At 34.1% G+C, this 72,089-nt stretch overlaps 4 protein-coding genes and 1 pseudogene across 5 annotated transcripts; 4 read left to right on the top strand and 1 right to left on the bottom strand.

Moving 5' to 3' along the window:
- Positions 1 to 9,077: 9,077 nt before the first annotated feature.
- LOC145600442 (chloride channel protein CLC-b-like) lies at positions 9,078 to 13,788 on the top strand. Its single transcript, XM_081656339.1, has 6 exons — positions 9,078 to 9,491; positions 9,583 to 9,783; positions 9,893 to 10,070; positions 10,793 to 11,325; positions 12,147 to 13,299; positions 13,470 to 13,788. Exons 1-6 carry the CDS (start codon positions 9,259 to 9,261, stop codon positions 13,575 to 13,577), a joined length of 2,406 nt encoding a protein of 801 aa, XP_081512465.1. The 5' UTR covers positions 9,078 to 9,258; the 3' UTR covers positions 13,578 to 13,788.
- LOC145600451 (uncharacterized) lies at positions 13,589 to 23,076 on the bottom strand. Its single transcript, XM_081656344.1, has 15 exons — positions 22,748 to 23,076; positions 22,551 to 22,665; positions 21,715 to 21,826; positions 21,424 to 21,468; positions 21,245 to 21,312; positions 21,105 to 21,159; positions 20,917 to 20,996; positions 18,776 to 18,859; positions 18,222 to 18,335; positions 17,739 to 17,857; positions 17,496 to 17,610; positions 15,896 to 16,026; positions 15,625 to 15,778; positions 15,427 to 15,506; positions 13,589 to 14,137 (listed from the first exon to the last, which is right to left on the bottom strand). The coding sequence occupies exons 1-15, from the start codon at positions 22,957 to 22,959 to the stop codon at positions 14,041 to 14,043; spliced, it is 1,581 nt and encodes a 526-aa protein (XP_081512470.1). The 5' UTR covers positions 22,960 to 23,076; the 3' UTR covers positions 13,589 to 14,040.
- A 14,799-nt stretch (positions 23,077 to 37,875) lies between these two features.
- On the top strand, positions 37,876 to 39,104 carry LOC145575364 (pathogenesis-related thaumatin-like protein 3.5 pseudogene; annotated as a pseudogene).
- An 11,427-nt stretch (positions 39,105 to 50,531) lies between these two features.
- LOC145575370 (uncharacterized) lies at positions 50,532 to 51,737 on the top strand. The gene is made up of 2 exons (XM_081633251.1): positions 50,532 to 51,153; positions 51,229 to 51,737. The coding sequence occupies exons 1-2, from the start codon at positions 50,532 to 50,534 to the stop codon at positions 51,735 to 51,737; spliced, it is 1,131 nt and encodes a 376-aa protein (XP_081489377.1).
- Positions 51,738 to 60,594: 8,857 nt separating this feature from the next.
- On the top strand, positions 60,595 to 66,940 carry LOC145600459 (proteasome subunit alpha type-4). Of its 2 annotated transcripts, none has more exons than XM_081656356.1 (2): positions 60,595 to 60,739; positions 65,956 to 66,940. In XM_081656356.1, exon 2 carries the CDS (start codon positions 65,965 to 65,967, stop codon positions 66,715 to 66,717), a length of 753 nt encoding a protein of 250 aa, XP_081512482.1. In that variant the 5' UTR covers positions 60,595 to 60,739; positions 65,956 to 65,964; the 3' UTR covers positions 66,718 to 66,940. The 2 variants fall into 2 exon arrangements, with proteins under 2 accessions (XP_081512482.1, XP_081512477.1); XM_081656351.1 differs by having other exon boundaries at positions 60,596 to 60,739; positions 65,959 to 66,940.
- The last annotated feature ends 5,149 nt before the right edge of the window (positions 66,941 to 72,089 follow it).

Genomic DNA, 72,089 nt, shown 5'->3' on the forward strand with positions numbered 1-72,089 from the left:
TATTAAAATTAAAGGTTCTTAACTGAATATTTCTGCATGGTTTAATTTTGACAAGGCTAATTCGTAGCGGGATCATGGGACTGGTCGGTTCTAGTTTGAGGCAAGCCTAAGTGGAAATAACAAGCCCATTATGTCGAACCAGGTTGGGCTTTGGTTGCCCTAAACCAAAGAAATTGGACCGGACCTAGTAGGCCAGGCTTTTTGGACTTGGAGCTAGACCAAAAAATTTACCAACACTTTGTTTGGATTGAAGGAAAAGAAGGGTAGGAAAATGGAGAGATTGATTATCTTTCATCTGGATAACAAATTAGGAAGGAAATGAATCCGAGGGGAGAGAAATAAAAGGATTAAATTGTAAGAAATTAATTTCTCCAACAATGAAAAAATTTGAAAGAAAAACTCATTTTTCTTCCATCCCCTCCCTTTCACCTCCCTCCCCTTCTTTTCTTTCTCATGTCTTTATCCAAACGCACCATAAATTTCTGGTACTGGTAATTAATTTGGGTAGAGCCCAACTTTGGGCAAATTTGTTATATCCACAACCTGCCCAAAATTGGACTTGGCTCAACTTGATCATCTCTAATAATTAGTAACTAAGTTTATGAATTAAGTTGAACAAAACAAATTTTAATTTTATGCTTAATGTATCACTACTTGCATAGTTGCATCTGCTGTGTTTCTTTCATACTTTTTTGCATTAGCTTGAATGTGGTCCTAAATAAATTATATACTAGTATACAAAAATGTGGGAAGACAACTTGTTTAGCATATGATAAAACTTGTCAAAGTTCGACTTTTTCGCCCGTATATATTGCTTGGTGTGTGATGAATTGATGATCGTGGTGGGGCGGGCGATAATGTGCAGTGGCTAGACGAGGATGATTAAGGAGGCAGTTTGTCATGACTAATGAGGCACACGGAGGGGTTGTTTAAGCTATTTAGTATTGGCTATTGGTTGTTGATTGCTCGAAAGTAGACAGGGAATTGGTCACGAAATTAAGACAAAGAGAATAAGACATTATTGTACAGGTTACAAATCAATGCCCCTCATACAATGAGGTAATTATGATTGATTACATATTTACGTATCCTTTCCTCCGAGTTAGTATCCCATTGTGAGAGTTGGAGCATTGGTTTTCTTTAGTATCGATATTGATAATTGATAGACATATTAACAACATCCAAGCTTTAATCTAGTACCACTATGACTTCATAATGAATTTATGACTGACCACTAAAATCGAAAGTACATCCCCTATCTTGAGTGCATCTAGGCGAATAAGGCCTATGTATTTGGCATGCACATAGAAGGGTTATTTGGGATTCAGTGGTAGATTACATTTTCTATCTTGTTTCGGTATAGTGGTACATTTTTGTGTATTAATATACATGTATAATGTAGCATTAAAATATAAGTTGTTTAAATAGTACTTTTTATGTACAATTATGCATGTAGTGGTACTTTTACCATCATATTTTCCAACCTCGGGTTTCCATTATGTAAAAAAGTAAAATGATAAAAGTATGAGATTTGAGTCGAATATAAAGAGAGTAAAAACTTTATGATCCGTGAATGGAGCATATAATTTGAAACATTAAAAATAAATGCAAGTCAATAAAGACAAACCGAACATGTATTGTGTAAGACTCTAAGGGAAGTAAAACGGCTTATTGGCGTAACGTAACAAAACACCCAGTGTTGTAAGGCCAGGTGAGTAGCTGTCCCTAGTACATTGCCATATTGTTGGACAAAAATATGAAACAAGATGAAGTGGCATGAAAGGCTATAAACATTAGAGACCAAATAAAGGATTTTGATTTGGATATGTGGGATCCAAATTCCAAATACCTCCATACTATGCTGTGTATAAAGCCTTGTCTTCAGCTAGGAAGGTCATACCATATGTAGCTAATCTTTATCTCTAAATTTACTAATTTAGTTGGTGTTTTTTTTTTCCTCTTCTGTGTGTTTTTTTATTCGGTACGTTCAAATTTTTTAGGTTAATTTTTAGGTTTTTTTAGAAAATAACACCACAAATTTTTCGAAAAATGGATTATAACACCACAAAATCTCAAATTTTTATTATAACACCACATAAAAATACAAAAAATTGATTTCACCACCACTTAACGGATTCTTGGATGGAATCCGTTAGTGGGGCTCACTTTGAACACGTGTCAATGCTTTATTGGTTCAAAAAAATATATAATTTTTTTTAAAAAAAACTAAATCCTAACCCAGCCATACTCCTCCACCGCCGGCAGCCTTATCTTCCACCGCCGGTAGCCGAACTCTCTCCACCGCTGCCGAAACCCGCCGCTTTCACGGGTAGAACCACTCAGCCACGCCCTTCCCTTTCTCCAAATCAACAAACCCTTTCCTAACTCTTTTCCCCCTTCCTGAAAACCACCACAGCAGCCACCTCCACCCCTAAAACAATCGAAATCGACATACCCTAAAACCATAATTGCTTATAATTGAATAATCCAAATTGCTCTCTTGAGTACGCGAGGTTGCTGTGGAGGTGTAGTGCGCCAGGTGGTTATGTAGGATGGTGCACTGCGCGAGGTAGTAGCGTGGGTCGATGCGGTGCGCGAAGTGCTGCTTTGCTTTGGTGGGTTGATGTGGTGCGTGAGGTGGTTATGGGGGCTGGGTTAGTTTTCGGGGATGGAGAAGGGGTTGAGTCGCTGGTTTTGGTGGGGCAAGGGGTGTGCTGCGGCTGGATTTGGGCTGTCGGTGGCGAGGGCAGGTGGTGCCGGTGGTGGGGCTTGGTTGGGTTAAGGTTTAAGGTTTTTTTTTTTTTTAAAAAAATCTTTTTCTTTTTAGGAAAAATTAGAAATAATAATCCCAACTTTCATCAATTTTGGTAGAATAATCCCAACTTCAATATATACTGAAATAATCCGAACTTTAGGGGGTGTTCTTTTTCTTCAATCCCAAATACCGGTTACCGGTTGAATGGGTTAATTTTATTATTTTTTTTGTTAAAGTGACACGTGTAACAAATTTAGTGGTTAAAAAATATAATTAAAAAAACAAAAAAAAAATCTGAAAATCCTTGAATTCGACCACCAACTATGGACGCCGACCACCAGCCATGAAATCCGGCCAGCCAAGAAACCCAACCACCATCAACGAAATTCATCCACCAGCCCCGAAATCCGGCCACCACTCACGAAATCCGGCCAAACGTTAACCCCTTTTCATTTTCTTTCTCCTCTCAATTTCCCAGCCACGAACGTCGGTCGGCACCTGTCATGAAACTCACTTGAAACCACTCCCTTAATCCCGAAATCACCTAAACATCACCCCTAAATTTGCGAAACAACCTTGAATTTGCGATTTGGGATATCATTGGCTGCGATACAGGGGTTTCGGCAACTGCGTTTTGGGGTATCGTTGGCTGCGAAATTGGGGTTTCGTTGGTTGCGTGGGGGGAATAGGAAGGGGTTTCGGGAAGGGGGGAAACGGCGACGCAAGGGGTGGGGGATAGGCGGCGGTCCGGAGAGGGGAGAGGTGGCGGTCTGGCTATGGTGGTGGGGGAAGAGGAAGGGGACGGTGGGGGTTGGCTGGGTTTTCTGATTTTCTGATTTTTTGGTTTTTTTTTTTTAATTATTATTATTTTTTAATTTTTGGACCAATCAGAGCTTGCCAAGTGTCAAATGACCTGATATAGTAGGTCATTGACTTTTGTTGACCGGTTTGGGATTGAAGAAAAAGAACACCCCCTAAAGTTCGGATTATTCCAGTATAATCTAAAGTTGGGATTATTCTACCAAAATTGATGAAAGTTGGGATTATTATTTCTAATTTTTCCTTCTTTTTATTAGTTTTTTTTATTTATTTTAAACCATTAGATTATTGACACGTGTAATTTGAGGGCCCTACTAACGGTTTTCATCCAAAGAACCGTTAAGTGGTGGTGAAATCCATCTTTTGTGGTGTTATAATCAAAGTTCTTTTTTTGTTGGTGTTATAATCCATTTTTTGTAAAATTTATGGTGTTATTTTAAAAAAAAAAACCAATTTTTAAATTACCACACACAAATGTAACCATTTTCAAACTAACCATCCGTTTAATTTTCTATTTTAAATTACCACCCCTTAAATTAAATAAATGCTCAGATTACCACCCATTTCAAAAATCTGGTGGATTTTCCGTCTATAGGCCCTACCTAACATTTATTTTGACCTTTTAGACTGATTTTTTTTCCATGATTTTTCTCTTTAAAAAAACTTTCTAAACTTTAATTCACATTTACTTCAACAAATTCTACCAAATTTCACAGAGAAAAATGTGAATTGAAGTTAGGAGAGCGTTTTTAAAGAGAAAAATTGGGATAAAAAATCAGTCAAGATGGTCAAAATAAGCGTTAGATGGGGTCCACGGACAGAAAATCCACCAGATTTTTAAAATTGGTGGTAATCTGAGTATTTATTTAATTTAAAGGGTGGTAATTTAAAATGAAAAATTAAACGGGTGGTTAGTTCGAAAATGGTTACATTTTTGGGTGGTAATTTAAAAAATTTTCAATTTTTTATCAACGCATGTATAAAAATTCTCCTTTTAAATCTCCTAGGGTTTCAACACCTTCGTCACTTGTGAGTGTCCTTAGTAGTTTAGAGATAAGTCAGATTATTGAACATGTAAACAATAATAATAATCCTCTTAGCGTTTGAAAATCTTATCGAGGTAACCCTTATATAGTTTCTATCAAAACCCCAATTTAGGAGATTCTAAACTCGGGCTTTGATGTGATACCAATTTATATATGGATCGGACTTGGGCTGCACTAGTCATATAAAAAGAGTTGAATTTACAAGTTTAAGGAAGTTTCATCCAAAACCTTATGGCAGTCCACCCTGGTCCATTTAGAATAGCGGCACGCAACCTACACTTTAGAACATTTCATAATAAGATCTGAACAATTGCAAATTTTGAACATTTAGTAAAAAATCCAAACATCACAAATTTTGAACATTTAGTAAAAATATCTAAACTATCGCAATGTACCACGCCTATACTTTTGAACATTTTTAGTATTTTAACAATTGCAAATTTTGAACATTTAGTAAAAATATCTGAACAATCGCAATGTACCACGCCTATACTTCTGAACATTTAGTAAAAAGATTTGAACAAGTGCAAATTTTGAACATTTAGTTAAAAAATCCGAGCATCGAAAACTTTGAACATTTAATAAAAACTATGAACAATCACAATGTACTACGCCTATACTTTTGAACATATTGTAAAAGCGTCTGAACAATTGCAAATTTTGAACATTTAGTAAAAAAATTCAAATACTGCACCACGCCCATACTTTACAACATTTAGTAAAAAAATCTGAACAATCACTTGTAATCCATCTATTCTGCACAATAGACTTATTGCAGATGGCAGTTTACTTTATTCTACGGTTCTACCTCATCTATGATTCTATGAACCAAACATAAAATTAACATATTATTAAATTAATATCAAAAGGAATTCATAGTCTCCACATCCAAGGAGTCTCTTGATCCTTCGTTGTAGATAAGATGTTCCATTGATTAACCTAAAGAGCCATGTTTACATATAATTTTTTTTCATCACCAATTTGTTTTCCTCTTAACCATTCGGATCTAAACACGTGTCGTTCTCATACCTTTTTTTGCGTATTTGTCCACAAAAACAGATATACATGACCATCTACTTCATGTGCATACTACAACTACGTATTAAAACATCAGTGTAATGCATGTGAATCACCAATGAATCATGTGGGTTTAATTCTTAATACACATAAAAGACAATAATTACACCTCTTAATTATTCTTTAATTACACACTTAAATGTCTAGTTGAAGGTGAAGTAAGCAAACAACTAATAGTACGTTTACATTCGGTCCCCACTATCATCTTCAAGTGCTTCCAATATTATGTCAAATTTATCTCCTTTTTAGCTTTTCTTTTAATAAAATTTCTAATATACTTTGATGATTTTAGAATCTTTTTTGTTAGACAGCATATTCAATGAAAATGACACAAAATAGAGTAACATAGTAAGCACTTTTTACTTGCAACCATCGCTTCAACCAAATTTGTACAATGTTTTTTATGATTTGATATGTAGTATAACCTTTTGGTATGGAAATGTTTAGATTGTCAATTGTGACTTAATGTTAAGCTTGCCTATATGTTAAGACCTTGAAAATGATCAACCACAAGAACAAATGTAAAATAAATTTCAAAACGTGTTAACTATGGTCTCAATTTTCGAGTCAAAATTAGTTTATTTAATCACGGTTGAATGTCCATGCATGTCTTAAATCTTCTCTATACCCTTATCTATAAAATCTTAATAACTAATATTTTACATCTTTTTTAGTTTTATTAAAAACATAGGGATTTTTTTTTCTTTTTTTTCTTTTTTTTTTTCCTTATTTGTTCATTAGTCGTGCCACTAATACCTATTGATCCATTTTCTTTAAAAATTTGCAAGTTTGCAACACATAAATATTTTACACAAAATTACAACACATAAATATCTTCCCCAAGGAACAACACATAAATATCTTCCCCAAGATGAAGTATGCCAACTACCAATTGTTTACATTGGTTTGGTCCCCCACTATCATCTTCAAGTGCTTCACATATTATATAAATTCCTCTTTTTAATTTATCGTTTCTTAAGACAAATTGTTAAATATTGAATAATTCGGAATCTTCTCTAATTCACTACATATTCAGTGAAAATGACACATAGTTGAGTATAGGCTAACAATGTAAAGCTGTAAACACCTTTTTCCAATTTCTTTGCAACCACTGCGTCATCTAAATAAGTACAACGTTTATTGATCCCATATAATCCATTCGATGATCTTATGTGTGTACATGGTCCATGGTGATGACTGATGACTAAGTGCTTTAATTTATATTCAAGTAATTTAAATTAATTAATGGCAAGATAATATACTTTATAAGTGATTTAATTATGAAAAAAAAAACGTAAAGCAAAATTGTTCCAAGAAATATGGCCACAATATTCGAATATAAGGCTGATTTTTATTTTTTGTTTTTTATTTTTAAGTAGAAAGGGGCTCACTTGAGAGGTTGAAAGGAAAGATAACAAAAATCCTTCAAATGAGTCCCATAAAGTTTAATCCTAAACCTCATAGCCGATATAAAATGGAAAGCGATGTCATTATTTCACCACCTCAACCTCGAATTGGATTGATTGAATTTAACAAGGATTTCAATATGTTGTACAAGGAAATTTTAATACTTCTAACTGAGGTTGAACAAATTCCTTTTCTCCCTGGCTAGCAGCTTTGAACAGAATCAGACCAGGCTGAGGGATTCTGCTTAGGTCTCCAATCCTTATAAAATCTTTATTTCAATTTTTCAATGTGAACCAATCAAAATCGATGACTTGGTTCTTTTTTAAAACAACTTAATGAAACTTCAAGATATAAACTTACGTATTTATAGTTTTAGAAAAATATTAAAATAAAATAAGGGATTTTAGGTGGAAGACAGACGACTAAATACTTGCTATAACCCTTCAAAAAAAAAAAAATACGGACTACTTACTTTTAGTGCTTTGCTTTATATACTCCAGTCTGATAGGAGCACATAGATTCTTCAAGATTTGATTAATAATAAATTTAACCTAATTAGATTTTTTTTTAAAATATAAAAATAACATTAATTCTTTCAATAGTTAATGCTAGTTGAGAGAGAAAGTAAAGTTGCATTAACATGATTCCATGAACATTGAAAAGTCACCTTACAAAACTAAATGTATTGCCACCATCTATTATAACATAAACTCTAAAAACTTTTATTTATAAAATACTTCCTAAGTCTTTTAAATGCAATACTTCTCATCACATGTTTGTCAATGCAATATCTAGATCATTACATGTGTATGTGATTTAAAAAGAACCAAACAAGTCTCAATCATTACATGTTTGAATTAAATGTACAGAGTATCACTTTAACTTCTACACTATTCTTATACGGTATACGTTATCGCAAACATTAAGCATGGATTATTACATGTTTTCATGGAATTTGCACAATATAGTTGAAAGTTAGATTCTTAGTACTCATAATAATCATTATAATTTAGAAATCAATGAAAACATACAAAGAGGTAATTCCTACACTGTCTAGCTTAGTATCATCAGAAGTGAAATTTAATCATAATTACGGAATGGTAATAATTTAATTTAACACATCCTTAAAGCACCATTAAAAGATATTATGAGAGAAAGAGACATTGAATCTACATAAATAACGTGGACAACAAATTCCAGAAAAAAACAGAAAAAGAAAATTATGGACAATAATGTCCCAATCCAAGTGGCACAACCACCCTCCAATCAAGAAATGATTCTTGGTTGTGATATACTGATACACTTCACTTCCTTGGCTTTTATTTACTTGTAACCCTATTTCAACATTAATATCTTTAATCATCAATATGTAAAAAATTTAAAATTATATATTTTTAGGAAAATATAAATCAAAATAAATTTACTAAGATCACACATGATTATATTTTTCCTTAACAACAAATAATAAATATTAATCAAAGTAAAATATATAAATAGTATAAAAGTCAAAGTGATGAAGAATATGGAGTTCGTATCCATATATGCAAGTATGCAATCATTAAAACTAAACTCAAGTTTTTTCTTTCAAAAATAAAATTTGCTTTAAAATTTATGACAAAATTTCAATCGACTAAATAATGATTAATACTTTTTACTTCTTACCCTTGGACCTTAGGACCACATACATTATTACACAAAATAGTATTTTTTAATTAAGTGGAATCTTGAAATAGTTAGACAAGAAAATAATTCAAAAAACACAATTAGATTTGATTTGAACAAATAGATATAAATAATCTCGAGTGTCAATTGTTGTTCTCCAAATTGATGAATTGAAAACTATCAATTATGGAGGGTCATGAAAATATCTTGTTTTATTTTAAGTTTCTCCGCATATAATAGGATGTTCCTAAGAATTAGGTACTATGTCAAAAATGACTTGGCGAATTAATAATAATTGGAGTGGAAAATGGGCCAGCCAATAATACTATAATAGTATATACAGTAAATATAATAAAATATGGATATATACACATATACGTAACTTTATCCAAGCAATCAATAAAATGTGGGATATAAGCCACACCTAATTCATGAAACTTATGAACAAAAGGTTGAGAAGCAGAGAAGACTAAGATTAAACCTGAGTAAGCCATGGCAGAAACTGGAGAACCACCATCAAACGGAACCAACTCGAATGCGATAGACGACGAGACGGCTCTCACTCAGCAAAATATGGAAGCAGATGAGGCTTTTGTAAATGGAGAAGCAGACCTTGAAAACAACTTCCTACATCAGCCCCTCTTAAAGAGAAACAGAACACTATCTGCTAGTCACTTAGCTATGGTGGGAGCGAAGGTTTCGTATATAGAAAGCCTTGATTATGAGTACGTTTCCTCACTCTAATCTTACTCAATCTTGAATCTCCTTCGAGTTATAATGGTTTTGTAAGAGACTGTTTTATTATGGATGTTACAGGATCAATGAGAATGATTTGTTTAAACAAGATTGGAGAAGTCGATCTAAGATACAAGTATTACAATACGTGTTCTTGAAATGGAAACTTGCATTTCTGGTGGGACTGTTAACTGGTCTTATAGCTACCCTTATAAATCTTGCAGTTGAGAATATTTCTGGATATAAGTTGCTTCTTGTGTCAGGCTTTCTGGAGCAGGAAAGGTATTTCTGATTGTTTAATCTTTTATAAATTTATTTATTTATTTTTATTCAAATAAATAAAGATTAAAATATATTACTCTAAATTTGAAGGTAAATTTTTTGGGTGCAGGTTTATGATGGGGTTGATTGTGTTGACAGGAGCTAACTTTTTACTGACTCTAAGTTCTACAGTGTTAGTTGTTTTCTTTGCTCCTACTGCTGCTGGACCTGGTATACCTGAAATCAAAGCATACCTTAATGGTATTGATACCCCAAATATGTATGGATTACCAACCTTGCTTGTTAAGGTTAGTATGTTCTTATTCCCATATCCCTCTGTCCATGTTTGATTCAATAAGATTAGAAAGTGAATCTGATTTTGAACATTACTGATGTGAGATATAATTGATATCGGAAAGCATATGAATGTATATTCCGATATTGATTATATGTCATATACCTGACACTGACTGATAATTCAGACATGATCATCTCTTTCAAAAGATAAATTCGTGGAATTCCACCGATAGGTTTTCTTTTTCTGTATTCTTAGTTATAGGAAATTTTAGTTGTCTGGCAAAAAAAGTTGCAGGTATGAGTTTAATTGGCATTAATTGTAGCTCAAAGTATCTATGCCAATGATTGCGCATAGTGGGAAAAAGCTTTATTTGGTTCGACATGCTTTTTCATACCTTATGATCATACAAAAAGTATATCCCATTCCCCCCACCAGAAAAGTTAGAAAAGAAACCCAAGAGAACCTATTAAAAGTGGATAATATTTCAAAGACTAACAAAGAAATAAGACTAAGAAATAATGAAGCTTGACGAAGATATTGGCCACAAATCTATTTCTTAGAATAGCAAAGATATACTTGTGTATAATATAAGGTACTAGAGTACATAAATGATTATTTCAAAAAAAAAAAAAAAAAAAAAAAAAAAAAAAAAAAAATCATAAATGAAATATTTAACTGAGGAAATAATACCTGGATGATGACTGAAGATGTTACTTTTTTCTGCTATGTCAGATATTTGGGAGCATAGGAGCAGTCTCTGCTGGCTTGGATCTTGGCAAAGAAGGGCCCTTAGTGCACATTGGAGCATGCATTGCTTCGTTACTAGGCCAGGGTGGAACAGAAAAGCATCGTGTTAAATGGCGGTGGTATCGTTACATGAACAATGACAGGGATCGGAGAGATCTAATCACCTGTGGATCTTCTTCAGGAGTTTGTGCAGCTTTTAGGTCTCCAGTGGGAGGGGTTCTCTTTGCTCTGGAAGAAGTGGCAACGTGGTGGAGGAGTGCTCTCCTTTGGAGAACTTTCTTCAGCACAGCAGTTGTGGTTGTAGTGCTCAGGACTTTCATTGAGTACTGCAGCTCTGGAGAATGTGGACTTTTTGGCAGAGGAGGACTCATCATGTTTGATGTGAGCAATGTTGTTGTGCATTACCATCTGATGGATATCATCCCTGTCACCCTCATAGGACTCATTGGCGGCGTTCTCGGAAGTCTTTACAACTATGCCCTGCACAAAATTCTCAGACTTTACAATCTCATTAACGAGTAAGCAACATATAAACCAATTTTGATTTCTTGAATTAATCTACTGTTTCATCAAATCTGATTCTAGATAACCTGAATATATCATAGTCTCATGGTCATAGAAACAAAAATCAATACAAAAAGGAACTATATATTGTTCAGTTTTTACATCATGTTTTGTAGACAAAGAATTTATGATGGGGTATTAACTACAAAATCTATTAGGATATACAAGACTAACTAGTTATCTTCTTAGATTGATACACATATCATCATCAAGTATACTCTTCTCAAATCATTGCTTCTAAATCACACTACATAATCACTTAAAATAAATTCTAACACGTCTGTAACATATAAGTTAACTTCAGAGTTCCACATGTTACTTGATGCATTGTAAACTCAAAAACCTTTAATATAATACTGGCTTATACTTCGCTTATTATACATTCTAAGGTCAAATCCAAAAATCACGCTACCGTGTCCATAGAAAATATTTACATGTCCACAGCAATTCATGGGGAACAGGGGAAGTTCCCCATGGGCAGAAGCCTCTCCTATAAAGACGATTTCACTCTTTTCAAACAGATTCTTTTTCAAATTGTGGGATTAAGCCACTTTTTGCAATATCCTACCATCTTTATTCATAAATATCTTCCACAAATCTGTTTCTTCACTTGAATGAACATTCATAATAGTGATGATGCATTTCTTTGGACATTAACATAAATCATTCTATTCATAACAAAAAAAAAAAAAAATTGCATTGCCATCATCATCATCTAAAACCTTATATACTGAGTTTTGATCCATGTTCCTGAAGATATTCTATCCTGCTGCAGGAGGGGAAAATTAGCAAAGATCCTTCTAAGTCTTACGGTCTCAGTTTTTACCTCTGTGTGCATGTATGGCTTGCCATTCCTTGTGAGTTGCACAGAATGTGATCCATCCCAATCAGATTTTGACTGCTCCACGACAGGAAGAACAGGGAACTACAAGAGATTCAACTGCCCAAAAGGCTATTACAATGACCTTGCCAGCTTACTGTTTTCTACCAATGATGATGCTGTTCGAAATATCTTCTCCACAAATACACCAGGAGAGTTTCGCCCAATCACTCTCGTGATATACTTTGTGTTGTATTGTATCCTGGGACTCTTTACCTTTGGCATTGCTGTACCTTCTGGACTCTTCCTACCTATCATTCTCATAGGTTCAGCATATGGCCGTTTGCTTGGCATTGCCATGGGAAGTTACACAAAGATTGATCGAGGGCTTTATGCAGTCCTAGGTGCAGCATCTCTCATGGCTGGCTCAATGAGGATGACTGTGTCACTTTGTGTGATTTTCCTCGAACTCACCAACAACCTCTTGTTACTCCCCATAACAATGCTCGTGCTTCTCATTGCAAAATCAGTGGGAGATTGCTTTAACTTGAGTATCTATGAGATCATACTAGATCTAAAAGGCCTACCTTTCTTAGATGCAAATCCTGAACCATGGATGAGAAATATCACTGTTGGAGAGCTTGCTGATGTGAAGCCTCCAGTAGTTAGCCTTCGAGGAGTTGAGAAAGTATCACGAATTGTAGATGTCCTGAAAAATACTACACACAATGGTTTCCCTGTCATAGATGATCATACAACAATCCCAACAAGAGGCAATATAAAGGCAAGGGAGTTGCACGGGCTAATTTTAAGAGCTCATCTTGTAGCTGTGTTGAAGAAAAAGTGGTTCTTGGAGCAGCCAAGAAGAACAGAAGAATGGGAAGTAAGAGAGAAATTTACCTGGGCTGAATTAGCAGAAAGAGACCTGAACTTCGAGCAAGTAGCCATAGAAAAGCATGAAATGGGGATGTATGTTGATCTGCACCCTTTCACAAACAAAACTCCTTATACCGTGATAGAGGACATGTCAGCTGCAAAGGCAATGGTACTGTTCAGGCAGGTTGCACTTCGCCATATGCTCATCGTACCAAAGTACCAAGGTGATGGGGTAAGTTACAATCTGTTACATCTCATAAAACATCTTACTACCTGCAAAAATCTTAGTGAATACAACCTTTTGGCCTTGTGGGTGACATATCCCAAGGAGTTGAAAATGAACAGCTTCTGAGCGGTCACTTGTTTCAGCACCTAATCATATGGTTTTATTTCTTTGTGCAGATATATCCTGTGATCGGAATCTTAACAAGGCAAGATTTGAGAGCCCACAACATTCAGAGTGTGTTCCCTCACATAGCAAGAGCCAAAGGCAGGGAAAAGCAGAAATGAATTCATCCAAAAGCTCAGATGTGCAGAATTTGCCTTCTCGAATCAATAGATTTGCATTGCATTTTTTCCACAGCTCTCAATTTTGCATTCTTTGTTCCTATATAATATGTACAAGGTTGTAAATTTTAAAGAATAGTCATAAGTAAAGTTTGTGTAGGCTCCCCACACATTACATATTATCAATCTATAAAGGAACACATTCACTACAAAAGCAGCACTGCAATAGGAGATCATATTCAACATTTCTTGTACAGTTTCCTCCCCTTTCTGGCTTTACTCAGCTTCTATGTTGCTAACCATACACGCCCGAATTCAAACATAGAGGCATTAGTCAATGCTTAGTCTCATTGATTGAGCGGTTTCTGCCATGCCTTCATTATCAAGGTCCAACATCGGTACTCTTGGATAAGTCCAAGACCTTGACGCAACAACTAAAGCCAAATGCAGATATACAGTATTATGATTATCCTTGTGATGATTTCTTAGGCTTCTTTTTTTTGGACGCCTTTTTTTTATCATTCGACCCAGAACCTCGTTTAAATATGGCCAAAACCTCAATACTGCAACAAAAATAGAATATAGTTATTAGTAAATTAAGAAAAAGCATCACCACGCAATATCAACCTGATCCCTATTATAAGAAAGACTATTACTTATCTGTTTACTTGAGGGGAGCAGAATAAACTAGAAACAATTAATCTTCTGATGAATGTGCAATGATAATATCAGAAAGATAAATACAATTCAGAGGCTATGCATGAACATTCCAGATACCATAGACTCTGCTCAAACTAAGTTGGAACAAAATCTGTCCATATATGTTCTAGCATGGTTTTGCTACACGCCTACACCAAACAAGACGAGTACTTGTAGAGCATTTGAACAAAGACCAAAGCATCAAACTAATATAGTCTTCTTCATTTTATGAGTTTTGTCAAACCCAGATATAAGTAACTAAAGGGAAACATTAGTAAAATTAGGATCCTATTCCACATTTCCAACACACGTTAAATGAGACCAAACTATTACCTTAATAATGAAATTGCATCCTACCAACTAATCCAGAGTGTGAACTCTAAACCCAGTGATAGGCAGAAAATATAAAGAGACATGAACAAATATTTATATGAAGTACATGAACTTCATTAGATTTTTAATGTTGTTTCTGTATAGGGCAGCTAAAACTTCCAGGAATGAGAGACTGAAATATGCATCATCGCCATCATGGATAAAAACTTTTAATGAAGCAATCCGCAATAAATCAGCAAAAAATTTGGAATGAAGAAGAAGAGGATTTAGGGAAGTTTGATACATGGTTGAACTACATATTAGCAATGCAATTAAATCATCACTAAAATACTTTACAACCCCAGGCCTCCCTCCCTATCTCTCTTCTATATACTGTAGATAGCAGTTCCCGTTCCATCCTCTCCAACTAACTCGCTTGCTTGCTCTCAAAGATAATCCTAATACTGCATACCCACACAAGCATGCACAAATATTGTAGATACAGAGAATCAGGATGTTGGGGCCTGGAGAAGGGTTAGGTTATTTTTAGGTTCTCGGGTATGGAAATTCCAGTGGACAAGTTCATGCAACCATGGTCATTTAGTACAAACAAAGCCCTGTACATAACGATGACCAAAGAAGTACACAATTCTTCACCCAAAAAAAAGTCAGAACAGAATTGGTGTAGTCCAAACTTGAAATAATGTAGAAAAATACGAAATTTAACTTTGCTAATAATCTAATGAATGATTCTCTGAAGTATACGAGCGTGGATAAACCAACACACATATAATTTGAAAATTCTCAAGAAGGTTAGCATGTAGATGCAAATCAGGCTAACCTTTGTGTTCCAGGAAAAAAGTTAAAGCCATGAGCTTTTTCCAAAAGCCAAGCCTTGTTTGATAACAGCTGTTTGCAGTCCTGCAGATTAACTATGAAATTAGAAACTGACTTGTATATTTTGTTTAAACTAAAGCATAGTTTAAGTCCATGTCCAATGCAATAATAATTATGATGACGAATCATTTATTATTAGGACCTTTTTGAAGCTATCCCATCCACAGCTTATATAAACAAGTGTTTGAGGAAGCACATCACTTTCATCTGGCCTATTTGAGCCTTGTACACTGACAGAAGCTTCTCTTTCTCGCAAGATCCATGGTCTTTTTTCCTCTTTCAAATTTGAGGGAGAGCTACAAATTAAGGAAATAGCAAATTGAAATAAGTTTCACGCATTAGTTCATGAGCGAGTACAGAACTGTGAAATTCTTTATCCTAAAATCACGGCCATATTGAAAGAAAGTAACTACCTGGAAGAAGCAACTGCCTTCCGCTTTACTGATGATATAGTCTGTAATGCACTAAGCAGTGAGTCATCCAGCCCTTTTCGGGGAGGATCAACCACAATTACATCAGATCCCACCAACCATGAAAGAGGTTCCTGGCCAGGTAACAAACATCAATAAATTACAAGCTCTATTCACACGGAATTACTCCCCTGTCCAAACAAAAGGAGAATTGGAAAAGAAAGATAGATTGAAAAGGAAAGGTAGGATGGCGGTGAATTAGAGTAAAGTGATTTCATCTAACACATCTTTTTCTATCCCAGTGAGAATATGAGCAACCACAGTGCCAATAAGCAAGTTCTCTACATCAGGGAAAGCTCTACTACTTCAATCACTATCAAAGTAGTATCAAGTCCATCTCTAATATTGCAAGGAATAAAAATTTTGGGGAGGGCATGTTAGTCATAGTCTATTAGTACTTTAGTAGTAACTTGGGGAATAAGTTAGAGGTTTGTTAGGGGGGATATTCTATAAATAGGCCTCATTAGGAAGAATAAGGACATGTTGAATATTGTGAGGTTTGTTATTGGGAGAGATTGAGCCTCTCGAAAGCTCATACTTGGAGAATTATCATTCTAATTAGTGTAATTCCATCTTATCAATATTGTAATTCCATCTTATCAATAAAATCACCATTGTTCTTATTTTCTGCCATTTTTAGTGCTGTAAACATGCTAATCCCTAGCACACATATACCTCAATATAGTCACTAAAGCCCTGATTTGCTCACCTTATTTCCACTTATTTCCCGAAAAATTAAAGTTTTGATAAAGGTTGATAAATTCCGACGGTTAAGGGTTACTTTAATTCAATTTATGACTGAAATAAGTAAAGTTCGGATACATTCTAATAGAGGTGACTAGAATGCACCCTAAAAATTGGTCACATCATGCATGAATCAACTTGCTAGGAAAACTAAATTTTTTTACAGTGAGATTAAGGTAATAACTGGTTCAGCACCAACAAAACGTTTAACTTACACTAGTGTCATACTATCATATAAACAAAACATCATTTAAATAGCTAAAAGAGTTTTCAAGGGACATAACGCAATCGTGATGAACGATTTTCACTGCAAATAACACTTCTGTAATACTGGCGTTTCAAACATTAAACAGCTTCACAAGGCGTGATCCCTTCTACATTAATATCTTCTTTGCCCATAGATCTCAGAGCAGTTTTGAAAGCAACAGCAAACATCTCAAAACAGTTCTATCAAACTCACTACACACAAATACACAATACACTATCGCTAGCTACCAAAACAGTTTCCATGTCAGTAACTAAAAACAAGAGAACTAAGGCTCTTGCCTTCAGACAATTGATATACCATGTTAGTGGCTAACTAGAACAAGCAAGAACATAGCTTATATGTCAAAGTGATCGCAATCATTATCACATGTAAATATAGACGCAAACTTTTGAGGTTGTGATAGACACCATGGACTGTCTTATAGAACCTCCTAACCCAAACGTCTACGGGATTGAGCCAGTAAATGTACAATTTAGGAATTCCAAAACGTGGAAAGGTACATATCGAGTGATTAGAGTGACCAAAGCTTACCAGAGCAGCATCTACGTTATGCCAGCTCATGTTGCTATCAACATTTGGTAAACGGCTGACTGTCTTCTCAAAGCAGTGCTTTGACTCCTTGTTAATCTCAACACACCTGACACTTCTGCGAACCTCGTGAAAAAGAGGTGCAGAAAAGACAATAGAATTTAATTAAAAGATGAGATTCAGAATCTTTTACTTTATAAGTTAAGAGGAGTATAAGTCTCTTAAATATAAAAGACAAGTTCTTACCTGCATTTTTTTGCAACGGCTAATGATAATCCAATAACACCAGCTCCTCCATATAAATCAGTTACTGCTGAACCATAAGGAACATACTTATGTAACTTGCGGAGCAATGAATCAAAGGCCTATTAACGAAGAAAAAAAAATTAGTAAGTCTGCAGAAAGACAATGAATCAAAGGCCTATTAATGAAGAAAAAAATTTAAGTCTGCAGAAATACCGAAACAAATAAGCTGTGTATACTTTCAAAAGTGTGCAAGATGCATCTATGTCCTTCCATAATGGGACCAAAGACTTAGAAAATATATGATCATAATACCAAACCGATCAAATTATAAATATGAATAAATGACTTAAAATGGACCATGTAGATTAGACCAAAATGGCAGGAAATACAATGCTTAGTAGATGTTAATAAAACCTGAATTATACATACATCATTCCATCTCATTAAGAATGAGAGAGTCTTTTCAAGATTACAGTATCATACCCGTGTATTTGCTTGTCCAAAGCTAGAAGGAGTCAGGTAGATATCAATTCCTCCAACATGCTCCCAAAAGTCTCTTTCACCAACAAGATGTCTCCATCTATTGCCAAAAATTATCTGCATTATCAACAAGTGTATCTTGGTCAAAGAGCTTTAAGCCCATGCTAAGTAGTATAGTTAGTTACACTAATTTAAAGAAGAGGTTGGCAGAACTCTGTTGCCTAGATTTAGTAAGACGGTGTATGGAGCAGTACCTTACAAATGATTTGTTATTAACTTTGTTTTCTATCTTATATCTCTCATAAGTTCAAATTTGCTTATGTTCTTCCCTCCCCATTTTTCTTACTTCATTGCGTTTCTCCTTCCATTTACTCTATATCATTTTGCAAGGCTCTAAATTATAAACCCAGAGAGCTAAAATTAATGGATCTCCTGGAAAGAACATTTAAATAAATAAAGGAAGAGTTGGATATCCCAAAGAGTGCTTTTAACTAGTCAGTTGTGAAAGCAAAACAGGTTATGTCACCATATTCTAGACACACAAAGTATTTACTTACATTGCTGTTTGAAGTCTGAAAATTAGCCCAAACGGAATGAATTATGTTAACATTGCTCCTTTGGCCACCATTTGTCCGTAGAAACTGAAAGCAAAAATCTTAATAGATTATAACTAATACAATGAACAGTAAAAATATTCATAAAACAAAAAAAAAAAAATTTAATAAAGAGAGTGAGAAGGATTTTTGGCTCAAATTTTATGTGCAGTTTTCTACGTAGTAAATAGAATGTGATATTTTTTTTCCGTTTCAAAAAAAAAAAAAAATATTACCTCCGTTAATTTTTTAGTTGCAACAAAGAGGGTATTATTTGTGAGATATAAAAAAACTTCTTTGATGCAACTAAAAATTAACAAAGGTAGTAAATAATATACACATTCGACATCAAAAGTTTGCACACTTGATTAAAAAAAGTTGCACATCTACCATTCTCATGTTAAAAATTTCCCATTGGATGTTTCTTATATGTATATATTGATCCTTGTACCAAAGTAAAGGGCTTTTGGGCAACATAGGTTGTTCCCATTTACTCCCTCCTTACATAAATGTTTCTCTAAGAGGGGATGAGCAATAATCAGAGCACACTTTTGACCATAACAACCACTTTCTATTATGAAGACAGCAATAAGAAAACAACTATTGACGAAAAAAAAATATCCTCCTAATCAGCTTAAACTATATTTTTACATTATATTGGCACCTAAGGATGGTATTTTTTTACTCATTTGATATTTTTAGCTCAAAAAATATTGAATGAACAGAAAATAACATTAGGTGCACCTTACTCCCAAGTGTATATAATAATTTTCAATACAATCCACCCCTTCATCATATAGGCGATGTTAGGGCTTCCATCGACAACCAAAAATAAAAGTTGTATACTCTTTTCTATATAATATCTGTGTCAAAAAGTCCGCACCAAATATCTAAGCACCCCTATTTAAGTGAGTGTAAAACTGTAAACACTGACATAAAAATAAGCGGCTAGAAAAATTATTCTTTCATCTCAGTTCCCTCCTAGTATGTGCAGCTAGTACTCAACCAGCTCGTTATAAGTCATTAATGTGATCGAACCTTTTTTTTTTGGGGGGTGTTGCTTGCATATCAATTTTCTCAAATTATCTCAACGAGTGGAGAATAAGTTCCAGATTTTAGAAACCTTGGTCCTTACCAAATAAAAATGAGTGCTAAGTAGTATGTCTGTATGAACCTACACTTATTTGGGGCTTTTGGCCGGAAAAGTGATGAAAATTGAAAAATACAAAGGTATACAGTTGTTGCATGCTTATACTTTCCTGATAGAAAACTATGGTGCTTGGTTGATTGACAAGCCACACACATACAAATATTTGAGGGTCTTGAGGTTTTCCCATACAAGAATATCACCCTCCGATATATGACTATCTGATGGTACTTTTTGTAATAAAGAGACTACGAAAGTAAGAAATAGGATCTTTCTTTCTCTCTTTTGCAGAATCTATGGATCTCCATCTCTAGACTACAGAAAGACATGTAAAATTAATAGACTTATGTTTATGGGCCTCATCATTATTCCCTGACTTATGGGAAGAGCTTGTCAACAGCTCTTGTCAAAGGTTTAGAGCTCTTTCTTATAAACGTTAAGTACAGACCATACCCTTTTCATAAACCCTCTGCAAAGCTATACCCTAAACGCATTCCCTCATTGTATAGAAAGTGCAGAAAATATCTTCTCCTGCTGCCAATAGTCTTCTTCAAAATTCGGTTAAATTATTCTCTCAATCTCTCTCCCTATTTGCCTATTAAAGTTAATCACACAAAGTAAATTAACTATGAAACAATTTTAACTTTGGGGGAGTAGGGTTCAATATAATCATATTATATGAGATTTTAGGGCTACTTAGTCTATAAACATCAAAAGTAAGCATTGATTGAAGCATTGTCTTAATTTTATATATAGATTCTTCACGCTATCACATGTTGAATCCCAAAAAAGCTAATATCCTAATAAGTATTTTGCTAAAATATGGTCACTAATCCTAGTTTGATTTAATATTTCTTTATTTTCCATGATATGTTCTTCCCAAAAACACAATCTCAAAAGTGATGCATAAGCAGCATAAAATTTGTTTTGGATCTCCTTATCTAGTTAAATAACTTACATTAGCCAATGAATTAAGCCTCTCAGAGCTTTGTGTTGTCTCACTTCTTGAGTTCCAAACTAATGTCACCTGCACTTTACCTGAATAAAGGTATGTAAGGCTCCAAAAGATTCATCATAATAAAACATAAACAAAACATCTCAAATTAAACACTTGAAATTTAAGCTAGCATGTGTACAGATGATAACCATTTCTATATCTTTCAGTAAACGGAAGTGATGTACTATGCGTTGTCACGACCATCTGCACACACTCAAATTCAATAATATGGATTAGGTTATGAATATGAACTAGCTAACCAAATCTAAAATAGCATATCAACACTAACTTGCACATATCGCAGTTCACCGGTCCCCAAGTCTTCATCATACGGTTCTACTTCCAATTTAGCAATACCTAAGAAACCATACATTTATAATTAAAATAAATAAGTATATAACACTACTTCAAATATATTAATAGACAATAAGTGAAATTATGCTCTACATCAAGCTTAAAAAAACAAACCTTTTCGAAGCAGCTCAACAGCTGCGTTAATGTTGGGATGATGAGCTGCAACCCAATTAACAGACACGATTAGATAATGTAATCAACAGATGAATGAACAAGAAGGCTAGAAGCCCATGTCCTGTTCAACTTAATTTTGCTCAAATCAACCAATTTTTGCTAATCTGAAATTAGTTTGATTTGCTACAACCAACTTCTTTTGTCAAAGTAATATGTCGAACATGATAGTAACACGGTCAAAATTGTTATTCTAAACATGTAAAACTGTGGGATAGAGCTCAAAAGTCAAACCTCTGCATTCAGGAATGTCCACAACATTATGTGTACCCTCCTCATACAGGCCAATCATAGGGTTAGCTGATGAACCGCGTACAGCAAGCTTTGCCCGACATCTCCAACCATACTGCATTCCAATTTCGACATAATTAACATTAAAATGAAATTGATTCCATATTACTAAACAGAACTCAAAATATACTACACTAATTCATACCAAGAGATTCTACAACAATAAAGATTTAAACAGAAACAACACCTCAGGTTTTGTACAACAATTATCTTCTCATTTTGGAAACATAACATAAAAATCATATTACGCCTTGTATGCATTTGCATGAACCACCCTCCCCTTCTTCTATAAGCTATGGAGTACAATCCTGAGTTTTTATGTCCCAAATAACAGGTCACTATTCACATCTTTTAAGTTAAACAACTACCACTGTTTCATATTATTTGCAACGATTTGACATTAGGTAGAAAACGTCAAACCGTTGCAAATAATATGAAATGAGGTAGTGTTAACTTCTGTATCACTTACTTTTTAAATTTTTTTAACAAAAAGTGGTCGCGGTCTCATAATAAAATACTTATTTTCAACTGTTATCCCTTAAAAATTACACCAAACGTAAACTATGAAGGTCGACTGAATGTGGCCTATCAAAGTTGGATGGAGGTAATAATTTGAATATTTGAACAATAGCAAACATATTATTAGTCAGGAATGAACAAATTGATATAAAAATTGCATAAATCATCAAATAGTAGTTTCTTTTAACCTTACAACAAATTATCCACAACAAAAACAAAAATTAATACTTAAATGAAATGAATTAATGCAATTGTCATACCAGTCTACAACTGTCGAAAGTAAAATCGGGAACACCGTAACGCTTGAAGAACTCGGCAGCCTCATCAACAATACTCGGATGATGGAGGTCGTACTCGTGCGTACAACCCGAACAACTAACAAAAATCAAATAAAATCAACAAATTTGAACAAAATTGAAATAGAATTTCAAGGCAAAGAAGAAATTGAAGAACATACGAGTGAAAATGGGGGCACTGAAGAGCGCAAGAGAGAGAAGAAGAAGGAGGTGAAGAATTGAGGTTGTTAGGGTTTAAGGAGAGAGAAGTAGGCGGAGCTGACGGTGGTGGAGGTGGTGGTGGTTGGGTGCGGACGGCGGCGGAGGTGAAGCGGCGGGGAGTGGTGAGAGTGGTGGAAGAGAGGTGGAGAGGAGAGAGAAAGGAGAGTAGCATTTTATGTAGTTGCAGAGATTGTTAGAGAGTAGAATGGTGGAGGAATGGAGGATGGATTTGCTGTTGCTTTTGCTGCTGTTACTCTGCTGCTCCCATGGCGGAATTGGATAATATGAGAGTATTGTTATAATTTATATACATTATATAGAGAGAGCCAAGTATTTTACTATATGTAATGTTATTGCACTATAGATGAAAATGAGAAAATGGGGTGAATTTGCAAATGCATTTCACCGTGTATTTATAGTAGAAACATGCTACTTCTACTAGCTATACACAAGTCACATATAGGTTACTAGGTTTGAAAAATATTGCCTATGCATTTAATGGTGTTATCTAAAAGATCAATAATTGTGTGGCATTCACACAATGACACAAGTTACTTCATAACACTCCCCCTTGAATGTCCACACGAAGTTGAGTAAATGTTGTCTAATTAAAATCTTGCTAGGGAAAAGAAAAACAATATTCTATTATATGCTGTAGTGTACTGCCTCATTAAAAACCTTGTCAGGAAAAACCCATTGGGATAAAAACTTGATCGAAAGGAAAAAGAGTGCAGTGCATATAATACTCCCCCTGATTTTAATGTAACTTATGAAGATGACGCATTCCAATCTTGTGAACCAACCACTCAAAACTTTTTGAAGGTAAGGACTTTGTAAACAAGTCTGCGAAATTATCACATGATTGGATCTGTTGGACATTTATCTTCCCTTCCTTCTGTAAATCGTGTGTAAAGAACAATTTTGGTGATAGATGTTTTGTCCTATCACCTTTGATGTACCCGTCGATCACTTGCGCAATGCATGCAGTATTGTCTTCGTAAATGATGGTTGGATTTTCAGTTACTTCTTTCATCCCACATTCTTCTTGAATATTGCCGATCATTGACCTTAGCCATACGCACTCGCGTCCTGCTTCATAAAGGGAAATCAACTCAGCATGATTTGATGATTTCGCAGTCAAGGTTTGCTTTGTTGATTTTCAAGAAATTGCAGTTCCACCATAGGTGAACAGATATCTAGTTTGTGACTTGGCATTTTGTGGGTTTGATAGATATCCAGCATATGCATATCCGATGAGGGTGGCATCTTGCCTTGATTGATAAAACAAACCAAGATCTTTCGTTCCTCGTAGATATCGCAATAAGTGTTTTACTCCTTTCCAATGTCTCTTCGTTGGTGCGTTGCTAAACCTGGCTAACAAATTCACAGAAAAAGCTATGTCTGGTCTAGTATTGTTAGCTAGATACATTAGAGCCCCAATTGCACTTAGATATGGTACTTCTAGACAAAGGACATCCTAGTTTTCTTCTCGAGGTCTAAATGGATCATATTTCATATTCAAAGACCGAACAATCATCGGGGTGTTTGTTGAGGTCGTTTTGTCCATGAAAAAGCGTTTTAACACTCTTTCAATGTAGTTAGAGTGATGGACAAAAATACCATTATTTAAGTGCTCAATTTGCAATCCAAGACAAAATTTAGTTTGTCCAAGGTCTTTAATCTCAAATTCTTTCATCAAGTATTTTGAAGTTCTTTCAAGTTCATTTGGAGTTCCAATGATATTCAAGTCATCAACATAAACTGCAACAATTGCAAACCCTGATTGTGATCTCTTAATGAAAACACAAGGACTGATTTGATTATTCTTGAACTCTTTTTTCATAAGGTATTCACTAAGACGATTATACCACATCCTTCCAGACTGTTTTAATCCATAAAGTGACCTTTTTAATTTTATGGAAAGCAAATGTCTGGGCTTGTGGTTTTCTGGTAATTTTAGTCCATCTGGGACTTTCATATAAATGTCTGTATCAAGTGACCCATATAAATATGCGGTCACTACATCCATTAATCGCATCTTTAGTCCTTCTGAGACTGTCAAGCTTACTAGAAATCTTAACGTAGTTGCATCAACTACGGGAGAATATGTCTCCTCATAATCAATCCCTGGAATTTGAGAAAAACTTTGGGCCACAAGTCTGGCCTTGTACCTAACAATTTCATTTTTCTCATTTTGTTTTCTCACAAATACCCATTTGTATTCAACTGGCTTTACACCTTCTGGTGTAAGGGTTATTTTGCCAAATACTTCTCGTTTTTCGAGTGACTTTAAGTCTGTCTGCATTGCCTCTTTCCACTTTGGCCAATCATGCTTGCAACGACATTCTTCCACTGTTCTTGGTTCACTATCATTTTCGTCAGATGCCATTTCAATTGCAATGGAATATGCAAATATACCATTTACGATAACATCATTTCTATTCCAATAATTCCTAGTAGAAACAAAATTTATTGAAGTTTCATTGTTATCGATGTCATGGTCATCTTGTTCATCCCCTTTCGGATTATCATCTTTTTCTTTATTCTCATCTGTATTTTGTCTTTCTTGATCTTCCGTAAGGGGAATATTGTTGATCTCATCAGATCTTTTAAGTTTTCTTGGCTTTGTGTCTTTTGAACCAAGTGGTCTTCCACGCTTTCGGCGTGCTAGAGATTCATTTTCAGTGATCATCACCAGATGGAATTTCGATTCGTGCAGGGGCATTTTCAACTGGTATATGTGATTTTGTCACTTTCTTTGTATCTATAAATGCATCAGGCAGCTGATTTGCAATGCTTTGTAAATGAACAATTTTCTAAACTTCTTGTTCACACATATTTGTTCGTGGATCAAACATTGACAATTGTGTTGCATCCCAAATGAGTTCTATTTCTTTCTTTCGTGGGTCCACTTTCTCTCCCCCTAAGGCTGGGAATACTATCTCATTGAAATGACAGTCGGCAAATCTAGCCGTAAATAAATCACCGGTCATTGGTTCAAGATATTTAATTATGGAGGGTGATTCAAACCCAACATAAATTCCCGGCCTTCTTTGTGGACTCATCTTCGTTCGTTGGGGTGGAGCAATAGGAACATACACCGCACAACCAAAAATTTTTAGATGTGAGACATTAGGTTCTTGACTTAAAACTAATTGTAGTGGTGAGAACTTATGATAAGCAGTTAGTCTCAATCTAATTAGAGTTGCCGCATGTATTATGGCATGACCCCAAGCAGATGAAGGCAATTTTGATCTCATCAATAATGGCCTTGCAATCAATTGTAACTTCTTAATTAATGACTCAGCGAGGCCATTTTGTGTATGAACATGAGCTACTGAATGTTCTACAACAATTCCAATTGACATACAATAATCATTAAATGTTGGAAATTTTAGATTTTAACACCACACAAAAACCCGAAAATGGTTTTTAACACCTCCAAAAAAAAAAATTGATTTTAACACCACACAAACTAACAAAAAATTGGTATTACCACCACTTAACGAATTCCGTCCAAAATTTCCGTTAAGTGGGGTCCTCAGTGACACGTGTCACCATTTTAGTTGTTTAAAAAAAATTTAAAAAATAAAAAATAAAAAACCCTAAAACTACCCCAGCCCCACCACCGCGCAACCACCGCCAACCACAAACCTACTCCTTCCCTCCCCAAAACCACCACCGGCCGTGACGCCTTCACACCCCCAACCCAGATGAACCCTCCCCCTCCCTTCCCGCAACCGCTTTGCCCCCAAAAACGACCAAATCCAAAATCTCCTTCCCCAATACGGTCGCGATTCCGGCCATAATTGGACGAAATCGGCCGGTTTTGGGGTTGAGTTGCATTAATCGGCCGATTTCGACCATTTTTGGTCGGAATCGTGACCGTATTAGGGTAGGAGGGTTTTGGGTTAGGTGGTTTTTGGGGGCGAAGCGGTTGCGAGAAAGGGAGGGGGAGGTTTCAGCTAGGTTGGGTGAGCGAAGGCGTCGCTGGTGGTGGTTTTTGGGAGGGCAGGGGTGGGTAGGTGGTTAGGTGGTGGTGGCGCGGCGGCGGGGCTGGGGTGGTTGGGTAGTTTTAGGTCTTTTGATTTTTTTTTTAATTTTTTTTAATTTTTTTGGCCAATAAGAAAGCGACACGTGGCACTTAACTGATTCCGTTTAGGAATCCGTAAAGTGGTGGTAATACCCATTTTTTGTTAGTTTGTGTGGTGTTAAAATCAAAATTTTTTTTTTTTTTGGAGGTGTTAAAAACCATTTTCGGGTTTTTGTGTGGTGTTAAAATCTAAAATTTCCTTAAATGTTTGGGATGTAAATCCCCCAGCAATGTCAAGCCTTACTCTTTTTATTGTATGGTCTGGAAATTGTGCCCTTAATTTAATAATTTGAGCAAGAAGTTTTGCAAAAGCAACATTTCTACTGGACAAGAGACTTACATGTGACCATCGAGTTGAGGCATCAATTAATACCATAAAATATCATAATGGTCCACATGCAGGATTAATTGGTCCACAAATGTCTCCTTGAATCCTATCTAAAAATGTTGGAGATTCAGTAGCAATTTTGTTCATAGATGGCCTTATTATTAATTTGCCAAGTGAACATGCAGAGCATGTTAATGCATCTGATCGAGGGATTTTGACATTCCTAATTGAATGTCCTACCGAATTTGCTATTATCTTGTGCATCATTCTTGTACCAGGATGACCCAAACGATCATGCCATAAAGTTAGAAGATTCTTATTATCTAACTTCTGGTTAGATATCGATTTTATTTCAACTGGTCGTATATCTATATGATATAACCCTGAAGAATATGCTGGCAATTTCTCATACACATGTTTCTTGCCATGTTTTTCTACCGTGAGACATAAATATTCCTTTTGATCCACTATCATTGTTTCTAAATGAAAATCATTTTGACGCACATCTTTAAAGCTTATAAGATTTCTTCAAGATTTACTCGAATATAAAGCGTCATTAATGATTAATTTTGTTCCATTTGGGAGTATTATGCAAGCTTTTCCAGAACCTTCTATTAGCTTGGCTGACCCAGAAATGGTATTAACATTTGCTTGAAATAAACAATTTTAACTTTAAAAAATATTTTCTATCCTTCAGAATAGTGTGTGTTGTTCCACTGTCCAAAAGGCATTGAAATTTGGAACCAACTTTGGGCAGATCCATATCTTCATAAAATAATAAGTATAAGATTAGTTTAAGATAATTAAATTGGACTTACTTTATTAATAATGAAAAGTTAAAAGTACATAACTCGAACATGAAAAACATAAAAGAAAAGTACATAAAGAAAACATAATACATATCATAGTAATTGATGAATTATCTAAACATGATTATTCTCTCCAAAGGTAAATTCACCACCAGCTTCACCATTGTCTATGAGGAAATCAGACACATCAAGGCTAATTCCAGGGACATTTTCTTCATTAACGTAATTTGCTTTGACATGTTTTTCTTTCCCTTTAATGGAAGCCTGGTAAAGTTCTACCAAATGTTTGGCCGCACGACAAATACGTCCCCAATGTCCAGTCATGCCACATCTATAACATGTGTCTTTTCCTTTTGTGGTGGCTTGATTTTTGTTTCCTTGTTGATGCCCCCTTTGAGTGTTGTTTCTGGGGGAGAAATGGCCTCTACCACGGCCATGACCACGTCCACGACCACGTCCGCGGAAATTTCCACGGCCTCTGCCACGGTTATTATATTTTCCACGTTCACCTCTATGAGCAACATTTGTCTCGGGTGGATTTGAGCTTTCTACAACATTTGTTTCATTGAATGCTTGAGACCTAGTTGGTCTTAGGTTGTGATTCTTCAACAGAAGATCATTATTCTTTTCAGCAACCAATAATGTAGAAATAAGCTCTGAATATTTTGCAAAACCTCTTTCACGATATTGTTGCTGCAATACAAGCAATGTTGTTAACATGGAATGTAGAGAGTGTTTTCTCTATCATTTGCACTTCAGTGACTGGTTGATCACAATATCTCAATATTGATACAATTTTATATAGTGATGAATTATAATCACTGACAAATTTAAATTCCTGAAATCTCAGATTTGTCCACTCAAACTGTGCTGGAGGAAGTAGTACCCTTTTGTGGTGGTCATATCTTCCTTTCAAGCTATCCCATAGTTTTTTGGGATTTTCCACCATTAAATACTCAGTTTTTAAATTGTTATGTAAATGATGCCTTAAGAGAACTATAGCTTTTGCTTTCTCTTGATCAGTAGGAACTTTAACTTGAGCAGGGGCATCTTTTTCGTTTCCTGGGATGGTAATTTCTTTGATTGTATGTTCCAATCCCTGAGCCTTTAAATTCATTTGGGCATCAACTGTCCATTCAAGATAATTATGTCCGGACAAGTCTAATACGTCAAATTGTCTTTTCATCAAGTCTCCCATTTTAACTACAATCAAATAGATAATTATTATTTAGCCAATTAAGCAAGTGATAATTAGAGTAATCATAATAATAAGCCATTTAAAACATATTTTGCTTCTCCCCCTTGGGTTATTATTATGATTTACATAAAATTAAACTAAAATAAAGCATGATAATTACGTTAGTTAAACAACAACAATAATAACAACAATAAAGATAATATTAACAATAAATACTACTACTATTCCTACCTCACCGACAACAATATCGACAATAATAATAATAATAATAATAATAATAATAATAATAATAATAATAATAACAATAATATTAATGACATACATTAATGATAAGACAAAAGAAACATTTATTATAACAAAATGCACTTATAATCTACCTAGAAGACAAAAAACTTGAAGTACTACGGAGATTACATGCATTAATTCCCTTTGTCGAAAAACCGAGCGCTACTTATGTAAAATGATGAAAATCATCATTGCCATTAATAAAACTACTAGGGCCATAATTAAAACTAAGTATAGCTTTTATTTCCTTAAATCTTCTTCAAAGGTAAAGGGGTGTGGTGGTTGTCGGTTGTCGATGGGGAACATGGTGCGTGGCCGGAGTGAATGTAGGAAGAAGAAGAGGAAATAATTTGGGTAAAGTTTAAGGAGGGGATAAGGTTTGTATGGTGAAATAAAGGGGGTGTAATCCGCTTTTATAGGGGGGTGAATTATCCATTGTAGTTTTACACAACTGTAAAAATATCACACAATGTTCTAGTAGACTGGTAAAATAATTGTAATCAAACTATTAATATTTATAAACGGAAATAAGTATCACACTGGGATGCAAGCCGTAGTGGTCTGAGAACCCTAATCAATTCATGAGGTCAAGGGTTCGAAACTGAAAGAAACATAAAAAGTGTGTAATCTAAAATTAAATAAATAATATAAAGGCTGCATCATATTTTTATTTCATTTTAGTAATTATGCATAAGTATGTAAGTATGAACATGATTTGTGTGACCATGAAATTTACTCTATTAACATGCATACAACAATTATTTCCACATGCAAAAGTAATTATATGTTACTTTCTATAACCATGCATGAGAGTTACCAAACTAAATATCATAAATATAGTATGTATTGATATCCTCATTTTTATCAACATGGTTAATTATGTAAAGTAATTTTGTGGAGAAATATATTGTGAGTTTCTAGTATAGAGGGTCCCATATGGGCAACTATAGAGCATACTCCTCAAAATATATTTTGTGAAAGAAATTGAAATCTTTCTAAATTGGATAATCGGTATAAGTATACCTGATTGAAGATGGTGTTGATAACGTGTTATAATTTATATATTGAGAGAGAGAGCAAAGGAAGTATTTTACTATCTGTAATATTATTGTACTACAGATGAAAATGAGAAAATGGGGTGAATTTGTAAATGCATTTCACCGTGTATTTATAGTAGAAACATGCTACTTCTACTAGCTATACACAAGTCATACATAGGTTACTAGGTTTGGAAAATATTGTCTATGCATTTAATGGTGTTATCTAAAAGATCAATAATTGTGTGGCATTCACACAATGACATAAGTTACTTCATAACAAGTATGTATTTATTTATTGTTTTGAATTTTTGAGTTGCTAGATATTTAAAAGGCCCAATTTCAAGATGGCTCAGCTCACCTCATCGTGTGTTGTGGACTTGTGGAGAATGTGGACTTGGTTTTGCTTTTTTTCTTTTGGGTGCAAATGTGGAGTTGAGGTTTTTTTTATACTACTTCATCCGTTTCCTTTTGTTTTTAATGTTTAAAATTATAATTATGTGCGGCTTTTTAAGAAATTGCGTAAAGGTATATTAGAATAATTCAATCTTTTATACGAAGTATAATTTAAGAGTTGTTTTTGCAACTTCTCACCACAACAGTCTAATTATTGAATGGAGCAATTCTATGCATTATATATATATATATATATATATATATATATATATATATATATATATAAATATATATATATATATATATATATAAAACTTCCACTACTTTAACCTTATCACTTCCACTTCTCTCGTTTTTATTTTTTAAAAATTAAAAAAAATCTATAACAATATAACTTCCACATAATTCCTTTTCTTTTACATATACATATGAGTATACGACATACATATATTCCGTGCGTTAGCACGGATACACTCTAGTGATTGAAACTTGAAAGTACAATTTTATTTAAAATAAAGTATTAGGAAAAAATAGAAAGTAACACCCAAAAATTGTCACGATTTTGATAATAACACCACAAAAAAAATTAATAAATAAAAAAATAAATAAAAAAAATTAGATTATAACACCACCACAAAATCAAAAATTTTGATTTCACCACCACTTAACTTTTTCATCCAAAAAACAGTAGTACACGTGTCAATTATGCATTGGATTAAAATAAATAAATAAATAATTTAAAAAGGAAAATCCTTAAAATACCCAGCCACCATCGGCGGCGCCGTTCCTACCGCCGTTCTCCAACCCAGCCTCCACCTAATCCCAACCGACCACCCTCGACCCACAAAATAACCAGCCTCAATTTGGTTCAAGGTGAGGGTGAGAGGAGTAGGGCGGTTAGTGGGTTTGGGAATGGGTGGGTCGGGGTTTCGGCGGTTTGGCGACGACTTTTGGTTGGGTTTGGTAGAGGAGTACGATGACTGGCTGGTTAGGGTTGGATTTGGGTGGTTTGGCGGTTGATTCGGGTCAGGGAGACGATGATGGGGGCTGGGCTGGTTTGAGTTGGGGTCTAGGTGGTTCGGTGACGTCTGGGAGTAGGGATGGCAATCTAGTCGAATCCGACCCTACTCCGCCCCGATCCGAGGTAAAATATCCGCTCCGAGTCCGAGAAAAAAGTAATCTGAGTTCTACTCCGTTAAAATAATCCGACTCCGAGTCGGAAGAGGGTCGGAGTCGGATCCTACAAAAAATCCGAGAAAAAAATTCGACTCCGACAATGTCCGACTTTAACGGATTATTCGACTCCGACTCGAATAGATAGTTGATTTTTGTGTGGGTCATGGTGGCATTGGGTGTGGGTTGTAAAGGCCCAAATAGCCCAACATCTCAAAGTATATTGAATAATGAAAAAAAGCTCGGAGTCGGGTCGGATCGAAATCGGAGTCGGAGGTCGGATATTGAAGTCGGAGTCGGATTCGGATTTAACCTCCGAATTCATGTCGGGTCGGAGTCGGATTTAGCATAATCCGCTCCGAGTCCGACCCGTTGCCATCCCTATCTGGGAGACAGTGATAGGGGCTGGGTTGGGGTGCCGGCCATGGTAGGGTTGAGTTAACGGCGGTAGAAACCAGCGTCGGTGGTGGTGGTGGTGGCTGGGTTAGGATTATAGGGTTTTTCGTTTTTTTTATTTGTTTTATTTTTTTATCCAATAGTTGATTGACACGTGTACTGTATAGGGCCTACTTAACGGTTTTTTTGGATGGCAAAGTTAAGTGGTGGTGAAACACATTTTTTTTTTTTTTTTGTGGTGTTATAATAAAAACTTTATTTTTTGTGGTTTATTATCAAAATCGTGACAATTTTTTGGTGTTATTTTCTAATTTTTCCAAAATATTATACATGTGGGATGAAGAAAGTAACAATAACGTAGGAAAAAAAATAGAGGAGAGAGAAAGTAGTAATGAGTAAGGACAAAAGAGTATTTAATTATAAAGCAAGGATACTTTTGTCCAAAAATAATGATTAAGAAAGGAAAGATATTTAATGTAAAGAATAAAAAGGAACACCTTAAATAAAAACGTAAAAAAAAAAAAAAAAAAAAAAAAAAAAGGGAATGGAGGGAGCATGGTTTCCTTGTTTCAAAAAAAAAATGAAGAGTTTTCCTTCTTAATCTCTTCATTATTGAAGATATTATTTTCTCACTACAAGAAAATAACCTTTTCGTAGCGATTATTTTAACCTTTAGTATCGATTGTAATTGCAACAAAAAGCTTTCCCAACGAATGTTCATTCGATATAATATCCCCCGTTGCCTTAGCCTTTAGTAGTGGTTTTCAATATTGCTGGGGTTGGCCTCAATAATCGATACGAAAAACTACATCCAATCGTGGTGATTATTGTAGCGATTACAATCGCTATAAATGTTTAACTCATTTTCTTCAAAATAAAAAAAATAAAAAAAAATAACATGCGTATGATCTTTACAAGATTCGAACATGCAACCTCAAACTTTTATATTAAATGTTTCACCAATAAGCTATGACATATTTTATGTACTCTTTGTCAAACAATATTTATATATCTAGTGTTGAAAAGGCTTTTTGTATTGATTATTAGGATTTAGTGGCGATTGTAAATTATACGATTTCTCAAAATTATATAAATGTGTAAAAATAGTGTGGATATGTATTATTATGTTTTCCGTATCGATTTTATATGGGAAAACCATGGCGATTGAATTGTAAAAATGATACGACATCCTTAGTTATTTCACAAACATACTTGCATATTGTAGCGAATGTACAATCGCTACGAAATAATCGCTACGAAAAGTGATTTTTCTTGTAGTGTCTTAGAATTTAATCCCTCAACCTATCTTCCCTCCAATTCCTTTCATCCTTAATTTGCTATCCAAATGGAAGATACTCCCTTCCTCCATTTCCTTTCCCTTCTTTTTCCCTTAAGGGTGTGTTTGGATTGAAGGAAATGGAGGGAAAGGAAGGGAAGAGAAATGAATTCTATTATTAAAGAGGGAGGAAAAATGAATTCTTCCTCTTCCCTTCCCTCACCCTCCCCTCCTATCAAAAGCTATACAAAGAAAAGAGGATGAATCCTTTCTTTTCTCTTCTCTTCATTTCCTTCCAATTCGATCAATCCAAACAATGTGTTAGGGCCTGTTTTGATTGACTGAACTCAGTTGAACTGAACTGAACTGAACTGAAATGAATATTTTATAAGAGAAGGAAATTAGGAGCTGAACTGAACTGAACTGATTTGAATTTCAACGTATGAGGACAGGCCCTTAGTGACTCAATGGGAGAAAGACTTTAAACTAATTACGAAAGTCACATTTAATTGACCCGACCTAAGTTAGTGATAGATTTTGATATTGACCTGACCTAACTTGAGAAATTAGTGACTCGAAAATTGCAACCATCTCCACCAATATATTAAAAAAAAAAAAAAAACAAAGTTGACATTCGATTCGAGCTAATCCAAGAGTTCAAGAATTGAACCTAAATTGCACCTAGAAAAAACAAGTTTTGACTCTAACATGACCCGCAAATTAATTACCAACATGAAATGAACTTGCACCCTACTCATGGAAGTTTATGACTCATTACTAAATCAACCCCAACTTGCTATTAAATTGGCCTGATATTATTGACCCAAATCAAATTCAACTTGATTTATTTAACTTTTGGAGAATAAAGTAGTTTATGGCCCGGGTGATGCTCCGAGTGTTGTATTATTAAAAAAATATATCATTTTTTTATATTTACAAATATTATTAAGCATTAAAATTCATTGTTCAACATGCAATAACCTAAATTTTACATAAGTTTAACTTAATTGTTAAAAGGATTATATTTATTCTTCAATTGTCATAAAAAATCCCTTGATTAAAAAAAAGTAATAAAAAAAGCAAAACCTTTAAAATTGCTATGCATTTTTAGGTAACAATAGTTTAATACCTATAACCTATATACTCGTATATGAATTCTGAATGAGTAATGAAAGAAATGAGATTAATTTGTTATCATATTGTTGTTAAAATACATATAATTTAAGTTAATAATTAAAATTTTAGAATTTATGAACACAAAAAACTTTTTTTGATATGATTTATTGTCATAAATTGTGTAATGGAGTAGGGTTGTTCAAAGTGCGGTTTAGACCGCATCAAATCGCAATTTCGCGATTTAATGCCCTTTGAAAATTGTGTTTTCGATTTGGTGCGGTTTCTAAAAAAATTTAGAGCAAAATGCGCGGTTTAGACCGTCAAACAGAAAACCATTAAACTACTATTATACTATTTTTGTATTTAAAATATGATGTAATTTTTGACTAATAGCTAAGTAAAAGTTAAAAAAGAGTTTAACATTTGAATTATAAGAATTATAAGTTAATAATTACAAAATAAAATATTTTTTTTTAAACATATATATATATATATATATAATTTTTTAAAAATGTGGCTAAATCGCAAATTACATCGAACCAAACCGCATTTTGCGATGCGGTTTACTTATAAGCGCAGTTTGGTTTGAAAAAAATGCAAACTGCACAACGAACACCCCTAATTAGAGGGGTGGTGAAAGTTTAACTTTAGTGAATGTGAGGTCAATAATTATGAGGAAACATTGGTGATTGATAGTAGCATGACATGACGCCGCATAAGCAACGACGACACATGGCGGAATTGCATGCCTTGTCATTGAATTTTTCTCCCTCCATGCTAATTTTTTATCACTAATATCTTTAATTATCAATAAGTATAAATTCTAACAATTGAAAATTAATAGTCTATTCATTGATATGATTCCAACAAGTACCCACAAGAGACAAGACTATATTTTTTCTTATGTATAAATCACAAACATTAGTCAAAGTAGGACAAATAAATAGTGTCAAAAATAGAAATGAAGTAAGTATTTAAAAACGGAGGGAGTAATAAAATATATGGACATAGATAGATAGATATTGCTTCTTAATTACTCCGTACATTCAAATGTTTGTGTATAATAAAACCTCTTAAATCTACGGAGTACTTGCATGTAATAAAATACTAGCTAGTGCAAATTTAATCTCTCTTGATCTTATATTAATTCGTTGATACGTATTCATTCGATTTTACTAAATGGAAGAAGTGGTCATAGCCTATATAATACATAAAACTCATTGAGATATTCAGATCAGTAGTGTTCTTATTAAGATATAAATATAGTATCATTTGATCTTGAGACATCAATTGCTCATGTTCAGCTTAATTTTAGTTCAGTTCAGCTCAGTTCTAATCAATCCACTTTCTATATTCCTTCTCTCATAAATAATTCATTTCAACTCTATTCAGTTCAGTTCAGCCCCAATCAGTTCAGTTCACTTCAGTTCCTAATCTACTTCTCTCATTAACAATTCATTTCAGCTTTATTCATTTCAGTTCAAATCAGTTCAGCCCTAATAAGTTTATTTCATTTTAGTTCATTTACTTTCAGTAAATCGAAACTGACTATCAATTATAAAGGTCATGTTTGGCAATAGTAGCGGTAGCGGGTCGCTTTTAGCGGTCGAGTAGCGGGTAGCTGTTAAGGTAGTGAGTAGCGGTTAATTAATAGTGGGTAGAGGTTAGCTGTTAAACTAACGGTTGATCGTATGAGTGTTTGGCAAAAGTAGCGGTTGCAATATCAAAATATACCAAAATTTATACAAATATTGTTTTAAAAGTAATAAAAATTTGTCTAACGCTACCCGCTACTTCTAAACGCTACTATTTTTAACGTTTGAAAAAAGCTATCTAAGCGCTACCTCTATCGCTAACCGCTACTAAAATCGTTAACTCACCAAATAATCTCAATTTTTTTACAGTAGTGTTTTGACTGGTCAAAATGCTAATCGCTACCTCAAATGCAGAAACGCTACCACTAAACAGGACCAAAATCAATTTATGAAAGACTCAAATTATTCTACTTTGAATTTAAAATGAACTAATATTAAATTAATCAACCCCCCCTTTTTGTTAGGGTTGACAATTCAGTCAGTCAGATTTCGGGTTATGCTTAGAAATAATAAAAAAAAAAGTAAAAAAAAGTGTAAAACTTAATATTATTGCGAAATATGAAATTTTGGTCAAATTGGGTCGAATTCGAGTTATTCGGGTTCGGATCGGGTCGAGTTTGTTCGGATTATCGGGTCAGGTCAGGGATTGTCAGCCCTACTTTTTGTGCCAAATTTGTAATGATTCAAATCAATAAAATATGTAGTAACAAATACTTAAAACGGAGGAAGTATTATATTTCCCTCAAAAAAAAAATAGTAAGTAATATTTTATGACTTGACATAAATTGGATCCAAACAATCCGATCATCACTATGAGTTAGATAAAATGGAAGCTAAAAATATTTCAAAAAAAAATGGAAGCTAAATAATAATTATTTAAGAAGTACCTTCTTGCATTGAATTGGTGTTTATTTTCCTTATTATATTCCTTAATATAAGTGCATGCACAGACAAATCAAAGTTTAAGTAACTAATTTTAACAAAATTATCAAAATTAAAAATCAGATGTACTGAAAAATTTAGTGTCGGAAGAAAGAGAATCAGCATTAAATTTCACAAATCTCCATAAACCCAAAAAATTACCAAAATGCAACAGTCACACGTAATAAATGAAGAGCAAAATAGTAAACAAAAATCCAATGAAATAATATGAATAAATAGAAAGTGGAAGATTTATGGTAATCTTTGAATGAATTACTAAAATACAATCGTGGGTATGTATTAAGCTCAACTATATAAATGCTTGTTATGCTTCCGATATTTTAGCCTTCAACCTCCCACTCTCAAATCTTAACCACTCTTACTTTGACCCTTATTAAGTAAGAGATCTTCATATCAATTGCAACCAACACACACACTCTCTTCATTCCTTCTAGTTAGTTTACAATGGGGGCGATCAATTGGAGCTTTGCTTTCGTCTTGGTTTCGCTCTTCTTCTTAGGTAAATCTTTTACTCTAATCTTCTCGCTATAGAATGATATGTATGATAATGTTAATGTCTACGTCTTTAATTTGTTTGCATTACTTTATTGTACGCTTTGTGATTTGAGAATTTTATGACGACTAGTACACCTTCTTGATAGAGTCGATTGTTTCTTGATATGTATGATAATGTTAATGTCTACGTCTTTAATTTGTTTGCATTACTTTTTTATGGTGTTAATAAAACTCACATTGATTTTACGCTTTATAGTTACTGTTACATTTATTTGTTCTTGTGAAAATAGGTAATATTGTAAACATAATTCATTCCATTACCATGTCAAAGCTTTAACCAATTAAATTAATTGACATCCACTTTTGTGTTTAAAAGTAGTACGAGTATAATAATGTATTGTATTGGAGTAATTTTTTAGTTTTTTGGGTTTATAAAGTACAATATGCCTGTATGTGACCACCGTCCATGTTTTTTTGCATATGCAGGTGTTTCAACAAACAGGGTATCAGGGACAATTTTCACTCTCCTAAACACCTGCCCTTACACCGTCTGGCCCGGCACGTTATCGGGAAACGGACCGGCACTCCTTGGTGAGAGTAGCCTCACATTGTCACCAGGATCAACAATACAAGTTAACCCCCCAGCAGGCTGGTCAGGCCGATTCTGGGCTCGAACAGGATGCAACTTTGATGCCTCTGGTGCAGGAAACTGCTCAACCGGTGACTGCGGAGGACTCCAATGCATTGGAGGAGGTGCCCCACCGGTATCCCTAGTAGAGTTCACCCTCAACGGGGCCGATGGACAGGACTTTTACGACGTAAGCCTAGTAGACGGATACAATGTAGGAGTTGGTGTTAAGCCTACCAGTACAGGAACAGGGAAATGTCAGTACGCAGGCTGCGTAGATGACCTTAATGCATCGTGCCCACCCGAGCTACAAGTCACGGTTGGAGGGGCCGTGGTGGCGTGTAAGAGCGCGTGTGCAGCGTTTAACACACCGGAGTATTGCTGTACTGGTGATCATGGGAGTCCGCAGACGTGCGCGCCTACGCACTACTCGGAGATGTTTAAGAATGCGTGTCCAACGGCTTATAGTTACGCCTACGATGATGCCTCTAGCACCTGCACTTGTACTGGCTCGGACTATTTGATCACTTTCTGCCCATCAACTGTTTAACAAATTTTGTCACAAGATCGATCGATTGTCATAGATTTTTTTAGTTAAGGATTCTTAATTCGTATTATTATTGTTATTGTCTTATTTTATTAAATTACTGTTATGATAATTAGCCAATTAGGACTAAAATATAGGAGCTGAGTATTCTTTTTCATTGGAATTGCATAATTTTTTCAATTATTAACTTTCTGATAACTGATTTGCCTTTACCCGTATCCTTGGCTTGTTTTGAAACGAAATCTATTTTTTAGGTGAATAATAATAATGTTTAATCTTAAGAATACATTGTGTCTCTTCTCCAAAAAAAAAAAAAAAAAAAAAAAAAAAAGAATACATTGTGTCAGAAATACATGCTACGGCTGTATTCTCTTGTTCTTACCAATAAATAAATAAATAAATAAATAAAGAGTAAAAAAAAATAATAATAAAATAAAAATTGCTCATGTATCTATTCAAAAAAAAAAAATTAAAAAAAATAAATAAAATAAAATAAAATTGCTCATGTATAGTAAAAATAACAATAATTACTAAAAGTCAATTAGATTGCATTGGTAAATATCAGTTATTACTTATTACTTCCTCCGTCCCCGAAAAATGACCCATTTGGCCTAATTTTAATCCCAAAAAGAATGACTCATTTGCATTAAAATCCCCACCAATTTGCAATAATATTTGTGCAAAATTAACTTCCCTATATAAAATTTTGTTTCTCTATGAATTTTTATTACTTTCTCTCTCTATTTTTTTACAAACCCGTAAATTTATCTTTCTAATATACTTTTACTTCTTTTTATTTAACTTTCTTAAGGAGTACTTGTAATCAATTAATAACTTCTTTTTAGAGTATAAAACTAAAAGTTAATTTAAAATAACTACTTTTCAAATTAACACTATATCATTTGAGTTCCCTCTAGGTTTTCTCCTTGGAAGGGTTTTTTTAGTTCCCTCTAGGGTTTCTCCCTTGGGAAGGTTTTCCTAGCCTCCATTGCTAGGTTTTTTCAATTCTTTTGAAGGTTTTCCTTCACTCCTCTCCCTTTTCTCTTCATCTCTACAATCTCTTTTCCTCTTGATCTCAGTTGTGAATCTTTGTAGGGGCCTCCACTGGTGTTCTTGCCGGTGGTAAGCCCCAAAAACCTTTAAATTGCTTTCAATAAACAAATCTCATCCTTGAGATGATGATTTTTCTCTTGAGTTTATTTTCTTTTTATGTTTCTATGGTAAGAGTTGAAGATCTAGGGTTTCATATTGTCTACAAGAATTCGGAGGACCACATGAATATTTTCACTCAAACGACTACGCATCCGTGGATTTCAAGCCGAATCAGTGCGAACTCACAGATTGTATTGCTTCAGATGAAGTTTTTTATAAAGGCGATTGTTAATCAATTCTACGATGTATTTAGTTTTAAGGTGTGTACTTGTGCTGGAATTCTTGATTTCTTAAGAATTATATGTAAGTGTCGTTTGGCGATATTTTATTAATGAAATCTCTTTTTCTTCTTGTCAAAAAAAATAAAAAATAAAAATAACACTATATCAAATTTTATGTCTTTCGTATGCTCTATTGACAAATTAGGAGAAAGAGTGAATAGAATATGATTGAATGACTTAGATTATTATTCATCAATAGGTAGAGTATTTATACAAAAACTACGAACATAAGATAGGAAACAATATTCCTAAAAGATATACCATATATCCTAATGATATATTCCCTAAATAATATCTTAACATAAGATAATACTAAATATATTATTCTCATAAAAATATCTATACGGAAAATATATCACATATATTTTCCGATACATCATATCTCTAACACCATCCCACAATCGTAACGGCAGTAACACAAACGTTGCGATTGGAAATTTTTCAATTTGTTGAAGTCGAGATCAGATGCACACTCTTGTGATGTCGCCTTCAATTTTTGTTTGTTCTTTTTCAACGATGAGAACGTTCATTTTTTCGAACTCATCAGTCATCAATCAAACAGGAACATCATTCTTTTCGAACCTGCAAATATAACAATTTTTGGTTTTCAGAGCAAAATCGAGCTCCAATCAATATTGGTTTGTCAGAGTAAACCACACTCAAATTTCTTATTGATCTTTCAGAGTAAACCACACTCAAATCTCTTAATGGTCTTTCAGAGTAAACCACACTTATATCTAAAGGAGCAAAATCGTGCTTGAATCAACTCACAAACCTTGTCTCACGGCACAAGGAGAACCAACATATCAAACGTACCTCTTAGGTAGCGGAAAATCCTCTTGAGTGCCAGCCAATGCTCCTTACCAGGATCAATCATGAACCTACTAATAACACCGATTGCTTGTGCAAGATCCGGCCAAGTGCAAACCATAGCATACATCAAACTCCCTATCTAAACTTATTTTTTTCTAAAATAAGGTGAACATATAACAGGGCGTGAGGGTGCATTCTATTCACCTGATTTTTACTTATTTAAACTTATTTGATCTTTTCTAAACTTATCTTAATTTATGTGATCTTATCTGAACTTATTAGCCCATATTAGAACTTATTTTACTTATAATTTGAACTTATCACAACTTATTTTTCCTAAACTTATCTTATATGAACTTATCTGAACTTATTAACCCTTATTTAAACTTATTTTTCCTCAAATAAGTGGGAACAAGGTGAACACAACAAGGCTTGAGTAAATAATGTGTTAATCACATAACACTACATAAGTAATAGGAAGTGTCTTAGCTTGAAGGAAGACTTTTAATCTCTCTCTTATACCAAATCATCATCAGCTGTTAAGAATCGCCCTTCATATAATCAAGGAAATACATCATCTCTCAAGGCATGTCTCTTAATCTCTCTCCTCTTTCTCAATCAGTCTTACATAGTTTTTTTTTTTTTTTCAAATGTAAAGCAAATGGACACTGGTAAAGCCATATAAATTTGGAATGATGCATCACTTACTCTTATCAAGAAAGAGATCTCTTGTTTGAAAAGCCCCATTTGCAAACTCAAAATTAAATTAGACACTCTCATTTTTTTAATAAAAGAGCTAACTCTTATTATTTTTGTATTCTTAAGAAACCCATCAATAACCCTCATTATTGATGCTCTTATGCTCTAAGGGCATTGATAGCGAAGCTGCGAAGAGAGTATCTAAAATGGGGGTTCTTAATCTCTCTCCTATGCCACATCGTCAACAACTTCTACTAAAATTCACCCTCATATAGACTATCGCTAATGGTGAAACTAATTGGGGTTTTTTTAGAAGAGAGAGTATTTTTTTGTAAAGGTTACCAATAAGTTTAAACTTGGATATAAAAAAAAAAAAAGTGTTAAGCTTAAATACCCAATTTTGAGTCTCAATTGACAAAAAAGTGGACCCTTATCAATTTTATATTGGTTTATTTAATTTATTGAACTTTTAATGTTTTTCTACAAACTTAAAATTGTTTATTTAATTGGATACAGTGGACCATATTGGAAAATGACATTAGTATACTTAAGAGAGTCCCCATTGAAAAATTATATACTCCTCCGTTTTTTTTTGAAATGCATCACTTTGATGTTTGCACTATTAATAAACTATGGTTGACTTAATTTTTTCACCTCTATATAATAAATAAATATTATTTTATAACATATCATTAGATTCATCATAATGTCTTGTTTCATAATATAATTTTGTTATAATTTTTACTAATTAACAATTAAAAATATTGATGTTCAAAGTTGTGTCTCGGCAAATATGTCGGTCAAACTGATGCAAATAATAATAATAATAATAATAATAATAATAATAATAATAATAATAATAATAATAATAATAATAATAAAAGAGAGAGTATCATATAAGTTGCTAAATTGAGAAGTAGGTTGGGTATCAAAATCAGTGTGAAAAACAACTGATTATGCGTTTCAATACTCAAAGTTGAGGACATGTTCTTTTGAGCTTAATTTCAATTCAATTCTATTCAGTTCAGTTTAGCTCCAATCAATTAAGTTCAATTTAGTTCCTAATTTCCTTCTCTCATAAAATATTCAGTTCAGTTCAGTTCAGCTCAATTCAGTAAATCAGAACAGGCCCTGAGTCTTACAATTAGAGAATAGATATCGTTTAACCAAAGAAAAGCACTAGCTCAGCACCTACTAAGAGTTACTTTTGTAGATTTTGTACAATTTTTAATTTTTTTTATATATACAATTCAATCACATGCAAAATGCAGTAATAGTAGTACTAGTTTATGTCATTTTGTGTCTTTTTTCATATTCCAGGTACAGTAATAATTGCAAACTCGCTCCAAACTAAAAATTACTCCTATCATTTGTTGTCTAAGAACTAGCCCTTAAATTTTCTCTCCACCTTAAGAACCATCTAATCCTCATTATTGATGATGCTCATACTCCATATATTAAAACTTACTAATATTTCACTTACACTTGTTAAGCTCTAATTAGTTCAGTTCAATTCCTAATTTCTTCTCTCATAAAATATTCAGTTCAATCAGGGTCGTAGCAATGATTTTGGAGGCCCTGTTCCAAATCGAAAAAGGAACCCTTAATAATGTGAAATTATACGATTTTTTTAATCTATAATTCAGACAATGCACAATTTTCCAATATATACATAACAAAATGAAAATGCTTTCAATGATATTTAGGGCTTGTTCACGTTTACTTAATTTCAGTTCAGTTCAGCTCCAATTGATTCAGTTCAGTTCCAATCTGTTCAGTTCAGTTCAGCTCCTAATTTCCATCTCTCATAAAATATTCATTTCAGATCACTTCAGTTCACTTAAGCTCCAATTAGTTCAGTTATTGTAGACACCCATTTGTGTCTCCCCAAAACCAAACCCAGTGATGAGTACCTTTCACGTCGAATCATAATCGAATGAAGCGAAAGTGTGGAAAGTCTAGTGTTGCGGATAGTTTTTAATTTCTTTTCTCTTCTCTCTGTTTTTGAAAACTCATTTTAAGAAAACAGCCAATCCAGTTTGGTTGGTCCATGATATGGATCCAATAGTAGTGTAGTTGGATGGGGCGTGAGAAGAGCTTTCCAATGATATATTATAGGCCCAATTCCGATGAATATTGAGGAAGTTATGGCCAATTTACCAAACTGGGCCCGGTTTGAGCCTTATGTGCGGCCCAATGATCTAGAGGAGGGCCTAATATGATTTATCATTCCTAATGCAATTAGGAATGGTTTTAGTCTTCTAGATTCTTCTAGAAGGTTCTTTTCATTCCTAATTCAATTAGTATTGATAAATTGACTTTTGTTGACTTTTCAGAGTTTTAATTAAAATCAAATAGCATTTTCGAGGAAATTATATGATTTTATCCTCCAGTACGGCAAACTTATCTTATTTTCGAAAACGCGTTAAAAACAGGCTTGACGCCTGACTCCAGGCATTGGCGCATGGAACCAGGCCTGGCGCTAGCCATTGGCGCCTGACGCTAGTGTTGGTGCCTGGCGCCAGTTAGCCAGGGTTTGCGCCAACTCTGTTTTTCGTGCGTCAGACTCTGTTTTGTTTATTTTATCTTTTTGGCTGATTTTCTCTATAAATAACGTATTAAAAACTCCGTTTTCATTCATCAATTCTCACGAATTCTCATCAACAATCAGTTTTCATTCGCAATCTTTAATCCAATCATTCTCTCTTAATCTTTCATCAATTCTCTCTTTCTCTAAACTTTGTTTTTATATACAAAATTCCGCATTCACAAGATCTAGAAACACCTAGCCATATTCAAAGTTGCCTTCGCCTTAGACGTGAAAGGTTTAATTTCTGAGGGTTTGGTCCCAAATCTCTCTTTCAATTATTTAATTTAATTGTTTTGTTTATTATTTTCCTTGAAGTTACTAACGTGTGTATTTTGTTATTAGAAAGAGGTACGAGGCATCAAAGTAAGTACTTTAATTGATTAATTGATATTAGGAAATTTTAGATTTTAACACCACACAAAAACCCGAAAATGGTTTTTAGCACCTCCATAAAAAAAAATTGATTTTAACACCACACAAACTAACAAAAAATTGGTATTACCACCACTTAACGGATTCCGTCCAAAAATTCCGTTAAGTTGGGTCCTCAGTGACACGTGTCACAATTTTAGTTGTTTAAAAAAATTTAAAAAATTAAAAAAAAATTAAAAAAACCCTAAAACTACCCCAGCCACCCCAGCCCCACCACCGTGCCACCACCACCAACCACAGACCTACCCCTTCCTTCCCCGAAACCACCACCGACCGCGACGCCTTCACACCCCCAACCCAGATGAACCCTCCCCCTCCATTTCCCGCAATGGCTTCGCCCCCAAAAACCACCAAACCCAAAATCTCCTTCCCCAATACGGTCGCGATTCCGGCCACAAATAGACGAAATCGGCCGGTTTTGGGGTTCAGTTGCCTTAATCGGCCGATTTCGACCATTTTTGGTCGGAATCGTGACCGTATTAGGGAAAGAGGGTTTTGGGTCAGGTGGTTTTTGGGGGCGAAGCGGTTGCGGGAAAGGGAGGGGGAGGGTTCAGCTAGGTTGGGTGAGCGAAGGCGTCACTGGTGGTGGTTTTTGGGAGGGTAGGGAAGGGTGGGTGGTTAGGTGGTGGTGGCGCAGCGGCGGGGCTGGGGTGGCTGGGTAGTTTTAGGTCTTTTTATTTTTTTTAATTTTTTTTAATTTTTTTGGCCAATAAGAAAGTGACATGTGGCACTTAACTGATTCCGTTTAGGAATCCGTAAAGTGGTGTTAATACCCATTTTTTGTTAGTTTGTGTGGTTTTAAAAAATCAATTTTTTTTATTTTTTTTTATGGAGGTGTTAAAAACCATTTTCGGGTTTTTATGTGGTGTTAAGATCTAAAATTTCCTTGATATTATGATGTAGAAATCATGTTTACATTGTTATTATGATATTTCTAGTATCATGTTTAGGGAAAAGGTTATAATATCAAATATATTAAATATGATTGTTATGATGCTTCCTATGTTCTTCCTAATCTTTATGATTGTTAGTACCATGTTAGGGTTAAAGATTTGATTTTTATTGCTTAGTGACATGCTAGGGTTTGTTATTAATCTTGTTAGTATCATGCCTAGGATCTTGCTATTGTTATTATGCTTTCATATTAACATGAACATGATTATGATTATAATTGTTATAATTTATGATGATTATGAATATTATTTTATTTATGATGATATTGTTATTATTATGATTATAATTTTATTATTGCTATAATTATTATTCATGATATTGATTATTTATTATGTTGCTTGATACATATTATATTTATTGTTATTGCTTGATCACACCTTTTATGCATGTTTAAAGGGAATTGGTACTTGTAATCACGCTTAATAAGATAATTAATAATCTTGTTAGGGTTAATATGATTATAATTTCAAGTGATCGCCAATTATAGTTTATTTGTGCATTATATTCAACCAACATAGATAAACAAGTTTAAGGTTAATCCTATTGATTGCATGTTAGTCAAAAAGCGCACATGAATACGATCAGAATAAAGTAGAGGCCTATTATTAGGGCAGGTTCAATCTCTTTTAGGTTGGATTTGTACTTTCATCCCCGAACCCTTATTTGGTTCTAGACCTTATAGAGTTGACGATCTCTTGGATCGTTAAGGGGTGTAACCTTCACCCTGTGAACGGTTTACAAGTTCCTAAAACTTGTTGGCGACTCTTTTGCTCTATCTTCTTCCCTTTTAGATGCCACCGTACTTTAGTGTATGATCACAGTGGGGTTCAAGCTAGGGGTTTAATGCTTGAAATTTATTCCCTACAGTTATGCTCCAATCAATTCAGTTCAATTAAGTTTTGCTCAATTCAGTAAATGTGAACAGACCCTTAATCACGCAAAATGAATTCGGATATTTTATTTATGTTGATGATAACAACGAACTAAATACAATGCAAAGCTTACATCACTTAACGTTTTATTAGTGAATTACAACGTTCTTCAAGACAAATTAATAGGATAGCACTGAAGGAGTTGTGTCTTCGATAAGTGCAATTACTAGATATATCAAGGATCACTATTATGGAGATAATAAGTTCGTTCTCTTGGGGCGTCATCATCTGTTGCTAGACTATGAGAGATGATCTTTGGGCTAGTCAAATGGTCCAAAGCCCGCTAGAATGGATCCTATGAGGTCACACACAAGGGTATTGGGTTAAGCAAGTTAGAGGCCCATTAATGGGCCTCATGAGCATGTAACTAATCATGACATGGATTAGGCTAGCATAGTTAGATTGGAAATAAGTTTTGGGCTTTTGACATGGGCTCTTATTTAGAGATGAGATCTATAAATAAGATCCATGCCTAGGGTTGCAAGGAAGCAGTCATAATACACACACAGTGTATTTTGACATCAAGGCAACCAATCCCAAAACCCTAATTCCTCTCTCTATCTCACGACTATCTATCTCCTCCCCTCGTCCGTACGGCCGGCCATCCTTGGTGGCGCGTGTGGTGGTTCGTGGTGGTTCATGGTGGTTCGTTGCTCGCTCTTCTCCATAGAAGGTCAATTGAAGGGTTCAATTGCAACTAACTAGCATTAGTGGAGGTCTTAATCTGTGCCGGTGGACCAAGTAGAGGAATCACGTTTGGGGTTCTTTATCTCCCATTGTTCTTGCTCGATCGCACGCTTCAAAGGTACGATTATATGTTCTTTATGTTTTATGCATTAGATCTTGGGATTGGGTACTGTATGAATATGATTCATGTTATTTCCGCTGTGTAGTACCTATAAACCCCTACAACACAACTTTAAATTGATTATACAACGAACTACGAAAGACCAACTGAAATTGCTTCAATTGACATTATCAAAACTAGAAAAATTAAAAAAAAAAAAAAAAAAAAAAAAAAAAAAAAAAAAAAAAACTAATCGCTTCAAGCCTTCAATTCATTCCTTTAAAAAAAATGCTTCAATTTGTTTTTGTTTGATTTTGTATCAATTGAGAATTAGATTAAGATGATTGAAGAATGATGGAAGAAACCCAAATATATATATATATATATATATATATATATATATATATATATATATAAACTGGCCGTTTGATAATAATAATTATGGAAAATTAAAATTGATTTCTCATTGCCATTGTTATGGAATTGGAACAAAAATAGTTTGAATTTGACTAATTTTATTTTCTTTATCCGTTGAAAATCCTCGAATGGAAAAATATGCAATACAATTTTCCATGGAATTGATTGATGTAATTATGGAAGAATTTGGAAAATCAGAGAAATTAAGATGGAAGTTTGAAATTCTGGAATAAAGATGGAAAATGAGGAAAAATCAGCGCGATAGACTGATCGTGAATACTGCTGCTTGCTTGGCGTTACCAAAAAGGAGAATTTACTTTTTTTATTTTTTTTTTATTTTAATTAGGAATAGGAAAAAAATGTCCCCTTTAAAATTGGAGGGCCATTGCAAGAGACACCTTGCACATAGTATTCTACGGACTTGAGTTCAATTCAATTCAGCTCCAATTAATTCAGTTTAGTAAATCAAAACAGAGGTAACTTTACTTTTTCTTTTGACGGATGGTTAGAGCATCAATAGTGGGAGTGGCTTAGGTAGTTCTTAAGGAGAGAAAAAATTTAAGAACTAGTTCTTAGGTGAGAAATGAGAGTTTCTTATTTAGTAATTGGGCTTGGAGCTTCTGAAATAAGGAACAACTATTACAAATAAGAACCAATGGTGAGGGGGATCAAAACAACATTTGATATAGCTATGAGAGTTGCGTTTTGCATATCTGTTATTTTTTTTTCTTGTGATAAACTCTTTCAAACACATATTTTTAATTATGGATAAAAATAATCCAAATTACTCAACAAATCTAAATTATCCAATAAATCCAAAGTATCCAATAAATCTAAATTATCCAACAAATTCAAATTTTCCAATAGACAATCAAAATTTTCAATATTATCCACACTCATAATTACTCTAATAATCAAAATTACCCTAACTATCACACTTATCCTAATAATCCAAATTTTCCCACCCATCTAAATTACCCAACAAACCCAAATTTTCAAGTAAATCCAAATTTGCATCCATCTTTTAACCATCACCAAAACATGGGGAATACTTTGTCACCTTCATCTTTTGCTCCATACTCCACACAAAATTCTTCAAATTATTTTACAAATATGTCAAACAGTCCAAATTTACCAAATGTCGGGGATTCTCAAGGTGAAGATGGTGTTGATCAAGGTGGTGAAGGTTCGGGGTCCGGTATTTCACTTAGTAACGTTAACATTAATGTCATGGAATCTCAAGAAGAAAATGAAGTTGATAATGATCAATCAACACCAACACCTTCAAATAATAAAGCGTACTTTAGATGTCACTAATGAAGCTAATGCAATATTTTTTTCTGATATGAAGGAAGATTTTAAGTTCGACTTTGCATATGAAAGGTTGAAAAACAACCCTAAATTTATGAATGCATTTTTCTACACCATTGATTCTTCAACACCCTTATTTGATCCTCCAAATTATCAAACTACAAGTGCTATCAACCAATCTGGGGTAGTGAGGGGAGTGAGAAAAGATCAAGACTTGACGAAAGTGGAAGTTTTTCTTCGTCATCTGCAGAAAGAACACCAGAAAGTGCTAACCCCTTAACACGACCAGGGGGTCAAAAGCAAGCTAAAAGGAAACTGAAAATGAAGGCAACAGATGGTATTGATTCTTTGCAAGAAAAACTTGCAAGTATGCAACATTCAAATGAAGAAACTGCAAAGGCGATGAAGGAATTTGTTGAAGTTGAACGAATAAGAGAAGAAAGAAAAAAACAAGCCCAAATTCTGAAAGAAAGAGAACTAAAATATCAGTTACTACAAGCATTACTAAGCCGAGATAATTTATCAGAGGAAGATGAAGCTCGTAAAAATAAGTTATGGAACGAATTAATAACCATATGATGGCATTAAATATCATCGTTAATTCAATGTTATTGTAGATCACTAGTGATTGTTATGTTAAATTAGTTACCACTAGTGGATGTATTAGTTTAACTCTTAATCTTGTAAGTTGACGTTGTATTGCAAAAAATAATGTATTAGTTATTATTATCATGTTGTGACATTGTATTGTCTTTGTCATATCACCTTTTGCAGGTGATTTATTGATGCAGTATGTGAACTCTTCCGCTGACATGAATAGTATTATACATATCTGATATGGCTATGGTGTGACATTGCATGGTGTGTCAAGTATCTTTCATGGCAGATCAATTATTTACAACCATTAATTTTCAAATTTATATAACACCATCTTCTTGTACATCAATGTTGTCACAACATACAATACAATCTATTCTCAAAATAATTATGCCTTTTAGTTCAAGTTCAAGCTCTAGGAGCTCGGATTCTAAAAATCCAAACCCCCGTTCACAAGTTCGACAAATGGTTCATAATTGGGTCATGGCAATGCCACTTCGCAATGAAATTGTAGCTGAAGCAGTTACTGAGCTCACTAGAAGGGGTTCAACTTCTCGAAGGCAAAGGAAGAATCGTTCTCCCAATCGACCAAGAGATCGTGTTGCTGGTCACAATCGCTTGTTCTTAGATTATTTTGCTGAGAATCCTGTATATACTAATGATCAATTTCGACGAAGGTTTAGAATGAGAAGGTCGTTATTTCTTCATATAGTTGACAGAGTCCAACAACGTGATCCATGGTTCCAACAAAAATATGATGCAGTTGGTAAGCCCGGTTTTTCACCATTACAAAAATGCACTGCAGCTATGAGATTGTTGGCATATGGAGTAGCAGCTAACCAAATTGATGAGTACGTTAGAATTAGTGAGAAAAGCTCACTCAATGCCTTACGTAGATTTGTTTATGTTATAATTGCCGAGTTTCAAGACGCGTATTTGAGAAAACCAAATCAAGATGACTTACAAAGGCTACTGCACATTGGAGAGGTGCGTGGATTCCCAGGCATGTTGGGAAGTATAGATTGTATGCATTGGGAGTGGAAAAATTGTCCTACTGCTTGGCAAGGACAATTTCAAGGTCGAGATGGTAAAGCTACAATCATATTAGAAGCAGTTGCATCAGCAGATTTATGGATATGACATGCTTTTTTTGGAGTTCCAGGTTCATCAAACGACATTAATGTACTAAATCGCTTGCTAGTTTTTAACTATATATTTGAAGGACGAGCACCACCAGTGAATTTTGAAGTAAATGATCACCAATACAATATGGGATATTACCTAGCAGATGGTATATATCCAGAATGGGCAACTTTTGTACAAGCATATCGACTTCCTCAAGGTCCAAAGGCAAAATTATTTTCACAACGCCAAGAGTCGGCGCGAAAAGATGTTGAGCGTGCTTTTGGAGTTATCCAGGCAAGGTTTGCTATTATTCGAAACCCGACACTAATATGGAAAATAGAAGTTGTGCAAAAAATAACGATAGCTTGTATTATATTGCATAACATGATTATTGAAGGTGAACGACAAGGTTACCTTCACAACGAAGTATATGGAGATTTTAGTCAGTTTGATCAAGCACAAGATGATGGTGACTCACCAACTAATTATAATATACGCTGGCGTGCCGATATGCAATCATACCTAAAGAATAGAATGAGAGTTTGAAATAGGGAAACATATAATCAACTGCGAGACGACTTGACGGAACATATTTGGGACGGGTTTGGTCATGGTGGTGATGAGTAAAATGTATTTTTATATGTATTTCTTTGTTATGTTTTATTGCGTACGTATCTTATTTTTCCAATTGTTAAGGTGTTGTTGTATGCAAAAATTGTTATCTCTATTTTTAGCATTAATGTCAATTTTTATATTTGCATTAATAATAATAATAATAATAATAATAATAATAATAATAATAATAATAATAATAATAATAATAATAATAATAATATGGGAACGACGAGGCCCTCAGACCTGCTGATGTGTTACTTTATTCTTGGGATCGTGGTCGCGATGTCTGTGTAGATTTGACAGGATCTTCTCCTTTGACACAGTCAGGGCTATCTGACTTTATTCCTGGACGGGTTGTGGCTGATGCAGCTCATCGGAAGCGGGTTAAGTATGACGCTCATTGTTAGGCGATTGGATATGGGTTCATTCCCTTCTCCTTTTCTTCGTTTGGTGAATTAGAGAAGGAGGTTGTTGCGTTGCTTAAGCGAATTCAGAGGTTCTCGACGACGTAAGGCATTGGAGCTCCTGCTGCAGCTCATATTTTTACTAGGGTAGGCTTTGCTATAGCTAGAGGAGTGGGGGCCCAGATTGTATCTCGGCTTCCCACTAATTTATTGTAGGTTGTATGACTTTTTGTTTTTGAGATAATAATAATAATAATAATAATAATAATAATAATAATAATAATAATAATAATAATAATAATAATAATAATAATAATAATAATAATAATAATAATACTTCCTCCATTACGAATTACTCGCAACAAAGGGTTATTATTTGCGAGACATAAAATATTCCTTTGTTGCGAGTAATATGTAACGGAGCGAGTAATAATAATAATAATAATAATAATAATAATAATAATAATTCTATTTAAAAAAAAGTGTTGGAGAAATAAAGTAATAATGGAGCAATTATTAAAAGTAAGAGAGAGAAAGAAGAGAGAGATTAAGATATAGTGTTAAGAACTAGGGGTGAGCAAACCGGGTACCCAGTAAAAATTTTAGGACCCGGACCCGGAATTGGTTGAAACCGGGTCCTAAAATTCAGAACCGGAATTGGAATTGGTTCAACCGGGTCCTAAAATTTAGGACTTGGAATTGGAACCACCGGGTACAGGTTCTGGTTCCTGGTACCCACTTATGTAAATAATTATTAAAATATAATATAAATTATGATAGTTATTATCTTATGTTAACCCACCGGTTCCTAACCGGTTCCAATTCCAATTCCGGGTACCCGGAATTTTTGCTCACCCCTATTAAGAACTAGTGCATTTCTTAGGTTACATTGAGGGTAAGTCTTAATAAGAATTCTTGATGATGTGGAATAAGAGAGAGAATAAGAACTACATTTTAAGAAACCCCCCCATTATTGATGCTCTTAGGCCCTGTTTGATTCACCTTAATTTTGCTGAACTGAAATGTTCTTAGGCCCTGTTTGATTCACCTTAATTTTGCTGAACTGAAATTATTTTTACTGAACTGAACTTATTTTTACTGAACTGAAATTATTTTTACTGAACTGAAATTATTTTTACTGATTTTCTATTATAATTCTTCTTTAAGAAACTGGATTTTACCGAACTGAACTTATTTTTACTGAACTGAAATTAATTTTACTGAACTGAACTTATTTTTACTGAACTGAAATTATTTTTACTTAATACTTCATCCGTTAACCATTATCTGCAACTTTGGAGGCCTTCACGGATTCCTAAGCAAAATTTCCTAATGTTGTTTAAGAAATGTTATGGAAAGTAATTAAAACAAGGAAGAGAGAAAAGTGGGACCTGCCCACATGTTTCTTTTGGGTGGAAATCTGATTTTGGAGGGGAACGTTTTCCCTCCTTACTTTTTGGCCAAAATTTTAAAATTGAGCCAATTTTTTTCCCTCCAACAGATTCTTCACCTTTTTCATTCTAATTGAAGTGGCTTATAAATACCAGCCATCACATTTAATGTTCATTACCATATTCATACTTCACCATTAATACAGACCATATTGTAAACATGTTTCCCAAAAAATTAAGTTAGCACTAATTACACATCATCAGCCCATATTTACCCAAAAACTACCCCTAATCTAAATTAGTGCACTAATTTAATCATCTTCATCTTCATCTTCATTCCGTTCTCAAAATCGTGGCAGCTTCACCAACACCAAAAATGACTTCAGCTACCACCTTTTCTCCTTTCTTCCACTCTGAAATTCAAAAAGAAGCAGTCAGTGTTCCTCAAAAAAAAAAAAAAAAAAAAAACACAATAAAAGAACAATGGATGATCATTATGGATATGATGATCAATTCTATGGAATTGATCAAATGCTGATGGATGAAGAAGATGCTTATGAGTTTTCAGACCTTGATTCTGAAAATGATGAAGATAACAACCAGCAACAACACTCACAGAACAATCAAGAATCAGATGCATTTCAACAGGCAGTACCAACATCAAGAAAACAACTTAATTTGGAAAAAAAAAGAGAAATCATTGATGCAATGTTACTAGAAATGCAAGATGGTCAGCTAAGAAGGGGACTCAAGACTGAACTGGAATTAAGATTTCAAGTCCATAAGTCAACAATTACAAGAGTATTTGATGATCTAAAGAAGCAAATGTCAGAGGGAAATGTGATTGATGTCAGAAACAAGAAGTTGGGGACATGTGGATGCAAACCAGTGGAATATTCAGATGAATTTCTCCAATCAGTGCCTCTGTACAAGAGAACAACAGAGAGAAGCTATGCAGCAGCTCTAAAGATATCACATGTCACCATACACAATTTGAAGAAAAGAGGCAGACTTAGAACTCACACAAGCACCAATAGACCAGCACTTACTTCTAATCATAAGGTTGCAAGGTTAAAGTGGGCTTTAGCTCATGTTAATCCAATTCCTGCAGTTGGGGACCCAACATTTGTTAACATGCAAGAGACAATTCATATTGATGAAAAGTGGTTCTGGTTGAACCCAGAAACAAGGAGGTTTTACTTGCTGCCAAAAGAGGAAAACCCATACATGTGCCAACAGTCCAGAAGGTTCAAAATCAAAGCCATGTTTATGGCAGTGGTTGGTAAACCTTTGTATGATGCTAACAAAAACTTGCTACATGATGGAAAATATGGTATTTTCCCTTTTGTATTAAAAAAGAGAGCATTAAAGTCAAGTAAGAACAGAGTTGCAGGGACAATGGAGACTAAGGCAATAGAGAGTGTCACCAAGGAAGTGACAAGGAAAATGTTGATGGAACAAGTTATACCAGCAATCAAAAGCAAGTGGCATCCAAGCTTACCTAAAAATGTGTTTATACAATGGGATAGTGCAAGACAACACCAAATCTCAACAGATGCTGTAACACCCCAATAATTCTCCCATTTCCAAACCACTTACTTTAAATAAAAATAGAGGAGAACCATTGGCATGTTACCGCCACGTGTTAAAACGTTAAGGCTTTATCAAAGTATTGCAGCGGAAATCCAACTTAAATCTTAAAATAATATAATTTAGAAAACCAATAAGTCAAAGCTTACAAATTGGAACCATAAAAACCCTTATTTAAAAACCAATAATCAAAATCCCAAAACATAATTAGAATAGTAAAACATAAATAAGTTTAACACAAAGAACGAATACTCTCAATCACACCAATCCCTTGACAATGCGTATGTCAAATCCCCAAACTTCACATCATCAAGCTAACCTGTGCAATACTGCTCCCCAATAATACAAGTGTAATAATTGGATCATCACAGGGTCATTGAAAGGCGAAGGCCATGACCAAAAGAAAACACACAAACGCACGCAATCAGCAAAGCTGAGTACATACAAGCTACAACGCACAAAATCTAGCATGCTCAACTAGTTAAAGTAAATAAATATACAACTCGAATTCATTAATCAAGACTTTACACTTAAACAATTCAAACGACTCAACATACTTGCTAATAAATTCCAAACACTTGACTCCTTATACTTAATTTAATTAATTTAGTTTGGAGTAAGCAATAGACGAGGTTGTCCAATCCATCAAATCATTTTGGTCCCAAATGACCATTTAAAATAAAAGTTTAGCGCGATGCAAGAATGGGCGCGACTCCATTCTCACAAAGTTAGTCTAAGATCCCATCTAACTTTCATTATAAAATAAAATGTAAATATCAAAAGAGAAGAGGACATGTTGATCAAACAAGCCTCGAAAAGCCACGGGCTTCCACCGTGTTCCCCAACCCATAATTGGCAATACTCTAGAAGTGCACGCTTTCTAGAGTTTTATTGCACATCCATGTTTCACTTTACGTGATTACAATTTTAATTTATAGCCGACTCATTCAAGTAGACCATACGTAACAATCATACATCAATGCACTTTTAATCTTGTTTAGGACAATGGTGATCACATAACAAATTGACCTTTAATTCCATTAAACTTCCAAATTATCTAAAATTGTTGAACATAGTCAACTCACCTATCCATTCGGCTTAATCCACCTTTACTCAACATACTAACGAGTCATGATTGAGTAATAAATAAAATAAATAACATCCTTGTGGAATAATTAATGAATTCATTCCACTTAAACCATTCAATTTCAATCCTTTAATAACCCAAATGTGGTTAACAAACCAATCCAATAAAATTATGCTTGTATCAACATTCCATACAAACAATTAATCCAATATAATTCAACATGTTTGCATCCATAATTCCATACAAACATAATCAATTCACCAAAACATGTCTCATAAACATAAGCACATGAATTAATTAAATGTATAACCAAACAATTTTCATCCAAGTGTTCTCTAATCATGAAACTAAGTTCTTTTCTTTGGTACCTAAACATGATACTACTTACAACGAAGTAGACATGTACGTACCTCGTGTAAACAATTCGGTTGGCCACTTAAAAACTAGAAATCACCTTCAATAAACTCCTCTCCTAAACCAAACAATAACATCTCAATCAATACCCAATCAATCAAATTTACAGCAACACTAACTTACTTTAAAACCTTCAAAATCCAAATCAAACAACACTTTAAAACCCTCCCTTTAGTTAAAATTAAAGGCTTATATATAGTTCTTTAAATTTTCTTCATAAAAACCTTAAAATACACTCTTATAAATGAAATTACAACAAGTTTAAAGTTTAATAAAAATCTTAAAATTATTTAAAAACCTCTAATAATCTCCCTTTTTAATGGGTGATTAAACCCTCTTTATAAAACATCAAAAGTAGTACTTAGGAACTATTTCCAGCACTTAAAACTTAAAAAAAAAAATATATATATTTATGCTTAATTAACTTTAAACATAATTAATTTTATTAATCAAACTCAAGGATAATATTTTAAGTATAAAAAAACTTCGTTAAAATCAAAAACTGCCCGAAAATCATATTTAGAAGCTGAATTTGGCCACGAGAGGGTGGTACTCACTACCAAAGTAAGTGAGTTTTTCTTAAAACGTTGTTTCCACATGGAAAACACTACTTTTTTTTTGTCAAAATCGGATGAGTTCAGAACCTGATCGGGATTAAAACGGGATTAATATTAATGAACGGAAATCTTAAAATTAAAACACGAATTTAAGTGCTCAAAACAATCTGGAATTAAGTTAAACTAATTAGTACTTATAATCACCACAATTTCAAAACATCATTACTATAAAAGCCCTAAATCAATTGTTCATAAAAACCCTAAAATCATGATTTTCAATAATTAAAAACCCTAGGTTATAAAATTTACAAAATCTGAAAATTATGACACTTATAAAATCTGAAATTATAAAGTTTAATTATCAAAATACAATTTGATACTAATTAAATTAATTTCAAACAATAAAATCAAAACCCATAATCAATAATTATAATTACACAAATTAATAAAACAAAGGAGAAAGAAAATAAGACTAACCTTTTGTGTGGGGAAATTTTTGGGGATGTATGGGGTATTTATAGGAGAGAATTGTAGGGCAAATAAGAATATTGGGCCTCATAAAAATAATGGGTCGATTATAAATGGGTTAGGCTTGTGTGATTGGACATAAATTGTAGAATAAAGGTGCATAAAATAATTTGTTCAAATAAATTTCGACCCAGATTTATAATTTGAAACTTTTGAAATTAAATTATGAAAAATAACAAATAAATATTATAAATAAAATAAATTTTCATTTATAAAATATTTAAAAAATACAGGGGATTACAGATGCAGAGTTTCAAGAAGCATGCACATCAGATGGTTTCAACATACAGTTGGTTTTCCAGCCAGGCCAGTCCCCTGATCTCAATGTGCTTGATCTAGGGCTGTTTACCTCAATCCAATCCATCCAGTATCAATCTTTTACAGAAAATTTGGATCAATTGGTTGAGAAGATAAATGAGGCTTATGCTGTTTTTGATCCTAAAGTCAATAGGAATACATGGATCACATTGCAAAAATGTATGACTGAGATAATGATTAAGAATGGAGGCAATAACTACCCACCACCACATATGGGCAAAAACAGGTTAGAGAACCAAGGAATTATGCCAGAACAGATAGGGGTCAGCAGGGACATCATTCATCAAGCGATGGAACATCTCAACACTTTGTTTAGGCAAGTCAACCAAGCAGATGATGAAGACACACAAATGCAGATAGATGCAGATTAGAAGAACAAGCAAAGAGCAGCAAACTTTTGGGACATAGACTGCCACACCTAACCACATTATTTTGTGTAAGCAAGAACAAGTAGTAGTAGGGTAGTTGTAAGTTTAAGCTTATCTTTTGGGTGGTTAGGTGTATTTTGGTTATTAGGAAGAGAGGAATGTCCAGGGCAGTCATGTAAGCACAGTGGTTGTATGTAGGAGTCAGCTTTTGTAATGGAACTAAATGAATGAAAATCAAACTTTTGCTTATAAAATTGGGACTCATTTTTCAGTTTCATTCAAGTGTTCCACTACTCAGTGTTCAAGAAAGGCAGCTCTAATTCCATCAAAGGGATTAATGTTTATTTTTTATCAACACCTAATGTGGAAGTGATTTCCTCAACAACTTTAATCACAAAAGTTGGAGCTAATGACACTTCTAAAAGGTGGATCAAATAAGTCCCTTCATCATTTGGAAATGACATAAATACACCAATAACATTGTAGGGCATCCATTATCAATCTCAAAATGTAACAGAAAAGAGCAGCAACCAACAAGCTTAAGGTTCAAATTTGGGACTCATATGTTCTCTCACATAATGGTCATTGAGAAATAGAGTGATATCAATGGCTCAACTAACATCCTCATTCATCAATCACATTTCTAGTCATTCCAAAACAACAACAACATAGGGTTCCAAACAACAAGCTCCAGAAATCAACAACCCATAACATCAAATGAGGGACTAAAAAAGACAGCCATAGATCATAGATCAATGCACATCACACATGTATCATCATTCATCAATCACATTTCCCCTTATTCTAGAACAACAACATCAACAAAGCAAAACAGCAAACCATCACAAGCAACACATCAGGGACTCATAAACAAGGACTACAGCACAAATCATCTCCAATAAATACAAAATACAAATCAACACCAGTAACAGCCAACATCAATGAATAAATTATTAGGGACTCATAAACAAAATGAAAGAATAACAAATTTAGGGTTAGAAATCGTTACTGAAAGCGTCATTCAGTTAGGGAAAGCACAACTCCCAACTCATCCTCAATATCCTGGGCTTCAGGGACTCCATCATTTGGATCTGCAGGAGGAGGAGCAGCACCACCACCGACATCCTGGGCCACCTCGGCAGGAGGAGCAGCAACCCCAATACCACCTTGATTAGGGTCTTCATCATCAGAAATGTCAATCACCCTAGTCAGCTTAGCCCCACGAATTCTGCTTCGACCAACCAAGGCAGCGCGACGCCTATATCTGATTCTGGTAGGAGGTGCCTTAGCACCCTCAGATCTGGGCCTCTTCGGAGCAGAAGAACCCTCACCCTTACCAGAAGCTCCTTCCTTGCTGAAATCAAGCGCCCTCTTGCCTCGACGCCTGATTTCCTCTCTCCTACCTTCCTCAATGTCATCAATGGACTGGAGAACTTCCCCAAGGGCTTTCCAGGTGTAATCACTTATGTATGGACCCCTATCCCCAGCATCGTACATCCTTCGAGGCCAAGGGAAGTCAGTGTTGAAGGAGTGAATTAGCATCTGAATAATATCACCTTCCTCTTCAACATCAGTCGCAAAGAAGGCATCGTGAAGTGGATCTAGGTTAATCATTGTTAAAGGGACTCAATTTTAAAGAGGAATCAACCCTCAATTTGACAGATTCAAAGAGAGAGAGCACAAGTAATAGATATGGGAGATTAACCCAGAAAAGAGGAGAGAGAGTGTCGAAACCAGAAAAGAAGAGAGAGAGATGAACCCAGAAACGAGAAGAGGAGAGAGAATGAGGAAGAAGATGAACATGTTTAAAGGAATATGAAGAACCCTAGATTGTTCTTCCAATTAATGTGAGTAGTTGGGGAAATGATTTAATTTTGGTAGTTGAGCTGATGGGATTATATGGGAAAATTGGTGGGAATGGTTAGGGTAATCTTAAAAACTGATTAATGAATTAAATAAGATTAGTAAACATAATAGACAGATTTAGATTTTGAAGTAAGAGCATTTTGGTCATTTCACTATGTTTTTTTACTATAAAAGGAAAAAAAAATTTGTTACACATAATGTTAAGCGTCCAAAAATAGTAAAAGTTGCAAATAATGGTTAACGAGGTAGTATTATTTTTTTTAAGGTGAAGAGAACACATGCTTATTTGCTTTAGGTTAGTCACCTTTGTCCAACGCTCAAGCCAAATACACCACTTCAATTGCAAATCACACTTTACTCTCATCTTCATTTCTCTCCTCCTTTGGATCGATCTTTCTGCATTTCTAAAGGTTAGTTTCAATCAATCATCTTCTTATTCTTTCCGCTAATTGATTTCTAAAATCACTGATTCTTTCAACATTTTTTTGATCTATTATTTCGTCTTTTATTTTGCTCAATTTGTCAATGTGTTTGATTATTCATTTTCACGATTCATGATTATGGGATAGATGGGTAATTTCCATGAGTAAATTAGGTTAATTGATGAGAAATTATTTGCTAATTGCTTAAAATCAAGTCATTTTTACGTTTTGGGGTTTTTGATTTTCCGTGGTTGAAGTAGCGAAATCCCATGTTAGGGTTTTGGCATAGCTTGGAACTCTAAGTTTTGTTTTCTTGCATGATTTTCCCAGAATTTGAAGGAAAATTAACGAACTTGTTTATTGAATTTTTTGTGCTTTTGGGTTTTGGGGAAAACATCTTATGATAAAGTAGGAAGTAGGTAAATAATTTCAGATGGTTAAGATAGAGGCGATGAAAACAGTGGAAAAAGTCGAAACTAGGTAGGGCAAGATGGGCAAAACAAAAGAGCATGCAATGGCTTGGTTACAATATCCCGGAAGATGAAAACATGGCCAGTAGTGAAATGTTATGAGGGATAAGAGAGAGGCGGAGTCAGCGGTGGTAGAAGCCAATTATAAGGCGAATTGGCATTTGGATTAGAGATCGAAGAGAAGGAGAAAATAATATATGCAGGTTTAGGCAGCGTAAATTTAGAGGTCTTGATCAAGTAGGATGCTTAAAGAATGAAATTGGAAATTTGTTGTGGGTGAGGCTTATGTCAATCAGTCAATGAGAGGTGGGAAAGTTTGGTTCATAAATATACATAAAAGTATAGGCCATAGAAGCATATAAGGCAGCATTCAGCTGTGTAATAACTACATTGGCCTATTTTTGTAAAGATCCTTTCTTGGTTATGCTCTGAAATCATGGGAGGGGGCGATTGAGATTTGAGAGTAGAGTGAGGAGGGAGGCAATTATAATGGAGAATCAATTTGGTTTGATGATGCGAGAGACTTAGAGTCATGTTGACTAGGTGATTTCTGCTATGTGTGGTTTGGGCAAGCAATTAGTATCCCTTGATTTAATTATTGCTTTTGCTGAAGGCCTGAAGGGTATTTTAGAGCTTGGATTATTATGGATGTTAGTGGACTAATATTACCGTTAGAAGAGAGTAAAGGCATGGCATTGCCATAAATTATTTGCACATAGGGATAATTACAGGGGCTATCTCTAAAAAGTTACTTGATTTAGTTGTTGGTAGAAGCTTAGTATTATACTTCGTACTATTTGTTTGTTTTTGTCGTTTTAAGTTGGTAATGCACATACAGTGGAGCTTGTTGCCTTTTCCGGTAGGCTTAATTATTGCAGTAGGTTTTGGTTTTTTATTTTTATTTTTTGAATTTTTTAGATAGGCTGTATAAACTATATATTAGGTTTGTTGGCTCTACAGGAGACGCGATAAATTTATTTCTCCAGTAAATTTACAAGCTTATTATGTGAATTTTGTTCTTGTAAACATATATGCTAAGTTTGTTTGTTCGATCTGTTTGATTTGAACACACTCTGTTTTGGTCAATTTGATTTCATGAAAGTCAAACACTGGGCTTATGATCTCCATTTGAGACAATCAATAGCCAAAAATTCCCTTGATGTGTATTATTTTATGCCTTAAATATATGCATTGTAGTATGCACAAAACAGGAAGAAAGAGTTGCATATTAAAAAGTCTGATCGAATGCAAGGGAATTGTTATAAAGGTGTCTATATTGCATATATTGTGTGATTTATACATTTATGAGGAAATTAAAGACTAAACTAACACTACCTTACAAAACACGGAGTGGGTTTATATTGATATAGGGTATTATTAAGGATATACTTTGAGGTATTCCTTTTTATAGCTATACATGAGCTTACTAAAATAAATCATGGTAAAGTACCGTGGCTCATGGTATCTGCTTGTAAATTTGTAATGTACTTTTGGACCTTTTGGTGATGCAGCAAGACAACAATGACAAGATAGAATGCTGGAAGGAAACTATATAGCCAAAGGGTTTTGGGTTAAATATATATTCTGGTGTTAGTTTGAGGAATGGCAGGCTACTCTGTACTTGTTAATTTTGTTGTTTTTATTTAAACTGATGTTATTTCTCAAGTAAGAGTGTTTTACTCTCTCCATTCCTAAATACTTCCTTTATTTTTTAATATTTGTGTGACACACCTTCTTGGCACGTTGTTTTAGGAAGTGATTACGTAAGGTAAATGAACAAATTATTCAGAAAAATTACCATAACAACTTGACATTTTCTTCTAATCGGTGTTAAAGTTAATTAAACTATTTTGTCTATCTACAGTTTAATACCCTTCTTAAATTGCATGCTAAAATGATGTGGTGCAAATAAAGTGGTCTCATTTTTCTACTATCATCTTTTTTATTCACCTGTAATTAATCCATCCCTTTATCTTCTTCTTTTTTATTTTTTATTCACCTTTAGTCAACAAACCCCAATATCTTATTTTGTATTCATCTTTAGTCAACCATACCCTACATTCTTCTTTTTTGTTATTCATTGCCAACCAGATAAACCCCATCATCTTTTTTATTCATTATTGACCAACAAACCTCATAATCTCCTTTTTTTTTTTTTTCCCCTTCTTATTCACGTCTCCTAAATACACATGGATTGAGAATATGGGATTAGACGGCGGGAGTAAATATTAGGAGTAAATTATACAAGGTAGTGGCTATATTGCTGTAAGTTTTTTGTTCATGGTATTAGTTTACGCTGGCCTAGATAGAAAAGTACATCAGGATTCTATGATAATATGATACGATTGATACCATCAGAATTTAGGCCTTGCTTAAATTGTGGCGATGGGCTGAAATGTTTCATGGCTAAATAATCACGGACCCGGCGTTAATGCTGGACTGGGAGGAATTATATGAGCCTATACCCCAAATGGAGGGTAATAAAATTACACAGCCCAAGATCCATCTGCTTGCCTTCTCGTGTACCAACCATTCTCTCTTTCTCTCTCCACTGTTAGTTCCTCTCTCCTTCCTCTCAATTCAAAAAATCTGTCACCAGTGATTTTGGATTTGAAGCTTCTTCCTTTTTTTTCCCTTCAATTATCGAATTCAAATCTCTGGTAATTTCATGAGTTTGCAATTCAGATTTTAACTGTGCTTCAGATTTATCATATTCTTATTTTTGATTAAGACTTTGCTTTGTTGCGATTTTAATAATCAATTTTTTTTTTTTATTATGAAGTTTGAAGTTGTTTCTTGATGAAATTATTGAATCTGCTGCATAACCATTAATATTATGTGTGTGTGTGTGTGTGTTTTTTTTTCCATTGTGGTTTAAACTCTCGAATCTAATGTTGTATTTCGATGTATGTTCTGTTGATTTCTGATAAGAAGTAATTATGTTTAGTTTAGTTGGAACTTAGAAATTTTAGGTTTTATCCCAGCATTTGTTTCACTCATGCCAAACCTTATCTAGTCTAGTTCCCCATTAAGTTTCTCCCCCTAAATAGTCCCCCTAGAATTATTTCCCACGGGCTGCATTGCTGGCTAGTTTGTGATGCTTCATATTTATTAATATAGGCGATATTCTTTTTGTAATATAGTACTTCTGTGATTTTCCAGCTTCTTTGTTATAAGTGGTTCCTAATCTTCCTATCTATATTTCATTTTTTTAATAAAATACTACCTCCGTTAACGGTTATTTGCAACATATACTATAAATGGATGCTAACTATTATGTGCAACAAATGTTTTTTTTTTCCTTTACTTTTTCTCTCTCCATTTTACTCTCACAAACAAATTTTGCCTAGGAGTCCGCAAACACCCCCTTTGTTGCAAATAATAGTTAACGGAGGAAGTATAAAAATCTATTGGGTATAATGGTAATAAATAGCTTCTCTACTTATTTTATGACTATTTAGTGGTAACTTGCATACATGTAGACCTCCCTAGGTCCCATCCTGAATATTACATTTTTTAAAATATTACATTTTTTAAAATATGACATTTGAATTTTGCTTTAAATCAAGGTCTATGGTAAGGTTGTATCTCATGTATTTTTTGTATATTACACATGCCTTAGAAAGATTTGTCCCCTGGTATAGAAGCTTGTTTTCCATTGTATAATTTGTGACCTGTTGTGTATCACTTGCCTGTTTTCAACAGGCTTGAACTTGGGCTTGTGTTGTAGATGTGGACATTACCTTTTGTATTGACAGAAACACTTGCATATATTTGGATTTTTTCTGGTGTTGATATGAAGTACGAACATATGTGCATAAAAAACATGGAGTTTTCTTGCAAGTTTGTCATTGCTACATGTTTTAAAGCTGTATTTAGGGATAACAATACAGGAAAAGAATGTGACAAGAATCAACTGATTAATGTTTGAATTTAAGTCCTAAAATAAAAAATCCAGATCCTTCCAGCCTGGGAGGTGGTTGGACTTGGATCCTGTGCAGGGTCCTGATCCAACCCAAGTTCCAACTTTCCAATAAAAGAACTTTTTATTATTTTATTTTTTGTATGAAAGGCTAACTAATCCTAAATTGTACCTGTACCTTCCTTCTAATTAAGCAGCACCCCCATTTTCCTCTCTCTTACTGCACCTCAGCCTTTTTCATCCCTTAATCTCAAATCTTTTTGACTCCTCCTGTCTCATCTACCTCAGCATATTATATATTATCCCCAGAGCAAAATTCTCTTCCTCTTTTTGTGAAGTCATGACCTAGAAGCACCAAAGCTGAAAATTTATATCAGTGTCCACATCTTTATTCATTTTTACTTTATCGGGGTAGGATTTTCAGATGTAAAAGTTTAGCACCTGATATTTTGTGTATCTGTTTGTGAGTTGGTTGAATTTTTAATTTTATGTGTATTGTAAATAAAGTCTGGATATATTGAGTATGTAGTATGAATGTATAATGTATGAATCTTGTAAATTTAAATTTACAGGAGAATTGTCTCTCAACATTACATAAATTAATTTCATGATATATGCACTAACCTCAAGAATCTGAACATGACATTTATAAAATTGGTTTTATGCTTGATTTTGGGTATTTTTTTTTAAGAAAATGATTTACTGCTTGTTCTAACTTTTAGAAGTTTTGATGTGTAACATGGGGCAATTATAGCTTGATATATCTTTGATAATACACTAAGGTCACTAACGATTATTATTTGTTCTCACAGTAGTTAATCATGTCTCGGAGGTATGATAGTCGTACAACAATCTTCTCCCCAGAAGGTCGGCTCTACCAAGTGGAGTATGCCATGGAGGCCATTGGGAATGCTGGAAGTGCCATAGGTATCTTGGCAAAAGATGGTGTTGTTTTGGTTGGTGAGAAAAAAGTGACTTCTAAGCTTCTTCAGACCTCCACCTCAACCGAGAAGATGTACAAGATTGATGATCATGTAGCTTGTGCTGTGGCCGGTATAATGTCGGACGCTAACATCCTTATCAATACAGCTCGTGTCCAAGCTCAGCGTTACACTTTTTCTTACCAAGAACCGATGCCTGTTGAGCAGCTTGTTCAATCTCTTTGTGATACCAAGCAGGGTTACACTCAGTTTGGTGGGCTTAGACCGTTTGGAGTTTCATTTCTCTTTGCCGGATGGGACAAGAACTATGGGTTCCAACTTTACATGAGTGACCCAAGTGGCAATTATGGTGGTTGGAAAGCTACTGCAATTGGAGCAAACAACCAAGCTGCACAGTCAATGCTTAAGCAGGACTATAAGGATGACGTCACTCGGGAGGATGCTGTCCAGCTTGCTTTGAAGGTCCTCAGCAAGACTATGGACAGCACAAGTCTTACTTCAGAGAAGCTTGAATTGGCTGAGGTTTACCTTCTGCCTTCTGGGAAAATTAAGTATCAGGTACACACTCCAGAATCTTTGAACAGGCTGTTGGTCAAGTCTGGACTGACTCAACCTGCTGCAGAAACCTCTTAAGTTAAGGCATCTCTTAGAATGATTTATGTCCTTTCCATGCTGAAAATTCTGTAATATACTCTGTTAGATTTGACTTGCGTCTTGCTTAAACCGTTGCCTTGTCTTGAACTATGCAAAAAAGGGCGCACACTCCACCCAGTAGTTTTTGATTGTTATATGCTGCTGTTCAAGCCGTGGTTAATCATGGATTCTTGTATCAATGATGATGGTTTAGTTTCTTCCATTGTTTCTTCCATTCAAATGTTTTAGTTTCTCATTCATTTTTTTCCTCCTTAGTTCCACTCTTGTAGATTCAAAATCCCGACGAGCTCCACTAGTCGTTCACTGTAGCTATTGTTCGAAACAGGTGATTTTTTGTTGTTGAGAACTTTGGACTGACTTTTTTTAAACCATTCATCTATTGACCCCTGCTTGTAATTGAGGAAGATATACTTAATGAATCACCTCTACCGTCACTTTCATGAGTTTGAGAGAATTTTATGCTAGGTCCTCTATAAATCAGTGCAACATAGTCCTGATCTTCTGTTATTATTCAAACCTTCCTTGACGCTTGGTTCTCATCCTCTTTCACGGTGTTGGACTGCAGTAACAAGCATCTTCACATTTGAGTTACAAGCAAAAACCCTGTGACCTACTTCAGTGCCATTTAGAACAGCAGCATCTACATTTATTTTTATATCACATAAGGAAGTTTATACCAAGCTGTAGCCGATCAACGCCATCTTTCACAATGATAAAATGGCAAATATTGATTGCACTTTTGGTAAATTTCCTCGCCATACGTTTCATGCACTCTTGGAATGAGCCTACAAGGGTCTCACGAAGCAAGTAAGTAAAAGAACTAACCTTCCAGATTTTGCTAGCAGCTGTGCACTCAAAAAGTGAAAATAGGGCGTGTAAGATTGTTTCTTCCCCATAGTCACATTACAAGCAAATCCTATCTTATTTAATATGTTTCTTCGCCAAAGGAAAGGTCATAACTTCGGACTTAGTCAAAGTGGGGGGTTTCAATATATACTTAAAAATTAATGCGTGGTTGGTGCACCTAGGTGCTTGGTGCATCTGGAAAGAACATTAGGCATATTTTTAGAGCATGGGCGACAAAAAGAACATTATAGACATATATAAAGAACGCAAACATAATATGTTATTTGAGATTGATCATTATGTTCTTTGAATTTGAACTATATATTCTTTACATTATACAATTTTTTTTTCTTTTTCAAATGTACGTACATGAAAAAAAATGTTAAATTCAACCACTTGAGTAACCATGAAAAAAACGTGTTCTTTAGAGCAAACACAATGGTTGCCCACAACCATTTTGATTATTGCTTATTTTATTAATTTCTACATCATCCACCTCATCTATAACCGCTCTTATACCCATTTAATAACCAATGTCTCCCAATAGTTAACCACAACTTTTTGGTTATACATTTTCTTTCTCCTACTTTTACCCAACCCCACCACACAATATCTCTCTTAAATCCTATCATATATAACTAATGCACTTGGTAATAATAAATTAAAAGTGATAATTATTATTAGCATACATTAATTAAAATGACTTATGTTTAAAATTAATGCATTATATTATTTAATTAGTAAGTTATTAGTCGTTAATTAAGAAATACACAATAATTGCAACTTTACTAAATTCGTTAATTAATGAAGATTTGGATTATTTTGGGGTTGTGATGAGTTTTGAGATTTTGTGGTTTTTTTTTTATTAGATTTTGGAATATTCATTTCTTACACAATTTGATAATAAAGAGAGTAATATTCACTAAAAAAAAATTGTTTCAAAATACCTCAATATTGGGCTCATTTTATAGAGAAAACTAAAATAAAGCCGTTGGTGTTTTTTTTTTTTTTTTAGAATTGTATTTGAAAAGTTATGGCCGTTACAAAATTACAACGATAATAAAAATCAGAGCAAATCTCAGCCATTGATTAAGGAAATAGGTGTCACAATCCTCTTGTGTCACGTCATCAAGAGTTGTCATAAAAACCACTCACTTGCAATATTTTGTTGCATAACCAACCTCAAATAACCGGTTATGAGAAATTCCCCCAACTTTTTCTCTCTCTTCAATTTTTTTTTTTATTTTTTCAGTTTCTCTCTCCTAATAACCAACCCAATTGGTTAACCATTGGGCATGCTCTTAATGTATTGTCATGTTCTTTTTGTAACAATTTTATGTTCTTTCATTCTTTGTAATGTCATGTTATTTGTCAAACATAGGGTTGCTTTTCAAGCACATTCAACCACCTGAGTAACCATGAAAAAAAAAACATGTTCTTTAATGTATTATCATGTTATTTTTATAAAGACTTTTTTTTTTTCCTTGTATATTTGTTTTTTTTTTTATGAAACCTTATAAAGACTTTATTTTCTTTCTAATGGCATGTTATTTGTCAAATACAAACATGTTCTTTTGTCAAACACAAATATGTTCTTTTTCAAACAATAATATGTTCTTTTTCAAACAATAGTATGCTCTTTTTCTAACACTAGTATGTTATTTCCGCCTTATTTTTTTTTTGGTGAAAAGGAGCAGATAAATTATGCCATGAAAGGCTTAAAAGCAACAGTTAGGTAATTACAAATCAGAGCAAGCATCATAGAGCTAATTAGCTAGAGTTGGTGTCCAACAGAGGACCAAAAGTGGGTCTATTGTTTACCCCTAAGCTTCTTTGGCTAGAAAATCTGCTTCCTTCACCTTCTTCCTCGGGACATTCATTATCAATATGGATGGATTTGCTTGAACTAGGGCCCTGCACATATCATATAAGAAGAATGCTTCATCAGTTGGAGTCTGAATTGAGTTAATGCCCATAACTCCTCTTTGACAGTCAGAAAAAATACAAGTAGAAGTCCATCCCAGATAAGCACATAGAGATAAAGCAGCTAAGATAGCAAACAGTTCAGCTTGAAGAGCATTAACAACTGGTATGTGTGCCCCTACACCTAGGACCCATTCCCTTCTGTCATTCCTGCATAAGCAGGCTATACTAGCAGAGATTGACTTAGCACAGAAAGCGGCATCCACACAGATGGAGAACTTAAGGAAAGGGGTAGGTTTGCTGATTAGAGGTTTTGAGGGAGGTAACCCCTTGTTACAGATAAAGGAGATCTCCTGAATAGAGGCTTTCACCCCTCTAAGCCATTTCCCGCCTTATTTAGTTTTACTGCATGGTGCACTCTAGTGCACTATACTATTTTCACTTAAAAATGTCTCTCAAATATATTAAGCTCGATGACGAAACTTCCTTCACAGGCTAATTTGGTCTGGTTTGCGAAATAGATCTAAGAATTACTTGAATAATCCTTTTATCTAGCCCTAAAACATTTCCTAATCTATTTTTAGCCATTTTAATAGCCCAAACCTTTTTATTAACTTAAAATCCCTTAACCTTAACCAATTTTCATTCTTTAACAGCCCAAAGCCGAGGAAATCTAACTTTCGCACTTCATATTTTTTTATACAAACCCTATATTTCTGGGTAGCCCGACCATTTAAATAAGATCCCCAATGACATATTATAAGTCAAATTTCGAGTTTTAACGAAAGAGATATGAACAAATTACTAAAATCAGTCTAAAATCGACAACCTAATTCTAATTTTGTTGAAAAGTAGACTTCCACTGCTTTCCAACGACATATTTATTCTTTTGAGTTTGTCCCACTCAGTTCACTAGAGCTTAGCTCCGACTACACCTAGATTCGACCCACACTTGACTTAAGGTGGGTGAGTCTCCCAACAAAAGATTTCTGCATTCGGTGAGGCTCAAACTCCAGGCCTCCTTTAAGCGACATCAAACGGTTTACCACTTGAGCCAACTCTTATTGATTCTTACGATATATTATAAGCCCTATATTGCTATAACGAATGAATCTAATTCTTATTTTTAAAATTTTGTTAGAAAAAATTGAAAATTTCATCATACACCCGGGTGTACCATGAGCATGGTACACCCGGTCAAAATACATGAGTTATAAAAATGCAAAAAGAACACTGTATTCAAATACAAAGCACACGAGAAAAAAAAAAATCAAAACGATTCTCCTCTTGATTTAAAAGATTGATTTGTTATTTTTATTCCTTGATTCATTCACAAAATTTCATTTTTTTTTGTTAAGAGAAAGAAATTGGGTTTATAGAGAGAGAAACTATGGTAAATTTTGAATTTCAAAGTGATTTCATGTTATTTCGGAGTTGATTTTATCGTTTTGATGAATCATTTAATTGAAAGATCGATGTAATTGACAAATTCGTTGTTGAGAGAAAAGGTATTTTCAAATATTTTTTGTTATCAATTTTTATGTTTTGGTGTTATTTTCTAAGGTTGAAGATGATGTTCTTCCTATTTTAATGAATGTTCTTTTATCATTTTTTGAATTGCAATGAAATATATTTTTTAAGTCTGACCAATATGTTCGTTGAGTTTAAATTATATGTTCTTTAAATACAAACAATGTTCTTTAAGGTAATATATATTAATCATGTTTTTTGGTTATAACAATACAAATTATGTTCTTTGGGTATAATAATACAAATTATGTTCTTTTTACTTATATAATATGTTCTTATATTTTGAATTTCGAATTTTTGAAATTTAAGAAAGAAATTTTGAATTATATTTGTGTAAAATTAATTTTAGATAGAGAAATTTTTTATATCTGAATATTTTCTGATTCAAATGTAATATTTTGAAATGATTTGATTTTAAATTATTGATAAAACTACTCAATTCATTTATGTTTTACCTTTTTGATAATAAGTATCTCATAATATATTGTGTTAATTATTTGCTATGTTCTTTCCACTTTAATCTGGGTGTATTATGCGCCTGGTAAACCTGGGTGTACAAAATACCAATTGAGAAAAATATATACAGTAAACCAAAATGGCCCAATCACGTAAATCTGTACAAGTAACAACAATGATTTATCGACACTACGGAGTAGTACTTTTCCATTGTAATCTCTATCAATAAACAAACAAGAAAAAAGTTTGAGAAATGCATACATTTTTATATATTTTATATACTTTAGTATAGTTTACATCATTAATGAGTTAAGTTACTAAACGCAATGTTAATGTCTTTTGAAAAATAATTTGAATACTAACAAAACAATGAATATGTATGTCTAATTTTGCTAGTTCCAAACACATAATTAAAATTATACAGTACTATTATAGTCAATACACTGTTATGGTTTCATTTGATAGCTAATATTAGTCATATCAACATGATATGTCTCACACTCTCACTTGGTTAATTAATTAAATAATGTTTATCATGAATTTGTCCATAATCGTCGGTAATGCAACCAAAAAATCTTAATTAGGTCCTTTAAATG

This window comes from Chenopodium album, chromosome 2 (genome assembly GCF_948465745.1).
Source record: "Chenopodium album chromosome 2, dcCheAlbu1.1, whole genome shotgun sequence".
NCBI classification, from domain to species: domain Eukaryota; kingdom Viridiplantae; phylum Streptophyta; class Magnoliopsida; order Caryophyllales; family Amaranthaceae; genus Chenopodium; species Chenopodium album.

What these genes read in the sequence shown, in the direction of transcription:
- LOC145575370 (XM_081633251.1), top strand. Translation starts at nt 50,532, where the DNA reads ATGGTTCATAATTGGGTCATGGCAATGCCACTTCGCAATGAAATTGTA. An exon ending in ACAATTTCAAGGTCGAGATG is followed by an intron (nt 51,154 to 51,228) that starts GTAAAGCTACAA and finishes TTGGAGTTCCAG; the next exon opens with GTTCATCAAACGACATTAAT.
- LOC145600442 (XM_081656339.1), top strand. Translation starts at nt 9,259, where the DNA reads ATGGCAGAAACTGGAGAACCACCATCAAACGGAACCAACTCGAATGCG. An exon ending in CTTTACAATCTCATTAACGA is followed by an intron (nt 11,326 to 12,146) that starts GTAAGCAACATA and finishes ATCCTGCTGCAG; the next exon opens with GAGGGGAAAATTAGCAAAGA. An exon ending in CAAAGTACCAAGGTGATGGG is followed by an intron (nt 13,300 to 13,469) that starts GTAAGTTACAAT and finishes TTCTTTGTGCAG; the next exon opens with ATATATCCTGTGATCGGAAT.
- LOC145600451 (XM_081656344.1), bottom strand. Translation starts at nt 22,959, where the DNA reads ATGCTACTCTCCTTTCTCTCTCCTCTCCACCTCTCTTCCACCACTCTC. An exon ending in TGTTGAGCTGCTTCGAAAAG is followed by an intron (nt 21,313 to 21,423) that starts GTTTGTTTTTTT and finishes ATGGTTTCTTAG; the next exon opens with GTATTGCTAAATTGGAAGTA. An exon ending in TTGGACAAGCAAATACACGG is followed by an intron (nt 17,858 to 18,221) that starts GTATGATACTGT and finishes CTTCGTTAATAG; the next exon opens with GCCTTTGATTCATTGCTCCG.
- LOC145600459 (XM_081656351.1), top strand. Translation starts at nt 60,608, where the DNA reads ATGCTTATTTGCTTTAGGTTAGTCACCTTTGTCCAACGCTCAAGCCAA. An exon ending in ATCTTTCTGCATTTCTAAAG is followed by an intron (nt 60,740 to 65,958) that starts GTTAGTTTCAAT and finishes TTCTCACAGTAG; the next exon opens with TTAATCATGTCTCGGAGGTA.